Source organism: Microtus oregoni, unplaced genomic scaffold (genome assembly GCF_018167655.1).
Source record: "Microtus oregoni isolate MIOR12 unplaced genomic scaffold, Mior012 000172F_ref0000184, whole genome shotgun sequence".
Classification (NCBI taxonomy): Eukaryota; Metazoa; Chordata; class Mammalia; order Rodentia; family Cricetidae; genus Microtus; species Microtus oregoni.
In genome coordinates this window covers 185,572-246,610 of record NW_024544828.1, presented here as the reverse complement: position 1 = coordinate 246,610, position 61,039 = coordinate 185,572, and the positions used below count along the sequence as shown (strand labels likewise).

The 61,039-nt window shown below is 47.9% G+C and overlaps 4 protein-coding genes across 4 annotated transcripts; 2 read left to right on the top strand and 2 right to left on the bottom strand.

Annotated features, from left to right (window-relative positions):
- Nucleotides 1–1,388: 1,388 nt before the first annotated feature.
- Nucleotides 1,389–15,547, top strand: LOC121445297 (grpE protein homolog 2, mitochondrial-like). Its single transcript, XM_041647353.1, has 4 exons — nucleotides 1,389–1,477; nucleotides 9,882–10,035; nucleotides 11,361–11,442; nucleotides 14,128–15,547. Exons 1-4 carry the CDS (start codon nucleotides 1,404–1,406, stop codon nucleotides 14,490–14,492), a joined length of 675 nt encoding a protein of 224 aa, XP_041503287.1. The 5' UTR covers nucleotides 1,389–1,403; the 3' UTR covers nucleotides 14,493–15,547.
- Nucleotides 15,548–15,626: 79 nt separating this feature from the next.
- On the bottom strand, nucleotides 15,627–25,117 carry LOC121445295 (actin, alpha skeletal muscle-like). Its single transcript, XM_041647349.1, has 2 exons — nucleotides 25,073–25,117; nucleotides 15,627–15,926 (listed from the first exon to the last, which is right to left on the bottom strand). Exons 1-2 carry the CDS (start codon nucleotides 25,115–25,117, stop codon nucleotides 15,627–15,629), a joined length of 345 nt encoding a protein of 114 aa, XP_041503283.1.
- LOC121445294 (prenylcysteine oxidase-like) lies at nucleotides 25,078–33,638 on the top strand. Its single transcript, XM_041647348.1, has 6 exons — nucleotides 25,078–25,203; nucleotides 29,027–29,233; nucleotides 30,338–30,512; nucleotides 31,675–31,886; nucleotides 32,104–32,244; nucleotides 32,694–33,638. The coding sequence occupies exons 1-6, from the start codon at nucleotides 25,116–25,118 to the stop codon at nucleotides 33,353–33,355; spliced, it is 1,485 nt and encodes a 494-aa protein (XP_041503282.1). The 5' UTR covers nucleotides 25,078–25,115; the 3' UTR covers nucleotides 33,356–33,638.
- A 4,917-nt stretch (nucleotides 33,639–38,555) lies between these two features.
- Nucleotides 38,556–43,241, bottom strand: LOC121445286 (interleukin-17B). The gene is made up of 3 exons (XM_041647328.1): nucleotides 43,221–43,241; nucleotides 41,091–41,380; nucleotides 38,556–38,787 (listed from the first exon to the last, which is right to left on the bottom strand). The coding sequence occupies exons 1-3, from the start codon at nucleotides 43,239–43,241 to the stop codon at nucleotides 38,556–38,558; spliced, it is 543 nt and encodes a 180-aa protein (XP_041503262.1).
- Nucleotides 43,242–61,039: the final 17,798 nt, after the last annotated feature.

The following is a 61,039-nucleotide window of genomic DNA, read 5'->3' as shown; positions in this document are numbered from 1 at the left end:
CACGTGATGTATGTGATATACATACACATCTAAAAAAATAAAATTTGCCCACATCTTTACTGACATCATCCAACTTCATTAATTCATTTTGCAAGTATTTATTGATCAGGGGGAAAAAAACAGTGATCAAGACACACCACAAAACCCAAATTCTACATTGCAGAAAAAAAGCAAGACAAAATACTAAGAAAATAGGAAGTAAGCACAAAGACTTACACCAGCTAGTTAGGTTTCTCTGTAACTACACTGTCTACGGTGACAGGGGGTGAGATGGCCTGCCCTGCAAACCCACCTCTGAAGACGATGAAGAATGAGCTCAGGAATTCATATAAGACTCTCTGTCAACAACCATAGTAAAAACATTCCGTCCTCTCTTGCCGGGGCTATTCCAACAGTTCCTCTTCTCTACCTCTTTTTACACCCTTCAATTTTCTCTGAACAGCAAAGGGACTTTTTTTCTCTAGTACCAAGGAAGGGTCTGGCATGTGTAGGCATGCACTCGACCACTGAGCTGTATCCCCAGCTCTCTTGTACTGAGACCGCCTCACTAAGGTGCCCCAGCTGAACACGATCTTGTGATCTTCTGGCCTTAGCCCGGAGCAGCTGGGATTACAGGCCTGAGTCATACCTGTTGTCGAGCTACTGCAACCAAAATCAGACAACAAAATATAGCTCTGCCCTGAAAAGCGCTTAGATTTTACTAAGCGGAAACAACTCAACCATTTATCATTAACACACACTTACGTCAGAAAACAGTCGTCGAAAGAAAAATCATGAGAGCGACTGGGGAAGGTGCGACCAGGCTGCAGTATTTAATCGCTCACCAGACCGGTTCAAGCCAATTCTCCAGTCTGACATTACCATACCCTCTCCCCGGATTCCCATCTTTTGCTTTCAATACGCTCCCTCTTCACTTGCTTTCTTTACGGCTATATTCTAGTCTTTTTTTTTTCCAGTTTTGTGTGGGCGAGTATTTATTTCGGCGCGTACATGACTGGGCCCGAAGTGAAGTCAGAAAACAAACTTTTTAGAATTCTTTTTTTTCTCCTAGTGGGTCCCAGGATCGAACTCGGGTTGTTGAGACTCGTCGGCCTACGCGTCTATCTTACTTTCAAAGCGCGTGCCCCTCGCGTTTAAGCACTGGTCACATTTTACATTTATTGCTTGTCATCTCATATGCGCTCCTCGAGGATGAGGTGAGAGCCGCCTCGCTCACCGTGAACTTGGCACCTACTATGAAGCTCTTGGGACAAGCGTCCTCCCGGCAGGCCCGGAAGAGCAGTGTGGCGCACAGGAAACCGGAAGTCCCTGCCTACACGGGGGAGGGGCGTGGCTTTCCGGCGAGCGCGTCTCTCCGCTTGGCTCGAGCGCGCGTGCGCGGTGTCTACGTTCTGGTCTGGAACATGGCGGCGCGGTCGCTGTGGGCGGTGCAGCGACTGCAGCGCCTCCTGGCCTCGGGGCTTGTGTCAGAGAGCAGGTAAGCGGGGCAGCGGGGCCGGGCAGGCCGTGGCGTGGGCGCGGCGATGGGCAGCTGTGGGAGGGAAGGCGAGGGCTAACTCGGCGCCAGCGAGGACCGGCCTCAGGCCCCGTGACCCGGCGTCCACGCCGCGTCTCTTGTAAGGGAGGCTGAGGCCCATCGGCGCGCTTTTCCCGGTCAGGGAAGATAAGTGCATCCGAGGCCATGTCCTAGGAGATAGAAGCCAAGCAGGACTGAATCGTAAACGTAACTCGTCCCTAGCCCCTGCGCCCCTGTGTCTTCCAAGGATGTCGTGGGGTTCTTAACCAGACTCCATGTGATCCAGTCACTCTCTCCAGCTCTCGGGAGCATCGTTTGACTTGTGTGTAAAAGGAGAGCCATGGATGGACCGTTCCCCAAACGCCCCTTCCACCAGTGAAATTCGTGCCGTCAGTGGCCTGCAGAACTATGGGTAGTCGCTTTTTATTATTTCGTGTTTAATAACTTGAGGAATCTAGAATTTAGGAAAATTTACCAACTTTTCCAAACAAATCTTAAGTTACCCCGCCTAGAAACCAGCCGCGGTTCTCGAGCAGGTGTTTTTGTATTAGTGAACACGGTTCATTATTCTCAGGGGATACTCCTGAGAAAGAATTTTTTTTAAAGGCTGTCTATAAGTTCGAGAATTCTGACTTGTCAATTAGCTGCGGGGAAATCCAGGAAATTTGCGTGACCATTTGTCATTCTTTTTCCGGTCTTGATGCACCTGATCTAATACACCCGCCCTACCAGAGCTGTGAGGCCTTGAATTAAATGCTTAGGGAGGGGTGGTTTGTTTTCCTACCTTCTGCAGTTTGTTGCGTGAGGTAAGGAAATAATCAAAGACTAGTTTCTTCTGAAGGAGTAATTGAGCATTGGCCTCTTCTCTTCAAACTGGTCATTTTGAACAGCTTTCTTTTTATCCGGGATAAATGTGGTTTTCCAGGAGGGCTGGTCTTTTTGGCTGTATATAATTTGCCCCAGACATATCTACGATAACTATATTTTCTGAACCAAATATTTAGTTAGGACCGTGTATCCTAATTGGATACATGGTTTAGTTGGATATCAACGCTTAATAAAATTCAGGACCAGCCTGTAAGTCTGGGAAATGCCCTTGATTGTGACACTAAGCCAGCTCTTTGCTCTGCCTAAAGTTCTCTTTTCTTAAAGCAGACTCCTATACCTCCCATCCCCTTAAGCTTTTGTTGTCATTTCTGCCACCTCAGTGATCACTGTCCAAGATATGTCTGTGCGTATAAGTAAGAAACTATTTGCTTTAAAGAGCTCTCGAACCCACAGATTGATTAACCTTGTAAGCTTTTCACTTGGGTCTAGGAGGTACAGTGAAAACTTCTAAACTAGAGGTCAGAACTGCCGCAGTTGAAGAGCTGCTCTAAACAAGGTCCAAGTCTACATTTCTGTGTACACTGAACTAAATATCAGATATTTTAGTGGTACCAAGAGCAAGGGCTCACCTTCCTCTGCCCATAGCAGCCAAGGATGGTTTGTTTTGTTTTGTTTTTTTATAACAGAAAAGTTTTATTGCAAGGTCAACTGGCAAGGAGGACAGAGACAGAAAGTTTGCCTCCTTCCCTTGTCAATTGATGGGGAAACTTATAGGCAGAGAGAGGCTATTTCTCATTTAGGTGGTAAGAAGGAGAACAATCTAGAGTTCTTTTCTTTTTTTTTTTTTTTTTTTTTTTTTTTTTTTTTTTGGTTTTTCAAGACAGGATTTCTCTGTAGCTTTGGAGCCAGTCCTGGAACTAGCTCTTGTAGACCAGGCTGGCCTCGAGCTCACAGAGATCTGCCTGCCTCTGCCTACCGAGTGCTGGGATTAAAGGCGTGTGCCACCACTGCCAGCTATAATCTAGGGTTCTTTTGTGCCAGTGTAGATGTCATCTTGCCTCTTCACAAGTCATGTGCTTATTAGGGGGAAGTTATGTTTTGTGCTTATGATTTTGAGCTCGTGATATCAAAATGTCACTGGCAAGCAAACTGGCTTGTGGAACTGTTCACACTTTTGTGGGAAGAAGTTTCAAGACAGGATTTCTCTGTGTCGTCCGTCCTAACTATCCTGGAACTCACTGTGTAGACCAGGCTGGCATTGAATTCACAAGAGATCCGCCTGCCTCTGCCTCCCAAGTGCTGGGATTAAAGGCATGCACTACCACTGCCTAGCCAGGACTGTCCCTTCTTAAAATGCCTGTTTGAAACTGCTCTTGAATGGATCCTGTAAGCAGTTCCTGAAAAACAATTTCAAATGCTTTGTCAATTAAGAAATGTATGTCCTGTTGTTGGGACCTTAACCATTTTCATTAGCTATGCAGAATTTTAGATTACATAACTAATTGACTAAAATAAGGTTCTATTTTAGTGACCTGTTCTGTCCAGAAACGACCAGTCATAATTTCTCTTTCATAGCACAGATTTTCTTCCCTTACAGTGTGTGGCCATAAAGTCTTGGAATTCTAAGCCTGAGTTCCTTTTACTCATTTTCCCCTTCTATAAGATAAAGAGTTAGACCAGAATTGTATAACTTTGTTGCTTCCTGGTGTTAAATATTCTGGCTCAACAGAACACTTGCTCTGCATGTGCCTTTCTTTTGTTTGTTGTTTGTTTTGGAGGGAGCACTATTTTTGTTCTTTTGAGACAGACTTTTACTATGCTACCAAATGATCTGCCCATATCAGCCTCCCAGTACCTGAGTTGCAGATAGTCACATGCCACTTTGCCCAGTTTAATTTTTTAGATCTTGATTATGTCATTAAACCTCAAGCATCTCCTCTTAGGGTTTTTCTTCAGTAAAGTAGGGTTTATTGTGAGGAGTGGAGAAAGTCCTCAGTGAGTGAAGTCCTGAGTAAATGCATGTTTTGACATATGCAAGCCATGTCAAAACTCCCTCCGACCCGTGGAGGCATAACACAGCCTTCCGTGGGGGACAGAGTGCAGGTGTTAATAGTGTGTGCAGAAAGATCGCTGTAGTATTCTCCCTCCCTGGATGTTTACAGCCTGAAGACTGTGCCCCTACAGAGATTACTCCTACTGAGATTAACTTAATTCCCTTGTACACCATAAGCCCTGCCCCCTTGTTTGTCTGTGTGTGATAACCTTGTCTCCTTGTTCAACTTTATGCAATAACTCTGCCTCTCTGTTCGATCTATATTACAAACTATATATAATCAAAGCTTCCAGGGTGCTGGGGTTTCTCCAGACAAGAGCCCTGACTACCTGATCCCAGCTTTCTGTCTTTTCTTCACATTCTCACCACCTCAGTCAACTATCCCTGGAGCTCTGCTGGATGCAGCAAGTGGTGCCCAACCAGGGACATGGACAGTGGCTAAGGGAAACTCTTTGGCCAAAGGAGGGAACACTTCCAAGAGAAGTGTATTTGTGCCAGTAAAAAGGAGGAAAGAGATGAAGAGAAAAATAAAATAAAGGAACAAAGGGAGAAAGGGCAGGCGATTTTACATGTCAAGTATAATATGGGACACGTAGACTCTAAAGATAAGCAATTATATCTCAGTATTTAGAGGTTTTTGAGAAATCCTGGAAGCAAGATAAAAAGTTGCAGTCCCATCAGTGTATATTTAGAAGACAGGCATCCCTCGGCAGATTCTTTTCACTAGCAGCCTAAGTTGATACTGCAACGCCTCCCCCCATGGAAATTTCTCTCCTGGATTATTTGGCATCAGAGAAACTGGTATGTTGATTAGTGGCCATTTGGCAATGTCAGGTTGGGTATTGACTGCAACCACTGCTTTGGTAGAGAAACAATTACAGGCCAAACACACAGAGTGGCCCAATAGCCCTTGAAACACCCCATCTTCGTTACAAAAAAGAAATAGTGTAAATGGAGGTTGTTACACGGTTTAAGAGCCATAAAGTCATGCAAGCAGGCAATAGGTCCCTACAGCCAGGACTGCCATCACCTACTGCTACACCATGTTTTCATTTAAACTTAAAAGAACAGCTCCTATGTGGTCAGAATAACACAAGCCTTGGCTACACTGGTCCGAGCCTAGATCAAGAGTTATACCAGAGTTTTTGCTATATTAGTCGTATTTAGTCACACTGAGGTCGCCCTCAGCCATTGGCTGAAGGTAATGCTTGAGTCTCAGGATCCCTGCTCTGCTTCTCTGCTGCTGTGTAGTTCGACTTACTACAAGCTCATTATGGTCTGCAGGTAGAGTTTTTCATCTTGCCAGCCCACTTCCAAATAACCACACAGAGACTTACCATATAAATGTTCAGCCAAGTCAAGCAGTGGTGGCGCACACCTTTAATCCCAGCACTTGGGAGGCAGAGACAGGCAGATCTCTGTGAGTTCGAGTCCAACCTGGTCTACAGAGGACAGGACAGACTCCAAAGCTACAGAGAAATCCTCTCAAAAAAAAAAAACTGCCAATAGCTCAAGGTTATTACTAGCTAACTCTTACATTTTGAATAAACCTTTTTTTGTTTTGTTTTTGTTTTTCAAGACAGGGTTTCTCTGTAGCTTTGGAGCCTGTCCTAGAACTAGCTCTGTGGACCAGGCTAGTCTCGAACTCACAGGTACCCACCTGACTCTGCCTCCTGAGTGATGGGATTAAAAGCGTGTGCCGCCACCGCCTGGCCCATATTTCTTATCTATGCTCTGCCACATAGAAAATACCTTTTCTCAGTAGGGCAAGTTCATTCTCTCCACATCTCCTCGAGATTCTCAGATTCCGCCCTTCTTGCTAGAGTCCTCTTTTTTTGATTCCTCACCTAACCTTATCCTATCTAGCTATAGACCAATCTGCTTCTTTATTAAACCAATCACAATGACATATATTCACGGAGTATAAAGGAATATTCCATAATAGTCATGATCTGTACCACCAAAATGCTTTATGCAGTGAACTTGTTTCCTCCCAGGAAGAACAGGCTAGGCAGATAGTTAAGCAGTACAACCAATCCTTTTCATCCCGTCACATGTGAAGTGTTAACCCCAGGGGTAACATCCCAGTGCTCTCTGGCAGATGGATGTTACTCATGTCTCTTCCTTCGGGAAGCACAGTGTGTGCGTGTTTAATGCTGATACCTATTCTCAGTTTATGCCTCTGTTCACAAGGGAGGCTGCAGAACATACCATACTGTTCAGTGCATTGCTGCATTTGCCATTTGGGTCTATCTACAACATCTTTAAATGGAAAATGTTCTACCTACATGTCTTCTGCTTTAAAAGCATTTGTGCCCAACATAAAATGGATCACAACACAAGTGTTCCTTACAACCCCCAGGGACAGCTATTGTAGAAAGATCCCACAGATGTCTCAAATAACAAACACTAAAAGGGGAGCTCTGCCCCTACCGATTGTCTAAACAAGGCCTTGTTCACATTAAAATATTTTAAGTAGATTACCTCACTGTAGAGTTGACACTGGCCACCAAAGGACAGAGAAATAAAACCTAAGGTGCTATATGGAAAGATGTCATGACAGGAAAATGGTTTGGCCTATGCTAATGTGGGGGTGAAGGTATGCTTGTGTTTTTCCTGACAGTGCAGAATAACTACTTTGGGTACCTTCGAGGCCTGTAAAGAGCCTGGCTCCAGGTGTGAAGAGACTAGATCCCACAAAGAGTAGCTTTGTAGCACCTGAGGGCAAGAAAACGGCCCAGAGTGGCAGAGTGGTAACACAGCGATGGAAGAGGCCAAAAGGTGAAACAGAAAAAAAGGCACCTTTAATGCCTTTTGTGTCTGGTGTTGGGCACTGTGGTGAACTGCCACTGGACTAATAGTGAAGATTCATCCTGCACATCTGAGAAATAGGAAAGGGGAGATGTAGGAAACCTGAGTGGGTAAAAGTCCTGTGTGAATGTGTGTGATGACACAAACAGGCCATGTATAAGACCCCAGAGCCTCAGGCCCATGGAGGAGTGGCAAAGCCTCCCTCTAGGGGTTGAGTGTGAGTATTACCAGTGTGTGCAGAAAATGTCCGCATAGCTTCTCCCCTCTGGATGTTTACAATTTAAAGGCTGTTCCTCTACAGAGACTACACCTACTGAGATTAACTAAACCTGTCCCCTTGATCTAACTGTACATCAGAAGCCCCCCCCCCATGGATCTGTATGTAATAACCCCACCTCCCTAAAGTTTGAACAACTCTACTAATAAAATGCTGAGCTTCCAGGGTGCTGTGGTTTTTTCCAGTAGTGAGCCTGGACCACGTGACTCCACCTTTCTGTCTATCTTCTTCATTCCCTCACTGCCCCAATGAGGTCCATTCCTACAGTTAGGCTGGACATGACAGATTATAATAGCATTTGTTGTGTAGAAGCAGTGTTATCATTCTAGTAGAAAAGAAATGCAAATGTCCATCAGTTGACAAATGGGTAAAAAGGTGTGGCATATCTATCTACACAATGAGCTGTTAGCAATAGAAAGTAACCAATTACTGGTAAATGCAGTGGGGGGGGGAGTGCCTCACCCGTCCCCAATGAGAAAAACTTTTTTAGTATACAGCTGTAGACTCTAGCTATTAAAGCCCTGATCTGAAATATTTCATGTTTTATGTAGGGTTAGACATTATCATAATCTTCAGACCATCTTGGGTCTTTTTATCCCTGTGTCAAAGGAGATTTCCCAGAGCTAAGCAGGTTTTACAGAAGCTGAGATTTGCAAGTTTCTAGTTAAGACATTTTTATCTTTAGCTAACATCTGTCTAATCAGATGTTGGTGATGCTCTCTTCTCAGGGGAAAAAAGCAGATGTGACCCTTTTGGGGCTGGGGCAGAGAAGCCAGCAGTTTAGTTTTAGCTCCTGTGTTTCAGAGGAGAGTTCCTTATGTTCTTTTCTTATTCCTCTGTTACCTAATATTTCCTATTTGTCAGTAAATTCATTCTATTCCTATTCCTTTTAATTAAAAAAAAACTTGTTGGTGTTTTTCTCTTAACACAATTACATGAATGAACCTGAAACACATTCTAAGTGATCATCTATTACGATTCTGTAGACATTAAGCATCCATAAAAGACTTGTCTATAGAAAACAAAGTATCATCAGGTTTACCTGGGGCAAACAGTGTAGGAGGCAGTGGTAAATGATGTGTGAAATACAAGCCCTTTTATGTGACAAAGATGTTGTGAAATTGTGATTTCATGCACAGACTCTGGATGTTGTTCTTTTTTAAAAATGCTCCAAGATCCCCGTGGCAGTAGGCAGCAGAAATGCTGTAGGTCCCAAATGGTGGTGGCAGACAGCAGGCCCTGGGAGCAGCCAGTCCCAGGCAGAGACAGCTGCTGGTCCCAGAGCAGTGGTGGCGGGCCATGTGGCAGCAGGCAGTGGGCCCCAGGCAGAGACGGCTGCTGGTCCTCGAGCAATGGCTGGTTCCAGGCAGGGAGACACATGGCAGGCGGGCAGGAGACAGAGACATGGATAGACATGACATGCAGGGTGAGGTTGAATGTTTATTCAGGGGGTTATGGAGGAGGAAGGGTGAAGGGGGGGACAGAGAGAGAGGGAGAGAGAGAGAGAAGAGGAGAAAGGGACAGAGAAGGGGGGAAGCAGAGAAGTGGGGAGAGAGGCAGAAGTGAAGCTGCCTCTCCCTCCGAGAGGAAGATGAAAAAGAGGAGCGAGCTCAGGCCGGAAGCTGAAGATCAGCCTGCCTCAGCGGATGGGGAGGGGAATGGGTGTGGCTTGTCTCTTAAAGGGACCAAAACCATAACATTCCCAGGTCTTCCTTATAATAAAAAGCAGGCAGGTCAAGGAAGCAGAAAAGGAAGGGCCCAAGATGGCGGCGGGCAGGTCAAAGGTAATGGGAGTGGGCGAAGCTTGTCCCTTAAAGTGACAGGAAAGCACAACACTGGACATGGTAAAAATGTTGAATTGTACACTCTAAATGGTAAATTTTGTGGCATGACAACTGCGTATCGTTAAAACTTTAAATGTACTAGTTCCAGGACAGGCTCCAAAACCACATAGAAACCTTGTCTCGAAAAATCAAAAAAAAAAAAAAACTTTAAATGTATGGGAGTTTGGCCTGCATTATGTCTGCTCCAACTGCGCACCTGCTGCCCACAGAAGGCATTAGATCCCGGAGAACTGGAGTTACGGGTGGTTGTGAGTTGCCACTGCTTAGATGCTTGGAGTTGAATCCAAGTCTTCTGGAAGAGCAATCAGTGCTCTTAACTGCTGAGCTGTTTTTCTCACTTTAATGCTACTTTTAAGAGCACTTTAAAATCTAGTCAATAAAAACGTGAGGCGGATGAAGCAGAAAAAGCTTAGGACTTCGTAGCATCTGTCACCAAGACTGAAGACTATGAAGAGTCAGCGTGGGGTGCTTTGGGGGCTCTAACTGTTGTGGTTTGCCTTTGTATGGTGGCATTTTTTCATTGTGTGCCACTGCCCTACCCCACCCTCTTAGGGGATGGCTACACCCATTCAGCACTGCCACCCAAAGAACTGCTGGGGAAGACTGCAGTTCTGAGGACCCTCCCGACGTACTCGGTCCCTCCCTTGCTGAGCAAGCTTTAAGGCTAAAAGCTGTTAAACTGGAAAAAGAAGTCCAGGATTTAACAGTGAGTAATAGATTTTATATTATTTATTTGCTCTCTCTTTTCTGATTTAAATGTTCAAGCAAAATTTTTTGTGTTTTTTGTTTTTTTTAAATGAACTTTCCTTTAACATGGTTTTTACCCCTCTTCCATTACTCTCTTGCTGGGTCAATTAAAAAAAAAAAATCTGGTTTTTAAAAGCCACTTGCTAAGGGTGGTGCCTTGTTTTGCTTCCCTCTTGTTTCCCAGCCCTTAGATAAACTGATGGTTTGGCAGTTAAAGGTGGTGTGGTGCCTTTCAGGTGATAGAGAATAAATATTTGCTGGGTGTGTGAGGTCTTTGTACTCTGGTAAGCAAAGAACATCTGACCTACTAAACGTAGTTGTGACTGAGCACTGTGAGAAGAGATAGCTAAAGCAGAATAATTACCAGGTGGAGTAAAGTCCCTCAGGACTGCAGAGTGCTGGGAAGCAGTCTTATGAGAGCAATTATAGAACCCAGGAACTAAAGAGAAAAGAGGAACAAACAGGATGAGTTAACTGCCTTGAAATAGGTGATAGGTTTTGGTTATTGGTTTTTTTTGTTTGGTTTTGTTTTGTTTTTAAGATTTATGTTATGTATATATTATGTTCTGTCTGCCTGTTTGCTTACACACCAGAAGGCATCAGATCTCACATTACATATGGTTGTGAGCCACCATGTGGTTGCTGGGATTTAAACTCAGGACCTCTAGAAGAGCAGTTAATGCTCTTAACATCTGAGTCATCTTTCCAGTTGCAGTGATAAGTTTTTAAAACTTATTCTTTGTCATGTGAGAGTTCGGGTCCATGAAAGAAAGGTCGGCAGTGTTGCCTAAATGTGAAATTGTTTGCTCTGGATAATGAACTTGAAAAGTAATGTGTTCAAGCTGGTTGTAATTACTTACAAGCTATTGAAGAGTAAATAGATTACTGCTTTGGAAATTTGGAGAGCAGCCGGTCTCAGACTAGTTTGTTTTTATTTATTTATTATTTATTTATTTATTTTGGTTTTTCGGGACAGGGTTTCTCTGTGGTTTTGGTTCCTGTCCTGGAACTAGCTCTTGTAGACCAGGCTGGTCTCGAACTCACAGAGATCCGCCTGCCTCTGCCTCCCAAGTGCTGGGATTAAAAGCATGCGCCACCACCGCCCGGCTACTAGTTTGTTTTTAAACAGCGACTACTGTAGACTAAACCCAGGGCCTTGTGAATGCTGAGAATGTACTCTATCACTGAGCTGTGTCCCTGCCTCTATTACAAGGGCAAGATTTATAAAGTAAAAGCATTCTTTACCACTGACTTCTCACCTTTGATTTTGCTTTTGTTATTTAGCTGAGATACCAGAGAGCTGTCGCTGATTGTGAGAACATAAGGAGACGAACCCAGAGATGTGTAGAAGACGCCAAGATATTTGGTGAGAGATGATTCATAATACAGTAAATTTATTTGAAGGGCTTGTACCTTTGTAAGCACTTTAAATTAATTGTAGTAGAAATGCATCTGAGACCCCTAACTGATACATCCCATACCTTCCACTCTCCCCACAGGCTTTCTCTGCTGCACATGGAAATGGTGTCATGTTAACCATTGTATAATAATGCTGGCCTTTATTTTTCTAAGGATGTACAGTTGCTACAGTTCCAACATTCTAGTGTATAACAAATAATATTTTTTAGTCATTGATGAAACAGTGAATTATTGTGACATTCAAGAGGAAAATCCAAAGAGCAGTGCATAACCAGGAATGCTAAAGTTTGCGTCATGTAAGCAGCATTGGTCTGTATGCACAGGGAAAGTTTATACTGCTGTGGGCAAGAATCCTTTATTGCTGTCAGTGCTTTGCAAGTTGGTTCTTTATAGAACAGCCTGAAAGAAGGTCAAACTTGAAAGTGTGTGTGTGTTCGAGCACTTGTGCACTTGTGTGCATGTGTATCCAAGTCTATAACAAAGCTCCACAGATCATAGCCAGCTGCCAGTTAGTAGTTTTGAATTTCATGGGTTTTTTTTTTAAAGTTCATATGAACTTATTTTCTCTTTACTTACAAAACATAAAATTTTTGACTTTTGCCTCTCGTCCCACAAACCTTAAATTGCTTGCTGTGTGGCCTTTTACAGAAGAAAGTTGTTGGCTGCTGAGCTGTGGAAATGTCTTGTTCCAAGTAGAACAGTTTTAACAATGGGGGAACTTCTGATGTTCGACCTGCTTGATGAGTAATGTGGATGGACACTGAAGTCAAGCATTGTAGTTAGCACTAGTTAGACATCTAGGAATGAATTCATGTTAACTAACGGCCAGTTTATTGACTTAAAACAATGTATCTATCCAAGGACACCACATTTGCCTATGGAGTTTCCTCCTGGCCGCCAGAGATACTTAGGAAACTGAAGGGGTTGAGATGAGCGTGGAGGGAGAAGGAAAGTATAATTTGGTTTTGATTTTGGTTTATGTCTTTTGTGTCAAGATCTCTCTATGTAGCCCTCGCTAACCTGGAACTCTGTATAGATCAGGCTGGCCTCTAACTCACAGAAATTCCTGCCTCTGCCTCCCAAGTGCTAGAATTAAAGGCATGAGCTACCACACCTGGTGGAAAGTATGTTTTTAACTGACATGTCATAACAACTATCTGACCTCCTTGCAAGCATAGTTTTAACTCAGTAGTTAAATTGGGACTTGGGAGATGGTTCAGTGGATAAAGTAATTATTTTGCAAGCATGAAGTTCTGAGTTGGGATACCCAAAATTCATGTGGCAAAAAGGTCAGGTGTGTGACTAATTTCAGTGCTGGGGTGGGGAGGAGACAGGCAACTCACTGGACTCTCCTCAGTTTGGCTGAAATGTCTGGTTTTGTGTCCAATAAGAGTCTTCATCTAAAAAAAAAACTAGAGCAAAATATCCATCGTTAACCTATAACCTGGTGCACGTTGAGGCAAACGTGCATATATCACACACGAAATAATCATAATACAATAATGAGAATGCAGTCGGAAACTGAACTTGGGCTTCTGTAGCCAAATCCCCACTACTTCACTCATTTAGAAGCAAAGTCCCCCCGGCAGTGTGCAGATCAGCACAGAAGCTTGCTGCTTTAAGACTTCTACTCGATGGCTGAGAATGTGGCTCAGTGGCAGAACCATGGGCTTGGGCTTAATCCCCAACACAAAAACCCAGCATCTGCTCTCAGTCAGGGCTTGTTTCCTTGCTTGACACTGGCACTTTTTTCTTTTCCTTGTGAGCCCATCTGCATGCCTGTAAGTCAGTGGGCATGTTGCTAGTATACTGCTGTTTGGCTAATGTGCCACTGTTTTCCTCAAGAAACTCTTACTAGTAGAGTCTGGGAAGTTAAAAGTAGAATTCCTTCCTCTCCTTTGGTCTGCCACATCTGGTCAGTTTTCTCAGGTCTACCTGTCGGTATTTTTATTGCTTACCTGTGACTAGTCTAGGTGGCTGCCCACCTTGGCGTAGCTATAAACATGTCAATAGATAAGTCTACTCTTTACCAGCCCCTGCTGGGCATTATGCCATGGATGTCCAGTGGTGACCATTCCTTATCCCGATCAGAGTGGAAACACTGGCTTTACTTTCAGCTTGAAATAGTTCACTTGCTCTAAAAGGTTTCTGTGGACCTTTCCCAGGTCTCCCTAACAGGCCTTAGAAAGGATACTCACCTCATCTGTAAGTGTGCCTTACCTTCCTATCTAGGCAGCCATGAACAAGTGGCTCTCGCCATCCTTAGCATAGTGTTGGCTTTTCTTATTTTGTGTTCTCCGCCCCCACCCTCCCAATGAAATATTCCTATCTTATCTCTTGAGAGTGGCCTTTGCACAACTAAGATAAGCCTGTTTTTAGTCTATTTTATATAGGTGTATTTAGCCCAAATTGTATCTTTTCCTGGTTTCCCAGTAGACAGACAGACACAGTTTGCAAAAACTGACTCTGACTTGTCAGTTGAGGTTGAATGGTTGAGCTGATCCCCAAAGTCCTGCATAGCAACCTTCCCACTCTCAGAAATACTAAGTATAAAGTGAGCTACCTCTTTGCCTACTCCAGGTTCTACCCCTAAGGACAGCGTTGTTCTCAGACTTGGTTCTGTTTTCTGCAGGAATCCAGAGCTTCTGTAAGGACTTGGTGGAGGTGGCAGACATTTTGGAGAAGACTGCCGAGTGCTTTTCAGAAGGAACCAAACCTGAGGACCACAAGCTTACTCTGGAAAAAGTCTTTCAAGGACTGTCCCTTTTAGAAGCAAAGCTGAAGAGCGTGTTTGCCAAGCATGGCCTAGAGAAAATGACACCGATTGGTGACAAATATGACCCTCATGAGCATGAACTCATCTGTCACATGCCAGCAGCTGTAGGGGTACAGCCTGGCACTGTGGCATTAGTACGGCAAGATGGCTACAAACTTCATGGCCGCACCATTAGACTTGCCCGAGTAGAAGTGGCAGTGGAGTCTCAGAGAAGGCTGTGAACAAGCCCCCAGGAACTAAAACTCTCGCAGGTTCTGGCACCTGTGTCTCCTTTATTTATTAAGCTGGTTTGTATTATACATGAGGTCCTTCGTGTGCTCCACTTTGGATTTAGTCATATTGGCTTTATCTCTACAGTATCTTATTGGTTTATGTGGCCTGTTTGGTCTCATCAGAAGTCCTGCCACTGGGCATTTGAACAATGTGACGAGTGTCCTATGGCCTTTTTCAAAATGTTTACAAAAATCGTTTAAGTTGGTACTCTGATGACTGAATCCAAAATCCCTTAATTGTGTTTTCAACTAATTTCTGGAATTAGTGCAGCATCGTGTGTCTTATACTTTATGGGAAAGGGAGATGGTAGGGATTGGTGTGACATTTAGGTACTTAGATTGACAAAGCTTTACCCTTGTATAAATTTAGATCATTTGGGTTGACATATAGAGAGATTTTTCAAGGCTTTTTTATTTCATTTTTTATTTAGTTATCTTTTTTACTTGTAATCCCTGCTAGGGGTCACACGTTATTCCGTAGCCGCCCCTTTCTTGTCCCTTTTGGAAGGGCTAAAGGGTCTGTCTGGCCAGTCTTCCTTTTTTTGTTTATGAGGTGTGCTCTTTTACTAAACTGATCTCAAGTCCAAGAACAGGTAAGCTCTTGACAACACAACCCACTCCCAGGGAGACCAAAAGCCTCCATAAATCTCGAGTTGGAGAGTCCAGCATGGGGGGGCCAAGCATAGTAGCTGACTGTTCAAAATTAAAAACAAAGTATTAGGGTGGATAATTTTTGCAATACACAAAAGTAATGCTGCTGTCTCATCTCACTTGCTTGCTCTCGGATGACCTGGGCATCCTCCTTTCTAGATTAGGGTGGGGTGCTTCTTTGGGGAGGACAAGGGACTTCCTGTAGCAACAACAAAATGCAAAGTCTTCAACCACATTGCAAAACTTTGGGGATGCGTATCCCAAATCAGCTGCTGTCACCTTCACCATTCCAGTTTTTAAATCTTGAATCAAAAGCACCAATATATATATTTATAATTGAGAAAAAGAACAAAGTTGTCTCAGGGTTTTTTTTTCCATACACATTTTGTCAAGAAAAGGTGTAAACACAGCTCCGTCATTGTCCACCTAGAATCATTTGCTGTATATGAAGGAAGGACCGTTGTATTCCTCCTTGCTGAACCAGGAGGCCGTAGTGGAACTGCCTATCCACATGGAGTACTTGGACTTGGGGAGAATGGTGTTGATCTTCACTGTACTAGGAGCCAGAGCAGTGATCTGTATCCTGGTGTAATCGATGCCTAGGTACATGGTGGTACCTACAGGCAGCACTGCGGTGGCATAGACATCTTTGCTGATATTGACACCGCACTTGATGACAGAATTGAAGATAAGTTCATGGACACCCAAATAGTCCACACCCAGAAAGGAAGGCTAGAAGAGCGCCTGGGGGCAGCAGAATTGGTCCTTGCTCATAATGATGACCTGGCTGTCAGACATAACTCTTCTCCAGGACAAAGGATGCAGCAGCAGGCATGCCTTACTGGAAGTCCAGGGCAAAATGGCACAATTTCTTGATATTAGATCAGTTTCCTGCTTGGCTATGACGAGGTTGTAGCCATGTTTATTCTGGAACTTCATGAGTAGGTCCTGTAGATGGGCTCTGTTAGGGGTGTGGGGGTGTGTTTGTGTGGAGTCCTGCCGGCCAGCGCGGGCTGGAACCAAGAGTCTCAGCGGAGGGTGTCCAGGTTGAATGAATACACAGAGCACGAGGTTGAGGTGGAACAGCCTCTCCCTTTATTCTCTTGCTGGGGGTGGTTTTATACCATGGAACCAAATGAGGAGGGGGCTGCGAAGGGACTGTAACCTGACCCTGGCAGGGATCAAGGAACAGTCACCATGCACTCAAAATTCCTCCTTCCCCGCTCCAGGAGCAGAGGGAATTTATTATGTTTTCCTTGTAGATAAGTACCTCAAATGGGGGCAGGGATAACAACTCGGGGCTGCAGTTCCCACAGAGTCCATCATAAAGAGTAGTTCCTGTAGATGAGCACTGTGTGTGTGCGCGTCCATCTCTGGAGTCCATCATGAGGCAGGTGATGCCAACAGAGTTGTACAGACAGCACAGCCTTGGAGTGTTGATCTTGAGCATGATCTAGGTCTTTTCATAACTGGTGTGGGGTTAAGGGCACCTTGGTAAGCAGCAAGTGCTCTTCCAGGGCCACACGTGGTTCATTGTATAAGGTGTAGTTTCATCTCTGTTATCCAAGTTGGTGAAAGTATCACTCTCCATGAATACCTCAGCATCAGGATGCTTTGGGTCTGGGCCTAATTGCCCACATAGGAGTCCTACTGGCCCATGTCCACCATCATATCCCCAGTTTGGTGGATAAAACACCATAGAAGCAAGAGAGACTTGGACGCATCCCCGCCTATGCAGCCAGCTTTGTACATGCTGGGGCCAGTGTAGCAGTATCTGTTTCCATGGCAGGTGGTAGCAGGTCGAGACTCAGCAGCAGAGAGACTTGTGTGTGTCAGGTGAGTATGGGTTCTGCAGATCCTCTTCCCTCATAAGCAGTTATTTTCAGGCCCTTGGGTATGAAATACCCGTGACAATACCAGCGGCAAAAGACCCAAACACAATTGTCTGAGTAATTACCTACAAATGGCTGCTTCCATCAACCCTTACTCCTACCCTTTGTCAGATTTGCCCTGGGATCTTATATTAGATTGTATGGGGAGGTAATGGACAAAATGCTGGACTCCCATGAATTTCTCATCTAATAATGCTGAGGTATGCCTTTTTTCCTTTGTGGTTGAGACTGACAAATTACTACTTCTCACATCAACAAACTTTAATTTGTGTTTTTAGTACTGGGGATTGAAGGCAAGGTCTCCAGAATGCTAGGTAAGCACTTTGCGACTGAGCTCTGCTCCCAGCCCTGACAAGCTTTGTTTCCTGTTATTAAATCCATCTTAAGCCATATTTGTTTGAACGTCTGTCTCCTCATTTATATATTAACCTTGTAAAATTTGTGAACCTGTATATTTTTTTACATCTTAACTGATGCTGTATAGAAGATTTTACTTTTACTAAGTTAGCCAAAGGAGCACCAAGGTTCTCTTAACATAACCCTGCCAGGCAGGCGGGGATAGCCTTGGTTAACAACTGCCTGGGAGGGGGCTGGAGAGATGGCTCAGAGGTTAAGAGCATTGCCTGCTCTTCCAAGGGTCCTGAGTTCAATTCCCAGCAACCACATGGTGGCTCACAACCATCTGTAATGGGGTCTTCTGGCCTGCAGGCATACACACTTATTGTATACATAATAAATAAATAAATATTTAAAAACAAAAAACAACTGCCTGGGAGAAGCAGTGCTGGCCTGTCTTGGGATAGCCTTGACAATATTTTACATTGTAAATTTCCCCATTTGTCCAAACAGTCAAACCTTGTCATTCCTGGCTCTGTGAAATGTGGTTAATGACTCGAAGTATACCTCTGGAGCCAGGAAACTATAGGCTCCAGCGATTTCTGTTCAGGGCTGGCTACCTATGGTGCATTAGCCAGGGGCAGTTGCCTACTGGCTTGCAAGTTTCTCTTTTACTCATCTCGTGGGAAGGCCTTTCAATTCTGTTACATAGCGTTACTCTTCCTGCTGCTTCCGAAGCTCAAAAATCCAGTCGGTTTTAGGACAGACTCGAGACAGCCCTCCTAGATTCTTTGGACTGCCAATTAAACTGGTACAAACTGGGTGAATGAGAAGAAAGCAAACTCCTTTGTCTATGTGAACACAAGAGTCGTGCAAAATCTGAGAGTCGGCCTCAGAAAACTGGTGCTTTGATCACATTCTGACCTACAAAAGAGGCCTGGAAGACAAAATTATGATGAGAGTGGGTGGTCTCAGACGTCTGGAGAAGCCCTTTAATACATAAAACTGCCAATGTGCGTTTTCTTTCAACTACTGCATTAAAAAAGGAAAGTCAGTCTCAGCTACTCCCGTGACTGCAGTTTCCCAAAATAACAACCAACACAATATATAGCAAAGACTATTTTGGAGCGGCATATTCTAATCTCGGACTTCCAGTCATATTTTCAGGTGGTAAGTTAGCCCTCGAGTATGAAGTCATCCTCCTTTGACCACCGTCACATTTAAACACCTGGACAAAGATAAGACTTGGAGATGGTGTAAAGTGTACTGGGAGCAGTAAATAGTACTTTTTTAAATTGTTTCTTTTTTATCTTTTACACAGTATTTTGCCTGCATGTGTATCTGTGTAAAGGTGTTGGAACTCCTGGAGCTCAAGTTTAAAACAGTTGTGAGCTGCCATGTGGGTGCTAAGAATTGAATCCAGGTCCTCTGGAAGAGCAGCCAGTGCTCTTCACCACTGAGCCATCTCTCTAGCCCCCAAGGTTTTTAAAAAAAAAAATATATGACCATATTTTATGTGTGTGTTTTGTCTCCATGTATCTCTGCACCATGTCCTTGTGGAGGCCAGAAGAGTGTGTGAGATCCCCTGGAACTGGAGTTAGAAATGGTTTGTACACCATGTGTAGGTATACTTTAAAAGTATTATTTATTGTAGACTGAGACATGACTCGGTGGTTAAGGGCATTCCGACTGCTCTTCCAGAGAACCCAGGTTCTATTTCCAGGACTCTGCAGTCAAAAGATTCTCTTGACAAGGCATTTTACCATTTTACTAATTGCCTGTTTAAGGAACAGTGAAATTCCACAATATGAATTTGCCTTCGTTCCTACAAGATTGACAAATGGAAACAGTGAGAAAATGGGCCATGTATATTTTAGAGTTACTTATCCTTGCAAGTGAACTAGAACAGACTGTTGTTTTAGGAGTTCTGTTATCTAGAGTGTTCTGATCTCTCCACACATTTTTGCAAGTAGATCAACGTTAGGTTCTTTATTCTGTTTTGCAGACTTAAATAACGAATTCACAATGAGAGGAAGCTATAATAAAAGAAGCTCAAAGAAGGGACATGGAAGCCACAACAGTGTAGTAGAACTCAGACTTGGTAGCATAGATTTTTGAGGGCAGTTCTGGTACCTGTGACTTCTGCCACCAGTCATTCCATGTTTACAAAATGGTTATAATTCATGACACTGAGGATTACGTGAAACTCCAGTAAATTCTCCTGTTTTGTTACTTAAATTATCACGGTTTTCTTGCATTTTTATGATCGCCTAAAGTCTAGGGGAAAGGGAAGACTGGCTAAGTGATGGTATTAAAAATAAATTTTGAGCTAACCTGCTGTGACCTATGTGGCTTGGGTCCTGGAACCCTGGCTAGGGTTGGTAAGGGAATAAAGAGCAGACAGACATACAGTCACATGCATAGTGAAACCAGGATCAGGTGGGGTTTTCTAATGCCTCTACTGCTGGGTGTTCATTAGGTAGAGCACAGGGGAAGCCATTAGCTAGTCTCAGAGGAAGCCTCTGGAGACCAACAATCCCAGCTGTAAACATCCAGGAGGAGGAGGAAGCCTCAGTTGCTAGTCTGCACACACTGATTAGTCTTCCATAGACACTCAGACTCCAGAGAAAAGCTTTGCCAATTTTCCATGGGCCAATTAAGACCTTGTAGTCCTCAGCAGGCCATACCCATATCAAAATACATACTCACTTTGCTCCCTCAGGCTTTCCCACCATTACACCGACTGTCTTAGGGTTCCTCTTGGTGTGATGAAATACCACAACCAAAAGTAAAACGAAGAGGAAATGGCTTGTTTTGCTTACACTTGTATATCACCGTTCATCATCAAAGGAAGCCAGGGCAGGAAGCTGGGGGCAGGAACTGTTGCTGGAGACATGGAACTATTTACCGGCTTAGTCTGCTTTCTTGTGGAACCCATGGTGACCACCCAGAATTGACTGAGCCCTTTCCCATCAGCCACTAATTTAGAAAAATGCCCTTCAGGCCTGCCTAAGGCTGAATTTTATGGAGGTTTCAAGGTCCCCTCCCCTCAGAAGACACTAGCTCTTGTCAAGTTGACATAAGTCTAGCCAGAACACTGACCATTCAGAATACATCTTTCCCTTCCCGTTCTGTTGTTTGGTTGACCTTGCTACAGAAATATGCACTTTTAGACCGAAAGAACGATGAAATTGAGTCCAGACCTTTAATTGTTTTCATCTTGATGGCTTTACCATAAAAGACCTCGGTGTGCTGGGATGGTGACTCATGTCCTTGATCATAACACTTGAGAAGCACAGACAAGAGGATCTCTGTCAATCTGAGGTCCGCCCAGTATACATAATGACACTATCTTAAAACAATGGGGGTTGGAGACATGGCTCAGTGGTTAAAAGAGTACTGACTGCTCTTGCGGAGGATTCAGTTTCAATTCTCAGTATGCACAAGGTGTCTCATAACCAGCTGTCAGTCCTAAGGGATCTGATGCCCTCTTCTGCCCTCTGAGGATACCAGGCACACAGACATATGCAAATTGCCCATACATCAGAGATAAGTGAGTGAAATTTTAAAATTTAATTTTAAAGCACCTTGGCTTGCAGTGGACATGTAAGGAAATAGATCAACTTGCAAAAGACTTGATGCTCTGGTGCTTGGGCTGACAAATCTTTGCCTTTCCTTTGGTAAATTGATTGCTCACACCCACAACAGGCTTGATAAGTGAGAATATGCTAAAGGAAAATCAAATAGGGAAAGAGAGGATGAAGTATACTATTAACACAAGAAATGCCTTTACAGCAGCTGAATTAAAATAACTGCAGTTCAGATGTGGACAGTTTAGTTTGGTTTTCCTAGGGCTAGGGACAGCATATAGGGCTTCCCACCCACCTTCCTGTGCTCAGCCATGGAGTGCTCTACCATCAAGTCATAAGCTCGGCCCTAGTCCTGGTGTGCATATGGGCTTTCCACACCCTGCCTTGAGTTAATCTTGTATGTTTCTTCCTGTTTGGTTGCCTTTTCTTCTGTTTGCTTCTATGCCTGCATTGACTGCTGAGATTCTGCTTTGCCCTTTGTTGTGTAACAGTTTCCTCAAAGAACTGAAATATTCTGTGGTGGTCTGAATGAAAATGGGCCCCATAGATTCATAGAGAGTGATGCTACTTGAAATGATTTAGGACAGGTGGCCTTGGTGGAGTAGGTGTCACCTCGCTGGAGAAAGTGTGTCACTAGGGGTGCACTTTGGGGTTTCAGAAGCCCAAGCCAGTGTCCTTCTTCCTGCTGCCTGTCAATCCAGACGTGGAACTCTCAGCTAACTCTCCAGCACCATGTCTACCTATGAGCCGCCATGCTTCCTGCCATGACAATAATGTACTAAACCTCTGATACTATAAGCAAGCAAGCCCCCAATTAAATGTTCTCCTTTATAAGTCTTGCTGTGGCTGTGTTGTCTCTTCACAGCAATAAAACATTGGCTTAAGACACATTCCATCCTGATTATTAAGAGGGAAAGTAAATAAGAAAGCTACAGGAAGTCCCTGAAACTACCAGATTCACTAGGTCTCTCCCTCTCCAAGAGTATGTGAACAGTAAAGACTTTTGAGAGTTACTCTCAGACAAGCCATTACAAAGAGGATTCTCAGATAAGCCTCACCTCCTGGAAGAAACAGAGACCAGGAGAACTTCCTTGAACAAAGACCAGGTAAGCCACCAGGAAAGGACGCCCTCCAACTTGAGCTGCCTGCAGGCTGTGTGGTATTCCAGGTTCCCGGCTTTGATGAGCTATCTATTATCCATACTGTGGTGGACTTTGGTGATGATGCGCTCTTTGAATCACTTCTGCTCCTAGAAGTAACCCCTCATATTTTTGTAGGTAACCCCAATAAAACTTCTGGTTCACCAAGTCATATTTTGATGATACTCATATTTTGATCCATTGTGGGCTTCCTATCTGGGGTAATAGGTTGTGTGTGATGTGTGTGCTGTGTCTCCCCTGGAAAGTTTGTCCCACAACACTCCTGGCAGTCCTTTGTGATGGGGGAAGGGGTTCAGTTGGCAGGAGTGCTTTCTCTGCAAGCATGAGGACCTGAGTTCAAGTCCCCAGTACCCATGTAAAAAGCCAGGCAAGACTGTATGCACCTAGAACCCCAGCCCAGGATGGTAGAGACAGGCATGTCCCAGGTTGATGGTTGATTGCCTGACCCAAATGAGCTTTGGGCTCAGTGAAAGACCCTACATAGAGGAAGACACCATTATTCTCTGGTTTCCACATACATGCATGTGTTGCACATGCCTACACACACCGTGTACCATACACACATTCACAAAGCTACTGCATTTGTCCTTGATCCAACCTTCATTTTCTGTATGTTCAATCATCTTCTAACTGCCTGCCTCAGCCTCTTACTTGACTTCCACAAACCAGCTTCCTCACCAAATGGCCACCTTTAGAGTTAAGCTTTCCTGGGATTTAGCCTTGCATCTTCATCCTTCCAGGTCTATCTGCATACTGTAGTTTTACTTTTGACTTCATATGCCATTGTTTCCTGTATTCCCAGAGCGTCAATAAGTATATTCTTATTCCCATCCTACCTAGCCTTGGCCCATGTTCTCAAGTTCATTGCCATGGTTTTTAAATAATCCCAGTAGAGCTGGAGATGGAGAAGGCACTTGCAGCCTTTCCAGAGGACCAAGGTTCTGTTGCCATCACCCATACCAGGTAGCTCGAGACTTAACTCCAACTTAGGAAATCCAATGCCTTCCCCTGGCTTCCAAGGGCAATGCACACACATGATGCACATTCACTCAGGCACACACATACACGTTAACAAATCTTTAAAGTGACCCCAGTGGGGTTTTTTTAGATACATGGAGAGTTCCTGAATTCATTTTTTAGTCTCATTGCTCTGCCTGCAATTGTTTGACCCATATGATATGGTGAACGTCACACTTTGGGTTTCTGGACTAACCCTTAAAAATAACTGGGTCAGTATCATCTTGTCCTCCAGTGGGCCATCATGCAAGTGGGACTACCCTGTACATTTGTGAACAAATCAAAAGTATGACTTTGGTTTCGGAGCGGTTCATTAGATAGCAGCAGATAAGTGATATGGTTACCTCACCTCATTCCCGGGCTCAGCTAATTATTTTGCACCTCTGTACCCCTATTTGTAATGGTTTTACTTGTGTGCTTGCTTGTTTTTCCTCTTACCAGCAATTCTGAACCTGACGATCTCATGCATGATCAATAGGCTGGTAGAGTTATAAGAACTAGTGGGGAGGCCGGGTAGTGGTGGCGCACACTAATCCCAGCACACGGGAGGCAGAGGAGGCAGATCTCAGTGAGTCTGAGGCTAGCCTGGTCTAAAAAATTGAGTTCCAGAACACCCAGGACTGTTACACCAAGAAACTCTGTCTCAAAAAAACCATTATAATAATAATTAATTAATTAATAATAAAATTAGTGAAAAAAAGCACAGTTCTAGATTCAACAATCACAAAAAATTCCAGTGTTACAAAGTTGGAGAGCCAAGATGAATTTTAAAGTAAATATGATTAAAACAACAACACTGTAAGTGGTCAGCCCATAAGAATACCTGACACAAAATGATAAGTAAATGCCTATTTAAAATAAGGAAGAGAAGTTGAAGATATGGTCCAGTAGTTAAGAACAATTGTTGCTCTTGCACATCAGGGACCCTGGTTCAGTTCCCGGTGTCCACACATGGGTGTGAACCAGGCTCCAGGGGATCCAATGCCCACTTCTGACCTTGGAGGACAGCAGACTGCACACAGCGCATATACAGACGTGCAGGCAAACTCCTCAGTTTTTAGATAAGAAGCACGGTGCTTCAGACCTGTAATCCCAGCAACAGAGAGCCTGGTAACCAGCCTGGATTACCAAGAGAGACCCTGTCTCCAAAAATATGGGCAAACCTATAATTCTAGCATTTGAGAGGTGAAGGCAGGAGATCAAGAATTCAAAATTATCCTCCACTATCCTCCAAGCCAGCCAAAACTACATGAGACCTAGTATCTAAATAAGTAAACAAATGCCTAAATAAAAATAAAGGAAGGGAGAGATGGTAGAAGGCAGGGGGAAGATGTAGAAACTGGAAGCAAAAACGAAGGCTCCAACGCAGAAGTGCTTGTTTCGGCACTTGCACGAAGAAGCTCATCTAATCATGCAGGTCGCCAGCTTGGTCAGCAATTCACAGCTCTTGAGGGACTAACAAGCCCCTCAAAGGGATTTCCCCTCCATTATCTCACGTGATCATCACAACCAAGAAAGGCAGAGCCTAGATTATTGTGTCCCCTGGAAACAGACACCAAGAAGACACATCACGAAGCTAGTCAGCGTGATTTAACTCCCTTCTGTGCATCTCCCAGCAACTGGGCCCTGGTCCTGATGTTGTGCTCCAAAGACATGCACACCTGCGCCTGAGCAGAATGAGCCAGCCAATGAAGAACCCGCATCCAAGGAGGAGGGACAGGGGCGCTGCCAATGGCTGAGCTTTCCCTGAGACAGATGTAGCTAATGGAGACCTAGTACTGCAGAGGGACGGTTGCTGAACCAATGAAAGGCTGGGACCAACCAGGCTGCAAGGCCAGCCGGCCAGTGGGGCGCCAGGGCGGGGCGCGCAGTCGAGCGCCAACCGCAAGCGGGGATCCGCAGCGTGCAGCCCGGTCACCACCCGCCATGGCCCGCGCTGTCCCGCTGCTCGCCATGCTGGCCACGCTTCTCACCACCGCTGCTGCAGGCGGAGACGCCCCGCCCGGAAAAATCGGTGCGGGAAGGATGTGGTGGAGTGCTCACTGAGAAGGACAGGCGGGAAGAGGGTTTGCAGCTGACCTGGGGCAGGGGAGGGCTGCTCCCAAGAGGAGCTGGGTGCAAGATTGGCTAGGGGCTGGTGGGCGCGGAAGAAGCGTGCACAGGGGAGGTGCTGATGGGGAGGGTGGCGTGGGCACGAGGAGGGGGCCGCCTGGGAAGGAAAAGGCCTGAACAGGAATAGCCACTGACAGCTGTCCGCAAGGCGCACGGTCACTGAATATTTACTTCTTGAGAAGCCCTCGGGTGACAGGAGCTGGGCGGTGGCCTTTGCAGGGGTCGGCTGAGCGCGCTGTGTGTTACAGCACGCTATGGCTGTGGTTCCTTCAGGACGCCAGGCCCTTGCTTAGGATGAGAAAGTTCTGTGTCTGGAGGGCGTTTGGCAGGTTCTGCGGGCTCTAAGAAGGCTTCCTAGAAGTAACATCTAACGAGAACTTCCGGTCTTTAGAAGGTAGTTTCTTCCACGGGACAGAACAATAAATAGATTGCTGGGGGTGGATTTGCTGAGTCGGATGAGTGTGGAACTTTTCCCCCCCTCAGGCTTGCTTAGACAAGCAGTCTACTGCACAGCCCCACAGCCCAGTATGGAGAACTCTTAATGGCTGTCATTTTTTTTAATTAATTATTATTATTTGTGTGGTTCCCCCAACATTTTATTCCGAAGTTCTTCAGACATACAGCAAAGTTGAAAGAATTTTGCAATCTTATCCATGTGCCCCCCACATTCTGCTCTTTGCACTGTTCATATTGTATTGCATTTCCAAATAAACTGCAGGCACCAGGACACCTCACTTAATACACCGTGTATAGTCATCGTCACTGGTTTGTTTGCAACTTTTTTTCCTGCCTTTTGTTTTAACCCTGCATGGCTCGAAGTTTCTCAAATCTCTTTGCACATGGATTCCCACAACCAGAAATGCTCAGTTCCTATTTGTGGGAGGACAGAGTAATAATTCCACTAGGCGGCCCCTGGGAACCCCAATTGTCAGGAGTGCCTTGGGACAGCTGAGATGATGGGGATTTGCCAGGGCCAGTACAGTGCTAAAACTTGACTGTGTGAGAAAGCTTCAACAGGCCACAGAGGGTTAAGGCTGGCCAGAGCACACTGGAAATATTGATTTGTGACTAAGAGTCTGCACAAGAGAGAATCCCGGGGGGCTACGGTATTAAGAGAAGGTCGAATGGAGGTTGACTTCGGAGCAAGCTTGGAAGGATGACTTAGGACCAGGGATGTGCAGTAGTTTTTCCCGGGGATGGGCAGCAAGGACTCCCCGCAACAGAACCAAATGGCAGCTCTGTAGCTTGCAACCTGCCTCCTTCCAGCTTGTCCCCAGACATACCTCACCATCTTCCCAATCGATGACAAGCTGCCCTTTAGCTTCCTAAACACCTTCAACCCCCTTGGTGGTTTGGACTGTACCTAGAGAGGAGGACAGGGTGCCTCCCATTAAAGGTCACAGTCCTTGGGCTCCAGTAGGATTCTGTCTCCATGCTTCTGAGTGGCTCTAGGACCCTTTAGAGTCCCCCTCGGTGCCCTTCTTTCTCCTCTCGCTGACATGCAGATTTTTCTCTAGGGTCCTGCTCAGATGCCTTCTCTGTGCAAAGCCTGTATCTGTTGCTACCTTCTCAGGATCCCTGAAAGCCTGTTGTCCTTCTTGGTTATGGACCGTTTTAGCTGATTATGCACGAATCTCTCTGCCTGTTGGCTGCTTAAGTTCCTGGAAACCCAAACCCCCCTTGGTTCATCTCTGAGCCTTGGCACATCTTATAGGACAAAGAGCAGTGTCTGTTAGGTATGTTCCATAAACCTGCTCACAGTGATAGGACATCTTACTTATAACCGGTGGCACTTCCAGCCCTTGACATGTCTGTTTCTTTAGAGAAAATAAGTAATTTGGGAGTCTCTCCAGAGGAAGAGGAGAGAAAGAGAGCAGAGTGGTTAGGAAGAAAATGAGGGTATTCCTGGATGTGACTCTTAAGTACTGAGAAAAAGGAGTTGGTTAGTTCACCGTGCAATAGATGTTTCTGGACTTTGTTATCGGCCAGGGTCTGGGGACAGCATAATCCTGCTTCCTCTGTGTCCTCAAGTCATTTGAATGTGGTGTGGCAAAGGCAGGGGGAGCTGCTGGAACAGGCATGGGCGACACCGGCCTCTCCTTAGAAGGGGCAAACTGTGCTAACCGTAGCACCCGGGGACTGGGGAAGTCTTTATCTTCTCGCCTGGCTGGAGGGGAATACCGGACTGTCAGTGGGAGGAAAGCCTCGTTTCAGATGTTGGGCAGACGGAACTGCAGGCAAGGCAATAGCCCAGCCCAAGGGTTTCATAACTAGTTCATTCTCCCTCGGGGCTGTTTGTTGACCACTGTCTGTCTAGACAGTGGTTCCCAGCAGCATCAGGTGGTAGGTTGGACTTTGACCAAAAGAGCCAACAAGTAAATATTTTGGGTGTTCCAGGTCATTTCACAGTATTTTGCCACTGACAGTAAGTGAAAGAAGATGTAGCTTTGTTGGCAGCTGTCATCAGCACCAGGTGAATGAAAGGGAGAATCACTTGAGTCCAGGAGTTCCAGGCTAGCCTAAGCAGCACACTGAGGCACTATCTCAAAAGACAAAAGAAAGAAAGCCTGCTGGGCACGGTGGTTCATTGTAGAGGCAGAGGCAGGCAGATCTCTATGAGTTCAAGGCCAGCCTGGTCTATATAGGGAGGCCTTGTCGAAAGAAAGAAAGAAAGAAAGAAAGAAAGAAAGAAAGAAAGAAAGAAAGGAAGGAAAAAAAAGAGAAGGACTTGTGCCTATAACATTTCTTTTTTGTTGTTGTTGTTGTTTTGGGGGGGTTGTTTGTTTATTTGTTTGTTTTTCAAAACAGGGTTTCTTTGTAGCTTTGGAGCCTGTCCTGGAACTAGCTCTTATAGACCAGGCTGGCCTCGAACACACAGAGAGATCCGCCTGCCTCTGCCTCCCGAGTGTTGGGTTTAAAGGTGTGCGACTTTGGCCTGTGGGCTGTAGTTTGTTGATTCTGACTTAAGGAATGTTTTTCAGCCCACTAACAGAAGTACTTGGTCAGTAACTGTTTTCACCAGTTCATCCTGAAATAAGAAAAGTGGAGGGCATGGGGAATTTTATACAAATCTAAATTTATTCTCTATTTTCTTTAACATTCATTGATGTATAGAGAGGGGCAGCATGCGTGCCATGACTCGTGGAGATGTGGGGACAACTTCCAGGAATCAGTTCTTTCACGTTCCAGGGATCAAATTCGGGTCAACAGGCTGGCAGCAAACCTTTACATGGAGCCATCTGATTGGCCCAATTTATATTCCTTTCTATTCCCCCACCCCTTCTCTCTGTTTAGTTTGGTTTTTTGAGACAGGGTCCCTGACTGTCCCGGAACTCTCTCTGTAGACCAGACTGGCCTAGAACTCAGAGATCTGCTCGACTCTGCCTCCTGAGAGCTGGGATTAAAGATGTGCACCACCACTGCCCTGGTCAATTTATTCTTTTTTAAGAGCATTCTCTAAATTTTGAGATTCTTTCCTTTTCTCTTGCCGATAGGGTCTTCCTCCTGAGGAAGGCAGTAGGTGCGGTCGGAGGGGCCAGCCTTTGATCGTTAGGTTTAGAGCGTCTGAAAGCTCGGGCTGTGGATTCCCCTTTTGAAATTCCATAAGCCTGCTTACATGCATGTGCCAGGAGCCTCTGCTGTGCACAGGGTAGTGCCTTACTAACCATCCTCTCTCCCGTCGTGCCGTCTCTCCCTCCCTGCCTTGTTCGGGCTTGCCGACACAGCTGTTATTGGAGCTGGGATTGGGGGCTCTGCCGTAGCCCATTTCCTTCAGCAACACTTTGGACCCCGAGTACAAATTGTCGTCTATGAGAAAGGGGCTGTGGGTGGCCGCCTGGCCACCATCTCCGTCAACAAGCAGAACTACGAGAGCGGGGCAGCCTCCTTCCACTCACTGAGCCTCCACATGCAGAACTTCATCAAGCTGTTGGGTGAGTGTCCAGCATTGGGGTCTAGTGCCCGCTGCCCTAGGCCCTTCCCAGACTCCCCCAGGCCCTTGCGGTCAGATCGTCCTTTAGCTCCATCTCCTCATTTTACAGATGGAGCAGCTGAGACCAGAGAGGGGAAAGAACTTGCCTGAGGTACACAGTGAGTTAGTTGCAGAGCCGGGATTAGAACTCAGGTTTGACTCCCAGGCCAGTCTCTCCCTTTCAATGTACTGCCTCTTAGTTACTGCAATCATATCAGCATCTATATCCTACATCCTTTATCTACATTGCCCACCAGACACTTGGTACTCGAGCAGGTGGTATGTGGACATGACCTCACACCCAGCCAGACTTTAGGATGAGAGACAGATCTCCCTCTAAAGAGACTGGAACTCAAATCCTTAATACCCTTCAGCTGAGATGCTAAAGTGATCAAGTTGGGGTTCAAAGTCAGCATCCTCTAAACTCCGAGTACGTATGCTGTCTGCTGAAGAAGTTCCACTTCTCGGAATTGGTCCTGCAGGATCATGTCTTGTAGTTAGGCAAAGTGCGCACATGCGGGCTCATTTGCTACAGCAGGATTTTGAGGTGCCCTCCCTGCCCACCCTCTCTGTGCTTGGGGTGAAACACAAAGCCATGTAAGTATACAGGAGGCTGTTCAGGATGAAGGATGTTGTATGTGTTATGTCAAGGTGGAAGAGACCAAATCATGGCCACATACATGTTCATGAGTGGAGTGTTCTTTGAATTGTAGAATGCTGAGAAGCTAGAAGGAGCTAGTGTGAGTTCAGGGATCCATAGCAAAGCCAGCCCTGCCCTGTGAACTTTTAGACATTCTAGCATGGTAGCATTTCCCTCACTCTTGGCTAAGCGGGCCCCTGTTGAAGAAAGTACAAAATGGGACATAGTTTTCATGTTCTTACTCACTAGGAAGAGCAAATGGTTTTCTCGGTGTATTCATTAGCATGCTACCTATAGACAGGAAGCACAAAGGAACAAAATAGTTCCAGCCCTTTGCATCAGGAAGGGCCCAGTGCAAAAGCTCAAGGCACTGTTGGGTCTCCTGAGGGCCATGAAAGGGAGCTGAGGGGCTGCTGGTCTCCGCAGGGCTGAGACAGCGGCGAGAGGTGGTGGGCAGGAGCGCCATCTTCGGCGGGGAGCATTTCGTGCTGGAGGAAACCGACTGGTACCTGCTGAACCTCTTCCGCCTCTGGTGGCACTACGGCATCAGCTTCCTGAGGCTGCAGATGTGGGTGGAGGAAGTCATGGAGAAGTTCATGAGGTAGGGCTGCAGAGCGATGCCAGGAGGCCAGGGAAGATCTCAGGAGGGAACTGATGGTTTGGAAATTGTGAGAGAGTGATAAAGGCCGAAGCAAGGACCCTGCCCAACCCAGTGCAGGCTCAGGGCGAGCCCCAGCCTGAGAAGTGTGTGAGACAGGGCCCCTGGCTTTGCGACACTAGTCTTCATTCCTTCCTCCCACTAAATTACTGAAGCATGAGTTGCAAACTCAGTCTCTTACAAAGGCTAAAGTGGGGTGAGCAAGGCCCCTGGGTGGACGAGAACAGCGGGGTGGGGTAGCCCGAAGAGTAAGACCCTCTGAGGGAGGCAGCTAGCTGCAGCACACTGACTAGCCCCAAGGAAACATGTCATGGAATTTTCCAGCTTTTCAGTGTTTATCACCAATTGACTTTGTGAACCAAATGAAACATTGATGCAGGCCAGACACAGCCTGGGGTCACCTGTTTGAGAGATTTCTACCCCTACTTTGTCCCTCTAGAATGGTAATTCTCAAGCTGGGCGGTCGTGCTGCAGGCCTTTAATCCCAGCACTTGGGAGGCAGAGGCAGGTGAATTTCTGTGAGTTCCAGGCCACCTTGTCTTCCAGCCCCACGTCCTTGTGTTCTTCCAGCCCCACATCCCTGTCCACCCCCTGGACACTGCTGTCTGGTAGCACAGTTGAAAGTCAAGCCCAGAGAAGGCAGCAGTTCACAGACAAGCTAATCCAGAATATATCAGCAGATAGCTCCCATCTGTGCTAGCTCTGGGGCTGGAAGGAGTAGTAGAGACAAGACAGGAACTCTGGGCAAGTGAGAGCGCTGCCGGATCAAGTCAGATATCCAGTCACATGCGGGGACAGCAGTGGTCTGAGGCTATTGCCATCAGGACCAGCTTAGACCTGAAGGCAGGACAGGCTAGAAGCTAGTCACCCATGTTCAGAGACATATCAGCATCTTGGGCAGGAAGTGTGATATAATTGGCCTCTAGCCACACGAGGAAGCCAAGTCCTTTGAAATCTTGGATTATTTGTGTCTCTGCACGGTCCCTGGCTACCAGTGAGGAGGTACAGACAAGCGCACTGTAGCCACAGAGCAGGCCGAAGGGATCAAGGGGTAGACCTCTAGGGAGCCTCTCTGCACAAGACTCCAGTCCCACGTGTCTCCTAGGATCTACAAGTACCAGGCCCATGGCTATGCCTTCTCGGGCGTAGAAGAACTGCTCTACTCCCTGGGGGAGGCCACCTTTGTCAACATGACCCAGCGTTCGGTGGCCGAGTCCCTGCTCCAGGGAGGGGTCACACAGCGCTTTATTGATGACGTTGTCTCTGCTGTCCTGCGGGCCAGCTATGGCCAGTCAGCATCAATGCCTGCCTTTGCTGGTAAGTGCGCAGCCCTCAGCCTGCCTGTCCCCCTTGCCCACATCCTCAGAACAAGCTGGGTCCTATGAAAACCATTTTCTGGCTTATTACCGTTGCCCCATTTTTTTTTTTACTTTTAAAATCACACTATATTTAAGCATGTTGCCCGGGGTTCGTGGGAGGAGCCTTGTCTTGGCAGGAAAGCCCAAGATCTTTCCTCCCTCCCTCTCTTTCCCAGGAGCCATGTCACTAGCTGGGGCTCAGGGCAACCTGTGGTCTGTGGAAGGGGGCAACAAGCTGGTTTGTTCCGGTTTGCTGAAGCTCGCCAAGGCTAGCGTGATCCATGCCACAGTGACCTCTGTGACCCTGCACACTACAGGTGAGTGAACCAAACAGGAGTTATGTATGCCCCTGCCATTCCTAGCCAGCCCTCCTCCTCTTCTGGACCACAACCAGAGTGGTTCCTGCTGGGAAGTATTTTTCAGAAAAATCAGGGAAAGGCCCACCGACCACTAGAGGGCGCTGACGCTCTTCGCGTCGGCACTAGGAAGCTTCCTCCCTGTATCTATTATTCCTTTGATTTCTGATACTTTGAGTGGCATCCTTACCTCAGCCAGTGAGCAACAGAACCAGAGAAGGGCTTAGGCCTTCTAACATCCAAACCAGTGCTCACCCAGCAGCGGCATCAATATGGAAAGAAGGGACAGCTGAGCTGCCCCATGATGCCAGACTCTCTCTGCACCCCCAGTGCTGGGTCCCGGATGGAAGGAAGGTCAGTGGGGTAGAAGCAAAGGAATAAGTGGACGTTTATGTTCTCTCTCTTACTAGAAGGGAAAGCCCTGTACCAAGTGGGGTATGAGAGTGACAGGGGCCACAACTCTGAGTTCTACGACATCGTGGTCATTGCCACGCCCCTGCACCTGGACAACAGCAGCAACAACATCACCTTTGAAGGCTTTACTCCCCCCATCGATGACATTCAGGGCTCTTTCCAGCCCACTGTGGTCTCCCTGGTCCACGGCTACCTCAACTCTTCCTACTTTGGCTTCCCTGACCCTAAGCTTTTCCCCTTCGCCAACATACTCACCACAGATTTCCCCAGCTTCTTCTGCACTCTGGACAACATCTGTCCAGTCAACATCTCAGCCAACTTCCGGCGGAAGCAGCCCCAGGAGGCAGCAGTGTGGCGGGTGCAGTCCCCGAAGCCCCTCTTCCGGACTGAGCTGAAGACCCTCTTCCGTTCCTACTACTCAGTCCAGACGGCGGAGTGGCAGGCCCACCCCCTCTACGGCTCCCGCCGCAGCCTCCCGAAGTTCGTGCTCCATGACCAGCTCTTCTACCTCAATGCCTTGGAGTGGGCGGCCAGCTCTGTGGAGATGATGGCCGTAGCTGCTAAGAATGTGGCCTTACTGGCTTACAACCGCTGGTACCAAGACCTGGACAAGATTGACCAAAAGGACTTAATCCATAAGGTCAAGACTGAACTGTGAGGGTTCCAGAGAGAGTCCAGGAACTCTGCCCCACACTGACGATGGAGCCCATCTCAGCAGCACGGGGCTAACTAGGCCACATTCGCGGGCTGCTCCGCTCTCTCTGCCACCGTGTATTGAGCAGATGTCCCCTGTGTGGGTCCAGGTGACCTACTGTCTGCCTAAGGATCCTCTTAGAGGCTACCTTTTTTGTTTTTTAAGGGAGAGGTTAAAAAAAGGGAAGGAAATTCTGGCCAGTGTTTAGGGGGAGGGGGTTGGGTGATTTTTTTGTTTATTTCTTTCTTGGGTTTTCTTTCTTTTTTTTTTTTTTTGTTACCGTTTTTCAAGAAAAAATAAAAATTCAGACTCCAAGCCACTTCTGACTTCGCTTTCTCACTAGAAGCCAAGATGTCTGAGAGAAGGACTATATAACAGAGAACTCAGCTTTCTTTCCTTTCCGTCTTCCAATACCCACCCCCCAAAGGCACAGCCTACAGTAAAACATTTACTGTCAGCTACCTAAAGAGAAGGCAAGTCAGGAAATGTCAGCGTTTGGATGGGCTGTTTCGTGTGGGTTCCAGTTCAGAATTTCTTCAAGACCATCACCGCACCTCCCAGCAGCACTGCGTATGATTGACATGACATTTACTCCGACATTGCCATCAGTAGAGCCCTGGGCTACCTGTCAATCAGGTAGAAAAATGGAAACAGGTTGAGCCATAGGAAGAACGGAAGCTTTTGACGGCCCCCTGGAGGGACTGGCCTTTCTCTTTATGTAAGGGTACAGGAGTCATGTGATGAATCTGTCTTGCCCAGGAGGCAAGTCCTTGGATGGTAGAGAGTGGTCCTACCTCACCCCTGAACTCCTCCCCTGAGCAGAGGAAAGGACAGTGTGGGATGGAGTTCTTCAGAGGTTAATCTGGTGCTTTCTTTGGTTCTAGCTTCATGTAGAGAATTGTGCCTTCCTTTTTCTGTACCTATAAAGATCAGTAGACTGGGGCTGGTGATGTAGTTTAGTACTAGCATTCGTGAGGCCTTGGCTTTGACACATCCAGGGTCACAGGCGTAGCTCGGTGGAATGCATGAAGCCCCAGGTTCAAGTCTCAGCACCACCACGCTCCCAAATCAGCTTTTGAAGTGAAACTTGACTTTGTTCCTTTGGACCTGGGCCTTTCTGCAGAGGGAGCACACAGGAGTGGAGCCAGCGTGGAGCGCGCACACACACACATACCACTCAGACTTGTTAAACTGTGCTTTAGGGGAGAGGCTTGGATGTACAGAGGAAATATGGCTGCCAGAGGATCGTAGCCCAGAAGCTTGCCCAACAGATAATCCTAAGATTCATCTGGCTCTGTGTTGCTGCAGGGAAGGCAAGAGCTCACAGAGACAGCATAATTTGTCTGAGGTCTCAACTTAGTTTTCTAGAACTTCCCCAGTCTGGAGCTTTGCCTTAACTGAGGTCAGCATAAGAGCAGAAACTACCCCCGTGCAGTTAGACTCACACCGGAACGAAGGTTCATGCTTTACCGGGTGATGGTGGCGGCAGTGAAGAGACGGTCTGTACGTGGTGGCTATTACAGAAGCCGTAAGACTGGCACCCCAGTAAAACAAATTTTGGCTGAAGTAGAAGAACAAATGAACACTCCCTGAACAGTGAAGGCCTTACTGGGTAAAACCATTTGAGGCCATGTGCAGAGCACAGGGCAATCCCCAGGTCCCTCTCACAGCCAAAGACTGCAGTGTCAACAGATAGGCCATGTGGACTAGCCCTGCACCAATGCCTGTGGCCAGAGAAGGGCCTAGTGCTGATTGGTTGGGCTTCAGACACTGGTAATAGGGTGATAGAGTAAACCGATTTGCTTAGAATCACAGATTTGAATAATAACCATCTTGGGAGCAGAGGTCTTATCCAAATGTCATTGCTGTGGAGGTACCTATGCACCCCCCAACCCTCAAGTTTAGTGACGTCAAATCGTGTGATGGTGTCTTCCAGAGAACTTTGAAATGCAGGTGGCACAGGCTGCCATTGTATGCCTGGTATTGGGCCAGAGGAGCAAAGACAATACAAAGCATACTCAGCTGACTCCGCCCCCTTGGGTCCCTAAGGAGAGTATGGCTTAGACCCAGGGCAGGTCCTTCCCTGGGCTGGGACTTCATGCTAAGGCTAAGCTGGCTGTACTTCAGACCCTTCCTTTGCCTGAACAGGCAGGCCTAAACAGCTCCAAACCAAATCCACTCTCAATGCCCTGAGGCCCGCTTGCCCAAGCCTTCAAGTTCATCTCGTGGTCTCATCATTTGCAGGACAGATTCCAAAAAGGGGAACACAGGCCAACTGAAAGCATCCCGGGGCCCACCTTGCCTTCTCAAGCTAGAACAGACATTCCCTGCCCAGGCCCAGAGAAGCCTGTGAGTCTGACCAGCAATGCAGAATGACACCACCCTTACCGTCTGTAGTCCACAGTATAATGAGTACTTAAAACCCTGCACACAGGGCTAAGAGCGTCGCTCACTCATTAGAGCCCTGCCTAGTGTGCTCCAAAGCCCTGACTCATCACATCACTGCCTGTAATCCCAGCATTCAGTAGTCAGGCAGGAGGATCAGAAGTTCAGGGTCTTCCATGGCTACATAGTAAGTTTGAGGCCAACCTGGGCTACATGAGATTCTGTCTAAGAAAAGAAAAGAAAAGAAAAGAAAAGAAAAGAAACCCACAAAACTCTATACAGATATTCTACTTTGTAGAGCAGATGACCCGAGCCGTCTTTGGGGCCAGGGCGCTAAGGAAGGCCTTGCTCTTACCCACTCATGAAGCAGCGCCAAAGGAAGTAAGGAGGCAGACGGTAGGTCCCTGGAAGCCTCTGCATTTTATCTATGTCATGTTCTAGGAAGTGTGTATTTAGCTTTAGACTCAAGTAAGTTTCTAGATTCCTTATAGACTCACTTTTCCCAAGGCCTAAGCTCCCCTGCTCAGGCCCAAGAGGCCAAGTTTCAGGCCAGCCAGAGGGTCAGTGGACTAAGACAAGCTGGCAAGCCTGAAGACAGTTCAACCCCAGGACCCACATGTGGAAGGAAAGAACTGACTCCCAGAAGTTACCCTGTGAGTTTCACAAGTATGTTCTTTCTCTCTCTCTCTTGCGCTCTCACTAAAAGAAACAAACAAACAAAAACCCTTTTTATAGGAGAGGCTTTTACACATTGAAGTCCCAGGATTGTAAAGACTGGGCAAGAGCCTGGAGATAGTGAAATCTCATCCGCTCGTTTCAGATAAGAACCCAGCAATAGGGAAAGTCTTCACCTTATATAACAAGTGTATACTAAGCATCTCTAAGATTCTAACACACCCTCTATAAGGATGGCCCTTTCTCGCCAAGAAGAGGCTTTCCTCCTGCCTACACTACCCATGCTCCCCCAGGACTCCTGTAGCTCACCTTCTCCCACAATGGCTTCCAGTGAAGCCTTGGAAATTGTTGTACCCATCGCATGGGCCTATGACCCGGAGAGCATAGGGCTTGGAGGATAGATAGCTAAGTGGTAAAACAACTCCTTAGCATGGACAAAGCCCGACTTCGATACCCTGCCTTTAGGGGCACACATAGATCCAGAGCACATCTGTGGGAGCCTTAAAGACGAGCAACCCCTACAGAAGTGGCTGCTAAAGGGATCGGCATGAGCTGGCATGTGGAGTCTATTTTCCATGTGTCTGGAACCAGGCCAAAACTTCCCAGGGTAATTTTAACCAGTATACACTCTACAACAATACCAAAAAAGGTAAGTTACTTTCCAGCCCAGACAGGCACATACCTAACCATTGGCTTTTCGTGAATTAGACAATTAAAGCATTCCACACTGAAGCTGTTGTACGCACATGGGCTCAAGCAGCCGAGCGAAATGTTCCCGCAGTGGGCTATTGACCCTTTGTAGGATGTTAGCTCTAACGTGTTAGTTCATCTCACCCACGGAAAATAACCCAGCCCCTCAGCTGTCCTGGGGGGAGGCAAGGTATTTTTAGAGCCCAGGACAGCTGATTGGGGATTTGCTGTGGGATTAGAAGGCCCAGGGGGTTAAGATTCAATTACAAGGGGAAAGAGCTAGTATCAGGGCAAGACCCAGTATGGGCTTTAGGATAACCCCATGCTGCCGGGGTTGGTCAGTAGAATGTTTTGATGTGACCCAGTGGTTCTCCAAGTGCGGTCACAGATGGCAGCATCAGCTCCCCCACAGTAGTAGAGATTAAAAGAGGCCACAACACTCAAGTGGAAAAATAGCAAACCCCACCTAAGTCAGCACCTCTGAGTACTGAGCCAGAAGTCTGCCTGGACAAGCTTCGCGCTGACTGACATTTTGAGGATCGCAGACACTGGTACCTAGTGCTGCAGATAAGTGGCTGGATGAACAATGACCTATCCAGTTTGCCTTGCAGCTCTTGAGTGTTTAAAATCAGAGTTCCCCTTCCAGAAAAAAAGAAGAATAAAAAGAGGGGGAGAAGATGCTGATGCTGATTTAGGACCTCTTGGGCTACCAGAGACCCTTAGGGGGAGGTTGGGTCTGTTCTGCAAAGAACCCTGGGGCTAAGGGCAACCCTTCCCATTTGTGGCAAGGGTCATTGCCACAGCATCCAGGAGAGGCTGAGCCCTAGCTTGGTACTGCAGCCTTTTAGGACTGTGTGTCTTAGTAACTTGAGTCAGCTGGGTAGCGTATCGGCTTATGACAGCCGTGTTCCAGTTATACAGCTGCTACAGGGAAGAGCGCAGAGGAAGTCTGCCACCATCTCAAGAGATAGAAATGGAAGCAGTATTTGTTTCCTGAGTCTCGTGTATCCGAGGCTATACTCATAGCCAAGGGTGGCCTTGAATTTCCTGACTTACCCACCTCCAGACTACTGTTATTACAGATGTGCACCACCCTGTTGTTTTATGTAGTGCTAGAGATGGAACTCGGGACGTCATTTGTGCTGGGCAGACTCTTTAACTGAACTACATCCCCAGCCCAGCATTTTCTAATAGCCTGGTTCACTCTTGAGGGCCGAGTCCTGGGAAATGCTCACTCAAACTGATCTGGAATTTGTTTCTCGGGGATATCCAACCCCGACACAATTTTAGTTTCCTAGTCACAAGGAGCAAGCCCAATGCCTTCCTTTACAAAAGACAGCATTTACTGTTTATCAGCCTTGCAGGAACACAGTGGGTGCGGGGAAGGAGTCGCAGTGGCCACTGGCTTGGTGGCTCAGAAGATGCAGGTGCAACCCACCGCGATGGTCTCCATGACGACGCGGTGACGGCAGGGCCCAGGGCGCGGAGGTGGCGGACAAAGGCGGCGGCGCACTGGCACCTGGCTGAACACTGGCACACTCACCATGCTGCGGTCCTCCTGCATGGTGAAGGGGTTCACGCAGCCCAGACAAAGGCAGCGCGCCTCGGGCAAGTCCGCAGGAATGCGGCTGGGGTCGTGGTTGATGCTGCAGGGAGCGAGCCAGTGGGAGAGAGCAGGGTGAGCGCCACCATTAACAACAACGGGAACTGCCCGAGCCATCCCCAGGGTGTCCTATAGAGTTAGGGTTAGGGCTAGTGACAAGGGTGTGTTGTAATGAACTCTGCCTTCCCAAAAAAGGAGACCCCGATTTGGAAGTCACTGCTGGTCAGGTTCTGTCACCGCTGTGTCCCCAGCTTCCTCCTTTTACCCAGTAAGATACCACGGGGACCATGGAAAAAACTAAGCCTTCCCTCTTATCTACCCTGTTTTTATATTGTGGGGAATTAATCTACAGGGAGAAAATGTTCACAAGTGGGTGTAGAATCTGCATTGGAAGAGGATCTGGGCCTGTTTGTTTTACTGAACCTCAGAGACTCAAGTTTTAGGGTGTTGTGGATTGGTTTGGATTGATTTTTTTTTTATTCTATTCTTTGTTTTGTTTTTATTTTGGGGTTTTGTTTGCTTGCTTGCTTGCTGTTTGTTTTTAAGACAAGGTCTTGTTTTGTAACTCAGGGTGACCTCCTTCCTGCCTCCAATCCTCTTGCCTCAGCCTTCCCGGTGCTGGAATTACACCATGCTCAGCCCAACAAATTGTTGATTTTTTTTTTTAATTCTATCATCTATCTATCTATCATCTATCTATTATCTATCTTCCATCTATCATCCATCTATCTGTCTGTCTGTCTGTCTGTCTGAGAGCAGAGGAGACCTTACAAGGAGCTAGACGGCAGCTTGTAGGAGTCAGTTCTCTCCTTCCCCATGTGAATTCTGGAGATTGTATTTTTATATACATACTACATTTTTGTTTTGTTTGTTTGTTTGTTGTTGTTGTTGTTTGGTTTTTCTAGACAGGGTTTCTCTGTGTAACAGCTCTAACTGTCCTGGAACTCACTCTTGTAGACCAGGCTGGCCTTGAACTCACAGAGCTCTGCCTGCCTCTGCCTTCCAAGTGCTGGGATTAAAGGTGTGTGCCTCCACCACCTGGCTCACATACTGTGTTAAAAGAAAATCGGGATGACTCAGTGGTTAAGAGCACTGGCTGCTCTTCCAGAGGACCTGGGTTCAATTCCCAGCACCCACATGGCAGCTCAAAACTGTCTGTAAATCCTGTTTCGGGGGATCCAACACCCTCACACAGACATGCATACAGGCAAAATGCCAATGCACATAAAATTAAAAATAAATAAATAATTTTAAAAAAAGGCAAATCAGTCTTAGACTTGAGACACTCATAGTGAGATCCTTCTGAGGTTGTCTCAGACCTAGAATATCTTTCTTCTCTGTCTCGATTTCCTCCTCAGTTAAACACAAATGAGAGGTAAGAGAATTAGACCTAGGAACACCCGGTGTCAGTCACCTCATTGTGCTTGGGAGCTCCCTGGAAATAAATTTGAAGTCTCCTGAATGAGCCTACAGTTTTACAATCTCCCTGACTGGCACATGAGCACAGCCAAGTAGGAGCAAAATGTGATCTGAAGGCCCTTTGCTGATTGCATTGTCACAGTCCAAGGCTACACTGCTCAACACAGTAGCCACTGGCTATAGCACAAGTGCCGACCTAAATCTGAGTCAATCTATACTAGTCCTTCAGTCTCATTCCGGTGGTTCAGTAGTCACCTGGCCACCGCAGTGGACTTCATCCCAGGGAGTTCTGGCCAACAGTGCTAGGCTAGAGTCTTAGGATATAAGCAGCGTAGCTGGCAAAGCCCTGAGATGAGTTTGTGAGCGAGCTAGCTATTTCTTCACTCCATCGAATCCGTTGACCTTGGGCCTCTTCTGCACGCTGACCTAGGAGGTGGAGAATGACACGCAGACATTGCCTCTGTAACCCAGGGCCTCAAAGTGATCCCCAAGTCAAAGCAGGGGCCATGTATCCTAAGCATGGAGAGGCAGGCGCAACTCTGTGATCCGGGCATCAGTCCTAGGGATTCTGACTGGGTGAACACGGGAACACTGAGGTGGTTCTGAGGCAGATTTTAAGAAGGAACCTGTCTAATGTGAAAAGTGTGAGCGTAGCCAGCAGGCATAAACCACCATGCTGGACAAAGTACTTTGGAAGCCCTACATATGAGACCTGGAGGAAAAAAAGACAGCACTGTGTATGTCTATCTGTGAAGGACATACCACCATTATTATTATTCCACTGACAGCTGGGGAAACTGAGGCTCAGCAAAGCTATTCAACTGGCCGAAAGATACGGAAGAGAGATTAAATTCACCTGAATCCCAGGTCTTAAACACAGCATCTGGGACAGTGGAAACGGTGGCCTGCTGGGCCCAGCCCACCTACCTGTATCCCCAAGGAGACAGGCTTCTCTTGTTGGACAGCCACAGCTGCAGGTTGACCTCGCATTTCCTCTTGGCTGTCTCAGAGCTGTTCCTCAGCTGAGCCACCATCTCTCCAAGGTTCCTCTCATACTCTTCCATTCGAGCGTAGGGCTTTACGCGAGAGACCAGGTCCAGTGGCACCTGGTGAGGCCCAGGGGCCAAGGGGCCAGGCCGCCCTTGCCCCTTCCTTTTGCCTTTGGTGTTTCGGGGCTGGCTTGGCCCCAGGAAGATAGAGATGGCAAGAAGGAGCAGCTGAGAAAGAAGGCTATTGGTCAGAGGCCAGAATCAAGTCTCTCTGGGCCAAGGCTTAGGGTTAGGGCAAAGAAGAGAGAGGCCTCTGTGTTGGCCACCTTGTGTATGGACACTTGTGTTGGGCACTGATGACACTCCCGCATCTTGAAGTCCTTGAAATCAGGTACCTCCAGAAAATCCCCCTGCCCACTCTAGTTACTCAATCTGCAGACCATAGTTGCTTCCCAGGACAGCTCCACCCCCTCCCAACTGGCTTTCCCAAGCCTGCCTGGCTCCTAACCAACTCACCGTATCAAGGCCAGTGGCGGCCATTGAAAAGCGTTTCTGACATTGCCACCTTCCCTCTTAATGTCCTTCCTGAGGCCCTCTGGGGGCGGGGGTCTCCTGTATCCCTTCTGGCCTCCTCTGCTCTTGTGCTCACCATGTTCCTTTCTGTGGGAGGGAGTTTGCACCCTGCCCACCAAGTCCTGCCTTTTCCTTCCACCTTCTGAAAACCTTGCCCAGCTGTGGGCTCTAGGTCACTGCCTCAGCGTTGCTTCTGGACATCTTGGAGTCGCCATGCCCCACATGTCCCTAACATGTCTGCAATTGTACTTGGACATGTGATTCTTTGATATCTCCTTAGCTGTTCCCCCCAGGGACAGACTCCCTTCCCTGCATCTTATCCCCTTGTGCCTGCATCTGCAGAGTGAACGGATTCCAACACCACACCTGCCCAGGACCTCAGGGACCTCAGTGCTGTTAACTGTGGGGGTGGAGCAGAAAGGTAGCGGAGTGGCAAGGGCAGGCATGGCTGGGGAGCAGGGCTCTCCGTTGGGGCAGCAGGGTGGCTGGGCCCAGCTTCTCTGGAGACTCATCAATGGAATAAGAAAGAGGATTCGTGAGCAGAAGCAGCCTAAAGTCTTCCAGGGACGCGGACGAGGGAGAGGGGGGTTGAGCCGCTTATAGGTTTTGCCGAGAGGAAATGACTTGAAACAGAGTGGGCGAGAAGGAACACTGCATGGAGCTGGCGGAGCTGGCGCGTGGTTCCTGTAAGACTTCATTTCCAGATCTCTCTCCCTCTCCCTCTCTGTCACACACACACACACACACACACACACACACACACACACACACCACCCCCTCCACCTCAGCACCAGACAACCTACCTCACACCTTATTCCAGCTCACTGTTTCTCATTCCATTTCGGAGTCTTACCAGACTCTGTGCCTTCCCTGCATCTTGGCCCACGGGGGTTGGGGGGAGGCGGGAGGGGGACAGGCCTGGTTTATCATCCAGGCTACCCAGCAAGCTTGACCCTTAGAAACAAGTCCCAGCCTAGCCCCTCTTGGCAGAGCCACTTGCTGGCATAAAAGCCATAGCAGTGAATTAGGTTACTAAATTCTTCCCTTTGGTCCTACGTTCTGCAGCAGAAATATTTCCCTCACTGCAGGCCGACTCGGCTGAGCTGCCCACACGTTCCTCAACTCACCTTGCAGGGGAAACAGACCAAATTCAACATCCCCTCCCTCAGTTTCCAGATGGGTAACAAAGACAGAAGGATTTGCCCAAGATCATGCACGCTGCCCAGATCGCAGAAGCCAGGTCTGGAAAAGCTCTAGTGCCCGAGTCTGCCCAGATCACCTGGGACACTTCCTCCTGAAAGAGTTCAGTGTGACCAGGCTATGCCCAGAGCCGTAGCCCAAGCCTTAGGTCATGACTGCAGGCTGAGACCAGGCTCTGTTTCTCTCTGGGCCTGAAGGAGAGGACAGAGCTGGTCCCTGCAGATTCCAAGCCAAACACAGGCAGCCATTAATCAATGGGGGAAAGAACAGCTACAGAGAAGGGAGCACCACGTACCAGGCTGTGTGGCCAGTCCATCCCACCAAGCCAGGCAGCAGGCCTGCAGCTGCCACCGGCCAGGAACCCCAGATGCCGCAGAGAGAGAATAGCAGCAACAGGATGGACTGAGGCAATTATAGCTCCACGGGGGGCTGCTGGGGGGTGTGGGTGGGTGGGCTCACTGTCAGCTGGGAGCCTTGGGCCCCCAGCTGGCTGGGCCTTAGCACAGTGGCAGGCGGTGAGGGGTGTGGGGGCAGGCCAGGAGCCAGGCCCTGAGGTGCCCAGGGGCTGTTGACCGAAGGACAATGTCCTGTGTGTCTGGTGGGGCCCTGGCTGATGGCACCTCCGCCTGTGGCCTGTGGCCGGCTGACCAGCCAGCACCCACAGCGCCAGTTAAGACAATCAGCTTCGTTTGCTTTGGGGATGGCCAGGGGGAAGGGGGGGGGGAGGAGGGATGGACTGCTGGTTGGTCAGAAGAGAAAATACTGAGACTGTCTTGGTCCAGAGCCAGACAGTACTATCTCCCAAGGAAACCACCTCAGGTACTCTAACCAGCCTCAGGTGAGCTCACTTCTAGTTACAGGCAGGGAAACTGAGGCCCGAGCAAGAAGGGAATTGGCCCAGTACTCCACAGTGAATTAGCCATGTCAGAGCTGGGATTTGGGCCTGGTTCCGATCCAGAACTCCACACGCCACACTACAGTGTTTGTGTTGGGATATTTTCTGCACAATTCTAGCCCTCCGTGAACAGGTCTCTGAGTCTGCGTGCTCCACCCAGGCCAAGGTGCAGATACCGAAAAGCTTCATGGAAGTAACCTTCTTACAACCTTCATGGGAGTAACATTTGCCATCTTGCATGAGAGATCTCCCCTTTCAGGGCCTATCCCCTGTCTGACAACTGCTTATGACCTTCCTTCTCTCTCACTCTCGTTCCATGCTCTATATAATGAGAGTCACATCCCAGGAGTAGCAGCCCCTGCTGACTCCTACTGACTGTCTACGTCTGTTTCCATATCTCTTGAGGCTGCTACAAAGAATAAAGAAATAGGCCATGTCATAGCTGACAATGCTTGGCACAGAGGAAGCATTCAATAAACACTTTACTGTTTATTATAAAACCATGCTGTAATGATTATAATTATTATGTTTCTTATTATAAGCAGCAGCTGTCTTAGTATTAGGGCTCATGGGCCTTTTGCACCTCGCCCTTGTACCTCTCAAACCAACCCTGCTGGCTGAGACACTGCCTGCAGCCTTCCTAAAGAGGGTTCCAGCTTCATAAGCTCAGGTGACCCAGGGTCCATGGGGCCCCAAACGCTAAACTGACGGTGAACCCTCTGTGGCTAAGGCCACTCACCTTGAGTGAACCGTTAACTGAAAGTGGGCGAGCAGTAAGTACACTTCCTGGGGGGTGCCCAGGGGTGGGGGCAGCAGAGGAGGAAGGGGTGGGCGAGCTCCCCTGTCTTGTCTTGCTGAGGGCCAGTCTTGGCCATTTACAAGAACTAGGGAGAGGAGGAGGGCAGGGTGAGAGACTCCTGAATGTCACAAGATTAATCTGTGCAGGGCAGGTTTCCACAGCATAACTGAGGAGCTGGCTGGGGCGTGAGCTCCTTGAGAGATACCACCATATTTGGTCAAATACTAGAGAGGGCTCTGTGCTGTCCTTGGAAACTCCAGAGGGCGGGAGACTCTGAAAAATACCTCCTTGGGCAGCAAGCCCCCACCCCCACCCCAGCTGTCCCAGCCCCTCTTTGAACAAACGAAAGGACCTGGCTGAGGGGTGAATGGAGGCAGCCTAGCTAGTTCTTGGCTTTCTTCTACTGCTATAGAGGAGCCCGCGATAAGGTGAGGATATTGAAAAATACGTACTAGGATATGGAGGTTCCTCTGCCTTTCAGAACCCCAGAAATATCCATCCTGTTACTTGCTAGAACATGGACCCTTCCTTCTAATCCCTAAGGACAAAACGCAGCTGCCCAGGACCCAACTACATGGTATGCTGATAGAGATTCCCAAATAACAGAGTCTAGTAGTGCAAACTGTGGTGGCATCGCTTGCAAAGTGGAAGCAAAAGGACCAGGGGTTCAGGGACCTCTTCAGCCACACATCACATTCAAGGCCAGTCCGGAATACAAGAGACCTAGTCTCAGAACATACTCAAGAAGAGAAGGTGGGTGTCGATCTATTCCCAGTGTTTTAGTCCAGAGATATTGGCGCAGGAAACCCAGGAGTCTTCATTTTTAATACAAGCCAGTCTGGAAGCTACAGAGATCTTTGCTTCACATAGTCCACGCCCCATCCAGGGTTGAAGTTCAGAGAGGATGGGCCTTCCCAGGTTCACAGGGGCTTTCCCAGGCTCACACAGTATTTGTGCTGGATCTGGAAGCAGAACTATCCCCCTGGTTCTGTCCACTGGTTCTCCCTCAGTGCTTATACTAACAGCCTTGGGCTAGGCTGAGCATCCTTGCTTGTTTGTAGTGGACGGAGAAGCTAGGTCAGTGCTTCTGAAAACTCAGCTTGCTTACAATGGAGCCCAGAGACAGCAGAGTAACTGTCACCAGTTTCCCCATTCCTGGGATGTCTTGAACCAGAAAGAAGCCGTTTCCTACAGCTTTGGCCTTGAAAAACCACGGTAGAGTCCCGTAGTGATGTCCAGAGTGTAGATCTGTGGAGTCCAGTCTCAGAGTTTGGTGCAAGGCCAGAAAGGAAGGTGAAGAAACCAGGAATTCAGGTCTCCATCTGCCTTGTGTATGAGGATGGAGTCCTTGGGTCTTCATGAATAAGGATTGGAAGCACCTGTGAAGATGCACGGACGCAGCGATCCCTGGCACCTCTACTACAGACCTGCCGGGAGCCTCACTGCACTCACCACTAGATGGCGCCAACAGAAAGCCAGACAGCCTTGAAGAGCAGCCGCGACCGTTCCTTCCTCTCTGCGTAGACGCTGAAGCTGTGGGCAAGGCCTGTGCCTGCGCGTGGCTTCCCAGTAACCGTGCTGTTGAGGAGCAGTGTTAGAGGTGTCTTCCGCATCAGAACAGACATGGCCAGCCAATCTGTGGAGGGCAATGACTGACAGTTTCTTTCCTTTTTTTCTTTTGGGGGTCAGGGGTGGGGTTAAAGACAGGATTTCTCTCTGTAACTGTGGATGTCCTGGAACTTGCTCTGTAGGCCAGGCTGGCCTCAAACTCACAGAGATCAGCCTGCCTCTGCCCCCCGAGTGCTGGGATTAAAGACAAGTACTACCACTGCCCGTCTGTGACTGAAAGTTTCTATCTGCTGACCCCAGAGTACCTGTTTACTTTCTTTGAGCATCTACTATGTACTAGGACTTTAGTATCTGAAACACAGTACCATTGTTTCAGCAAACAGTAAGTGCGAGCCTGGGGCAGTAGTTCAGTTGATAAAGTGCTTGCTACGTAGGCATCAGGGCTTTGGTTCAATCCCCAGAAGCTAAGTGGAGAAGCCAGGAGTGTTGGTGTTCACTGCGTAGTCTAATCCAGTGTTGGGGAGGCAGAAACCAGCAGATCCCTAGAGCTTGCTGGCCAGCGAGCCTAGCCTACTGGGAAAGCCCTTAGCCAATGAGAGAGCCTGGCTCAAAAACACAAGATGAATGGCTCCTGAGGGATGGCCTCTGAGTTTGTCATCTGGCCTCTTCCTCATGGACCCGCACGCATGTGCACATACATACATACTTGAGTAGGAGGTGGGCATCAATCAGTAATTGGGTGTCGTGCAGCGCTAACTCCTCCAAGTATGTTGGTTCATGGGACAATCCCAACACACCTTTAGTGCAGTCATTACTCTCTCTCGAGACTTGGGGAAACTGAAGCTTAGAACATCTACTTAACTATTTGCCCAAAGTCACAGAAGACACAAAACAAGTTTGTTTTACCACTTCATCTCCTGCTGCAGGGCAGGTAGAAGACACGACCCCTGAAGGGGAGGACTGCCCATCAAAGGGGATCTGTAACACCTCAGCCTCACCCAGCGATCTCGAACAACCCAGATGGGGCAAGGTGAGGAGCTCAGGAGAGGAAGTACATAGAGTTCTTGGGAGACGCAAAATCGCCCCAGCCCAGGGGCGGTCTAGTTATAACGTTTCTGGCACATAGAAAGCACCTGCTAAGAATGTGATACATTCAATCAAACCAGTTGTGACACAGGATGGCGACACTGGAACTCAGGATGAAAGATGGGTGCTATGGGACCCAGAGGAGCAGGGATGTCCTCCAAGGTAGTGAAGACTCCACAGGTTGGTGGATTTTAGTCTTGATCCTGTCTTCCTCGTCATAGCTATGTGACTCTGGGGAAAGAGCTGGTTTATCTGACCCTTTGTTTCTTCTGTACAATAGAGATAATGATTTGGGGCCGAGCATGTAGATCAGGTCGTTGGAATGCTTGCCCAGTTGGCACGAAGTCCTGGGTCCGATCTCTGGCACGGCACAAACCAGGTGTGTTGGCTTGTGCCTGTAATCCCAGCATTCAGAAGGCAGAGGCAGGAGGATTAGAACTTTAAGGCCATCCTCAACTACATCATAAATCTGAGGCCAGCCTAAGCTACCAGAGACCCTGTCTCAAAATAGTGAGTTTTCAATGGGTTACTGTAAGGATGGAAGAAGAATGCGTCCTACGGTGCTTTGTGCCGTGCCTGGCAAAGGCGAGCGTCCAACTAGTGATAGCAGAGATTGGGATTGCGCTTATTAAGATGAGCCTTAACTTGGGCTTCCAAGGGTGCCTTTGGAATATTCCTAAGTAGAAATACGGCATTATCAGGTGGGGATGAGGTGAGAGCCAGTGGGACAATGCAGAGGTTTCTCTCTTCAATGTGCCCACTCCAGAACCTCAACCAGGCCAGGAGGCTTGGGGATATGGCCCCAGACCCCGATCAAGGGAGTCTAGTTAGGCAGGAAGAGGCTTACAGGCTCTTTTACTGGCAAGAGCCCCCAAAGCGCATCCTTCCAGGAGGTCCTGCCTCCTCTGCCATGCCTTTGTCCCCTCCCTCCAGGGTAGGAATCCTTCTCCCAAGCCCTTATTTGCACAAATGCCTGCCTCACTGCTCACTCCAGAGTCCCAGCCAAGAGGGTCTATTTTAAGCTCCAGAGACAGGAACATTGTTGGTGGGAATAGCCCTAACCAGCCAGCTCCCAGTTTTCAAAAAAGGGAAAGGCTGGGTGAATGAGGCGTGTAGAGGGGCAGCCACGTCAGCAGGACCCTGGGCCCAGGCCAGTCACTAGCGTCTGCACCCCAAAGGGTGGATGTCAAGCAAGTATGAGCTGGAGTCGGTTCTCAGATGACCAGCTCCGAGATGCCCGTCTTCCAGTGTCCAGGACTGAAAATACCAAGGCCTTGCTTCTAGGCTGCAGATTGACTGTGTGTTCTGCTTTGTGTCCCAGTGCTTGCCACCCAAAGACATCGCCTACAGGCAGGGACACCTTGCCAGCCCTTCCTGTGTAGGGTCTTTGCTGGTGACCTCCCTCCTTCTCTCAGGATACACATTCCATCTTGGATGTAACAGGCACTTCGTGTTTGGCCTCTTTGGGCTGTTTTCGTTGTAAATTTGTTCCTTGTGCACTTTCTTTTTCTTTCTTTCTTTCTTTCTTTTTTTTTCTTTTTTTTTTTTTTGATTTTCGAGACAGCGTTTCTCCGTAGCTTTTTTTTTTGGGGGGGGGGGGGGGTTCCTGTCATGGAACTAGCTCTTCTAGACCAGGCTGGCCTCGAACTCACAGAGATCTGCCTGCCTCTGCCTCCCGAGTGCTGGGATTAAAGGCGTGCGCCACCACTGCCCAGCCTCCTTGTGCATTTTCATGGGTCTATTCTTGCTCTTTGATGTTCACGAAGACTATTATTTAAATCCTAGACTTTGAACCAAAGTAAAGGACCCCAGCCCAAGGCACGCAGCAGTTGGTCTATTGAGGTCACCTGGGGCTGGCCCCCCAGCCTCCACCAAAGGGGAGAGAATAATGAAAATGACGTCATCTGTGTGCTATGCCCACCAGTGTGACATGAACGGCCTAGCTACTGCTTGCTTGCACACATTTTGTTCTTAGCTCTGTCAGATCACGTAGCACGGCATAATTCTAGTCAGTTCAGTCCTAAAACCTTGTAGTTCCCAGAGAGACATCAAAATAGAAGTAACAACCCTAGGGAAAAATGGGCACCCCGCGAGTTTCAGCAGAGGCAAGAAGCCTGGCTGGGGACACTGTGTAAGACAGGTAGGGGATCAGCCTTCCCAAATTTTAGAAGCTCCCAGCATGGAAAAGTCCTGATCGTTTATTAGGCCCTGGGACCTAATAAACATGGTCCTGCTGCCTGCACTAGCTCAGGCCTGGGCAGGAAGGAGCAGGCTATAAACAGCATGCGTGCATAGTCCAGGCACCGGGCTGCCGGCTCACCCGCACATCCGCACCTCAGACCCAGGGGATGTTTATAATCTGCTAGAGCCTCCAGGACTCTGACGCCCTAAGTTACCACTCAACCTCCCTCATTCCTGGGTGGGTCTGTGTCTCTTTGGGGTGGGAGATCCCACTACCCAGCAAAGAAAAAAAAAAAAAGAAACAAGAACAGCCTCACAATGGAGGGAAAGGGAACAAGCCAGGCTGTAGGCACAGGGGACAAGATGGGGCAGCCAACATCTTGGGAGTGACGTGGGCTAGAGTGGAGAGCTGTGCCTTCAGCAGGTCAGATTTAATAGTAGGCCCTAGCTGGGGAGATCGGTACCGAGCTGTTTTATTAGAGGTGGCTCTGTGGTGGGGATCTGGGGGCGTATGGCCTTGAGGGTAGTGTCTCAGTGCCATGCTGTGGTCCTGGAGTGCCTTCAGGGAGCTCTGCTTCCAGGCAGTGGGTGTATTTCATTCGCCTGCCCTGGAGAGCCTGGGGCCGGGATGGCCATGCAGATTTGCTCCCATTCTCCCCAAGGGCAGCTCACAACCCATCAGCTGGGAGAAGAGACAACTCTGAACACAGTCTCTTACCCCTTGGGAGCCATTGCCAAGGCTCCTGCCCCATCCTCCTGACCTCCAGAGAGTTCATAGGTGTTTAGTGTTATGACTCGCAACCCAGTCTCCCTGGCTGTGTGGTCTGTGTAGTCTGGAGGAAACAGTGATGGTTAAATGTAATCTCCAGTTAGTGAGCAATGTTCTTTGAGGCTTCAGCCTGTGGGCAGTGAAGAGCTTTGGAGCGGTCCCAAGGGGTGGTCTACCCACTTCACTAAGCAAATGTATATTAAGCAACTGCAATATGCTCAACATGTCCTAGGCCCTGGGGGTCAGCACGGATACTTCCACTAGCTCCTAGACTTGTGCTTCGGTGGGCAGTGGCAGATGTGGCAATGCCCCTGCTTCAGGGGCAGCAACGCGTCTTGGAAGAGCTCTGGCTGAACACTTCTGCTCAGCCTTCTGCATCTCCCACATTCCTTGGCAACTGGTGGTTCGTCTTCTGAGAAGCCTGGGACCCTGGACTCAGCTCACATATGGAGAAAAGCACTGTCCCCAGAATGTGAAGTCTCACCCAGTTTCCATGAGAGGCCAGTTCTCTAGATAGCAGGAGGAAAGAAAGGCCAGCCTGTATGATGATGGTCATTTCTGGAGCCTGCCTTCCAGGAAAGAAGTCTGCCATTGCTCTGTTGTTGGAAGGAGCTTCCCAGCCCCTGGCTCTGGAACACACAAGATGTCCCCTGCCCAGGTCATAGACAGAGGCAGATGACCACTGCCTGAGGAGTGGGAGGTGATACTCCTCGTGGGCATGCAGTCCCCTCCACTTTAAAAGCAGTCATTCCCGTGACTTCAGCACAGGATGTGAAATCACTATAAATATTTAACAGAAGAAGAAAGAGTCCCAGGTAAGAGATTTGACCTGCCCATGGCCATACAGTGAGGGAAAGAGAGACAGAGGTTGGCATGAACGCTGGGCCTACAGCTTCCCTAATCTTTGTCCTGCTTTAGAGAGAGGTAAGGGGCACCAGGCCGGCTAAGGTCAGAGGCATGTGACCGATTATCAGATGGCCTCCACCGAGGGCCAAAGGCCAGACGAATGATTTCAAGCTCTGTTCACAGATGCCTGTACTCTGTTCACGGCAGAGGATTTATCTGTCAGAGGGTTTCATGCCCGAGCACCAGAACACTGAGTCAGAGGTCAGGCTGACCGGCTCTGTCTTCACAGTGAGCTCTCCAGGTGACCACGTGGCTTGCCTGTTACACTTGGCTATGTTCGGAGGACTTTCTCTTCCATTCTAGCATTCCCTTGCTTTCACCCCGTTATCTCGGCCCCCAAGCTAGGTCTGGCTGGGCATTCTGGAATCAGTGTCTTCCTAAGGACATTGCAGATCCTCCCTTCAGTTCTCAAGCGCCACGGGACCAACAAAGCACCTTTTTCTGATACTCTTTTCAAAGGTCTTTTCGTCTTCTGTGTCTGAACCTTTTTTCTGCTGCCCATACATTGACTGAGAATACACAGAACAAAGCTGATACCTCTGTCCATGCTAAGCAGTCAGTCAGGATAAATGAGGTTGTGCTGCAGCCCCCAAATCTGAAAGGGTTGGTGCAGCCAAGGCACCCTCATCACCCATGCTCCATGACCCGTACAGATCACAGAGACCCGTCCATCAGAACCATCCAGAGATGCAGAGATAAAAACGTCCCCTCACGGTTGTGACCATAAACATCGCAGCAGGCTTCGAGATTTGTAGACGGCTCGTCTGCAGAGACCAAGGATATTTTGGAATATCTATTCCAACCACACACTTCATTGGGGTAAAATTCATCTATCTCTCTTTCTGTTTTTCAGTGCAGTGAAGGGAATCATACCCAGGCCCTAGCATATGAGAGGCAAATGCTCTAACCACTGAGGTTCACCTCCTGCCCTCTCTTTTGTCTCTGTTAGTTTCTCATCTCTAAAATGAGGATGATGAAGAGGTACCCATCCCGCTCCTTTGCTGGGAGTTGAGCTGGTAGGATAGAGGTTAAGTTATCCATACAAGAGCCTGGTTCTTAGAGTTTTCTGTCAGCTTCCTGACTGGTGCTACGCTGGTTTAACGGTGTGACCGTTTCTCCACAGAGCGACCCTGGCTCTCCCCATTCCCCCGTGTTGTCCCACGTCACCCCTGTCAGTTGGTTTCCCTATCAGTGCCTGTCCCATTTCTGTTCCTTTGTTTTGTTTCTCATTTTCTCTCACCGGAGGGAGATCGGGGACTGAATACCGAGGCAGAGAAAGGTGTGCCCGTGTGTCTTTCCAACCCCCCAGTGGCATGCAGCTCAAGTTCATTACCAAGTTCTTCGGTGTCGAGAGGAGGAAAACGGAATTTGGGAAAGAGTCCTTGCTTGAGATGAAACTGTGGTAAGCACAGAAATCAACTAGCCTTTGTTGGAGCTGGAAAAGACTTTGAAAGCAACACCCATTGGCTCTTTTTTTTTTCCAAGGATGGACAAACAGAAGTCTGAAGACCAAAGACTGATTCAGTGTCACAAAGAATTTAGTCACCATTAGAACCAGAGTCCACTTCCTTTACGCCAAGCTTGGGACTTTCCACGTACCACCTAAGGGGGCAATATGCTCCACTATCAAGATAGAGCGGGAAGGGACCGCCTTGGAATCAAGGCAAGTGCACTGTTCACAGGGCTCTCCTCCAGCAGAGTTATAAACCCAAGAGCCTTATAAACATTACCTTATTAAGGCTTCTTGGAAGCCCAAGGTCACAGCTCCTCTGGGTCATGGGACACCAGCTGCAGGTCCAGTGAACGGAGGACCACGTAACATTTTTCACTTGGTTTAGCAAACCTGTTTTCTAATTATAGGATTTGTTTTACAGTCCTGAGTGGTTTATGAAGGAAGACTTGGAGTCGGTAGCAGTCCTAAAGGCAGGCTGAGAGTGTCATATGGAAAGACCGGGCAGGGTGGGGATGTCTGCAGGGAGGGGAGGCCCTGCAGCATGGCAGAGGGTAGGGCAAGCAGTCTATGAGCAAGCCAAGCAAGGTGGGATGTTAATTTTCTCTGTCTCACCGGTCAGGTTGCTCTCAGTTGGAAACCCTTCCTCCCAGCCCTATTAGCAGAACCCTCTGGCACCTGGAGAGAAACAGTGGCGGCGCTGACCTACAGCAAGCAGGTAGAATGATCCCCTTGTTGGCCCTGCCTTGGCACCACCTCCATCCATCACCATGGTGATGCTTCTTATCCGCAGAGACAGGGAGCGGATACTGATTGGGGGTTAGGGGAAGTTATTATGAAGGTGACTAGCATTTCACTTCTCTGCAGCCAAGCTGGGGCACAGAACTTGCCAGAACCACCAGCCCCTCCATACCAAGATTCAGAGGGCCCAGCCCCTCTACTGTATTGTCATGACCCTCCTCATTCAGGACCACACTGCTCCGTCTATGCCCTCAGGTCTCAGAGACCCTGCCAATCCTTGCCATGCCTCACACCTCCCAAACCCCACAGCACCTCCATGCCTGAGTTAGCACACACAAGCACACACACACAGACACTCCAGAACCCCTCAGACAGAAACGTTCCATACATGCCTAAAACTAAGGTAGCTTTTTTTCCAAAGTGGGTGTCATTCTACGTTTGGGGAAAATATAAGGGGTCTCTGTTTTTACTTCTACTCTAAATTCTACCTTTTAATTTGTGTTAATCTATTAATATAATAGCACTTTATAAAATGTGTAAACGTGGAGTGGAGAGACGGCCCAGGGGTTAGAAGTGCTTGCTGCTCTTGCAGAGGATCTGAGTTTGGTCTCTAGCACCCTTGTCCGATGGCTCTCAGCTGCTTGTAACTCCAGAAGAGTTCAACAGCCTGAGTTCAATACCCAGGACCCACATGAAGGTGGACGGAGAATCTTCCACCCACTAGGCAAGCCCCCTGCCAGCATTCCCAGCCAGTATTTTGTTTATCGTTTGTTTGTTGTTTATTGGCAGTGTCTGCAGACTGGCCTGGAACTCATGATCCTTTGGCCTCATCCTCTCCAGTACTGAAAGCACTCTCGTGCACACATGCACGCGCACACACACGGTACAAATTAGTGATTTTTTTTAATATTTATTTATTTATTATGTATACAATATTCTTTCTGCGTGTATGCCTAAAGGCCAGAAGAGGGCACCAGACCTCATTACAGATGGTTGTGAGCCACCACGTGGTTGCTGGGAATTGAACTCAGGACCTTTGGAAGAGCAGGAAATGCTCTTAACCGCTGAGCTATCTCTCCAGCCCCAGATTAGTGATTTTTTTTTTTCGAGACAGGGTTTCTCTGTGGTTTTGGAGATTAGTGATTTTTTAAAAGCCTTTCTTGCCCTGTTCTGAGTCCTTGTAAATTGTTTCCAAGAAGTTTCCTAGACTTCCCAGTAGGAACTGAGCTCAGCAGGGGAAGCTTGATTAGTAACCAGTGTGTGCTGGCCTGGCTTCTCCAAGACACAGCCAGAATCCCTAAAACCAAGTGCTTCGTCTTTATCTTTGAAACACCTAACCTGTCCTTCAGGAGGTCCAGACCCGAATTAGTATCTCAGCCCCAATAAAGGCATGGACAAATGCATGAGTGCGTTAACTGCACCCCATTCTGGAATCTTCCATGCTTCCTAATGTCACACAGCTCTCATGTCACGTAGCGCTGGCTTCTCTGCAGTGGGGTTGCTCCTGTCTGCCTCTGCCAGGGACATTGCTCTCCCCCAACCCTTCCCTCTTTCTTTACCCAGAATTCATTCTCAGAAAACAAGACAGATGTCCCTGGGCCCAGACACACCTAAAGGCAAATCTACCCAAAGACTTCAGTCACAAGGGCCAATGGTGTCCCTCTTGCTTAGAAACCCGGAAGAAAGGAGTTTTCATTCTTCTCCAAAAGGGGAACTTGGTAAATACCAGGTAACAGAAACTGGCGACTTCCCTGTCTTGCCATCATGGTATCCTGCACAGTGCTGTGCACAAGAGATACTCAGGCATTTTTGTTTGAGCAAAGAAAGCAGCCACCCTACCTGAAGCCCTCAGCAAGCAAGCTCGATGCAGGAGAGCAGACCCAGGGCAGAAAGGTCCCTCTACACCCTCCCTCGGTGCCCTGCTCACACTCTGCCAGTTGAGCAGAAACTATGGGCCTTTGTCACAGATTGGGTGTCATAGATCCCAGTCACCCAGAGCAAGGCAACGGCCAAACAGACGGAAAGCGGAAAGCAAGGCTCCCTGGTTCAGATCCCTCCCCGGAGAGCGTGAGGCTGCATTTACTCTCAGCTCCCAAGGCGCAAGGAAAGTGCTGGTGGCAGGGAACATCATGGCTGAGAGAAGACAACTGTTCTGGAAGTAATCCTAAGATAAACGTAACAATAATGTGGGTCTGGAGAGACGGCTCCGGCTCCGGCTCCAGTTCCGGCTCCATAGTTAAGAGCACTTGATGCTTCTGCAGGGGACCTGGGTTTGGTTTCCATATGACGGCTCACAAACACCTGTAACTCCAATTCCAGGGAGCCTGATGGCCTCTTCTGCCCTCTGTGGGTACTGCACACATAAATATATACAGGCAAAACACTCATTCACATAAAGCCAATAAATCTTTAAAATATTAAAATTATTATAACAGAACAACAAAATTGGGTATGATAGCCTCGTGGGAAGAACTTACAAAGCTGGTTCTCAGCATGTGGAATGAGAGCCTGGTCTAGAGAGTGTGAGAGCTCTGAGCACCACAGTGTCTGAGTGAATCGTGTAGGATGCAGCTTTCCACCTAGTAGTGTTGTGGAAGAGACTGTTCCTGCAGAGAAGTAACACACACACACACACACACACACACACACACACACACACCCCAGAAAGGGAACCCATGACTGACCAAAGTAATGATTACACCAAAGTACCAAAGTCTGTCTTGTTAGACCAGTGAACTTTTATCGGGCTACTAACAAAAGTACGGCTGAGGGGTTACTTACAGGAGTAGAGCTGGGGGTTACTTACAGGAGTATGACTGAGGGGTTACTTACAGGAGTACAATTGAGGGGTTGCTTACAGGAGTACAATTGAGGGGTTACTTACAGGAGTACAGCTGGGGGATTACTTACAGGAGTATGGCTGAGGGGTTGCAGAAGCAGGGATGAGTAAAAGCAGCTGCATCACTGAAAAGCTCAGTGCAAGGTAAATGATGACTCCTAAAAGCTACAACCCTGGGAACGCCTTGCAGGCAGCTGCACAGGTCTGAGAGAGCCCTCTGCAATGCGGTCGGTCTAGAGTCCACTTCCCTGGCAGCAGTTTATTCCTTTTAGAAAGCTGATTTTGGCAGAGTTTTTCATCACAGCAACCAGAAAGAGAACTAAGGCAGAGACTTTATTTGGAAACGGAGCTTTTCAGGTGTGACTGGGATGGACTCACATAAGCATCCAGTGAGACAGCTATCTCTTAAGATACGGAAGTGAAGCCCTGTGAACATGGAGGCAGAAATGGGAGGGGTACGTCTCCAAGTCGAGGAACTCCAAAGATTGCTTACCCCTTGGAAACTAAGTAGGAATGCGGCTCACCTTCCTTCTAGCCTAGAAGGAAGCAACCTTGACCACCCCTCTGATTTTGGACATCCTCTATACACGTGCACGCACAGGCATAGACCAGACCACCACCCCACACACTTGGAAGCTGAAGGCCAGGAGAGCTGCTGACGTCATAGTCAAAGGCTAGAGACCCAGTGAGCTGTTGGATTTCATTCTACAAGGCCACAGGACAGGACTGAGAGCTCCAGGGTCGGAGGACAGTAGATGGATCTCAGCTGAGGAAGAGGGGGGGGGGGGTGGACTCACCTTTTCTCCTTTCCATTTTATTTATATCTCATTGGATTAGAAGATGCCCAGCCACTGTGGCAAAATTAGGCTTCCTTTACTCGGTTCCTGATAGAAATAATACACCATGCCACACTAGAGATAGTGTGTTACTGGCTCTGTAGGCATCACTTAGTCTAGCCAAGTGGAGTCAGAAGAGTAACCATGACACCCTGGTGGCAAGAATGGCCTTGACCCGACAGGACAACGCTATTGTTATCCAACTTGAACATTTCGGTACACACTTAGCCACATGCACACTCACCTGTGTAACTGAGGTGTTCTTAATATTTATTTATGCTGTGTGTGTGCACGTCCACACGCTTGAATGCATGTCTGTGCACCACATGCACAGAGTCCCCTCAGGGCCAGAAAAAAGCATCAGATGCTCCGGGACTAGAGTTGTGAGCTGTCATGTGGGTGCTGGGAATTGAACCCACGACCTCTGGAAGAACAGCCAATGCTCCTAACCACTGAGACAGCTCTCCCGCCCCTGTGATGTGTTCTTCTGCACTCTTTGGTGTACCGTCAGGGTTTTGTCCCCAGGTTCAAATGACCAATCCCCTGCCCCATGCTGGCAATAGCAGTAAGTCTGACACTTAACCCCTCTGTCCTCTCCAGTGTTCTCACCACCCACTACTTACACACAGTCCCCCAGTTATGCCAGGTCTTGGTGGGCAGTGTCAGCCCCAGTTGGTTCTCTAAGTCCATTCTCTGTGGTGGAAAGATATGAAGGACCAAGCTAGGCCAATCTCAGCAAGTTACTGCCTGAGTTGTGGGTCAAGTTCAGGACTCCCAGAGGGGCCACAGGGATGACAGCCAATGTTCCCACCAGACCAGGAAAAGGTCCCATGCCAACGAACCGGGGCCTCTTAATGCAATCCATTCCTGTTTCCTGTCAGCCCCATGCCAGGCTGTCACAGAGTTTGAGGAGAACTATGCTACACATTGTTCCCTCCATGTTCCCAACCAGTCTTCCTTGGCGAGCAGCACAATGGGTTTGTTGCTTCCTTCTCCAGGACAATGGGGCAGCTCACCCACCCCTGCCATTGCCAGTGATGCTCCCTCGGGCGCTGCATAGTGATATTCTGTCTTGACTTGTCTGTGCGGGAGACTCGGGGAGAGGAAAAACTAATTCAACCTGGCTGCTCACACACTTACCCACCTCACTCACACCCAGATGCCTCGCTTCACTCCAGTGACATTGCACCGTGCGTCTTCTGCCTCATGCACTTTATAAAACCTCAATGTGTTGTGGGAAGCTCTCTAGGGTGGTGTCTTTGAGAAGTAATACATCCTCTACTCTTCCAGCTGACCTGCTAACGGGAGTACATTTTTGAGAGGATCGTTTGATCACAAAGCAAATAATTATAAGAATTTTGAATTACTTCTCTCAAAAAAAAAAAAACAACGTGTTGGGCCGGGCAGTGGTAGCACACACCTTTAATCTCAGGACTCAGGAGGCAGAGCTAGCAGATCTCTGAGTTTTCAGACAGCCTGGACTATAGAGTGAGTTCCAGTGACAGCCAGGGCTACACAGAGAAACCCTGTCTTGAAAAATCTTATAAACAACAACTTGTTAGGACAGTATGAGGGCTCAACCGATAAAGGCATACAGCGATACACAGATTTTGACCTCTGGAATAAGAAATGGACTCCCAGAAGCTGACCTCTGACCTACATGTGCACTATAGTAACACACACACACAGTGTGTGTGTGTGTGTGTGTAATTTAAACAACTTAAGAAAAAAGGGGTTTATCTTGAATCACAATTTGAAGGTCCAGCCCATCAGAGAGAGGAAGTCATGGGAGCAGGAAGCACAAGGCTGGTCACATTGTGTCTGCAGTCAGGAAGCAGCAAGTGTGGGGGCCGGTGCTCAGGTGTTTTCTCTTTGTCATTCAGTCTCAGCCCCTAGTTTGTGGGATAGTACCACCCACATTCAGAGTGGATCCTCCAACCGCATAGATCTTCACGGACACTCTCAGGGAGATGTTTCCATAGTGATTCTAAATCTAGTCAAGCTGACAGTGAGGAAGAGCCATTAGGAACTTCAGCAGTGAAAGGGCACATGGCCTCACCTCCCAGATTCAAGCATCAGTGAAGAAGGCAAGTGTTCTCACTTCCCAGATTCAAACATCAGTGACCAAGTGGTTTCACCTCCCAGATTCAAAGAGACACCACTGAAGAAGGCATGCAGTGTTTTTTTTTTTTTTTGGGGGGGGGGAGTGCTTTTTGTTTTTGTTTTTTTTTCTTTGTTTGTTTGTTTTGTTTCTATTTAGACAGAGCCTCACTCTATAGCCTTTGCTGTTCTGGAACTTGTTATAGAGCCCAGGCAGGCCTTAAATTCATTGAGATCTGCCTGCCTCTGCCTCCTAAGTGCTGTGATTTAGACCTGTGTCTATAAGTCTGGCTTGTTTGTTTGTTTGTTTGTCTGTTTGTTTCGAGATAGGGTTTCTCTGTGTAACAGTTGTGTCCGTCCTGGAATTCACTTTGTAGATCACACTGTCCTCAAACTCATTGAGATCCACCTGCCTCTGCTTCCCAAGTGCTGGGATTAAAGGTGTGCGCCACCACCAATAAGCTTATTTGGTTTTTTTCACCACCCAGCTTGAAGCTTAACTTTTAATTTAGTAATTTTTTTGGTTTTGGGTTTTGTTTTGCTGTTGGTTTTGTTAGTTTGTTTTCAGTTTTTCCGAGACAAGATTTCTCTGCGTAACCCTGTTTGTCCTGGAATTTACCAGGCTGGCCTTGAACCCAGAGATCTGCCTGCCTCTGCCTCCCAAGTGCTGTTAACTTAGGGGTTATGGATCCTGCATAAAACATAATTTTTCTCACCTCTGAGCTGTACCCTTGGGGAGAATAGGTAGGAAATCAAAGTTCCTCACTACAGCTAAAAACAAGGGAAAGCCTGGGGGTTAAAATAGGAAATAAGGGCTGGAGAGATGGCTCAGTGGCTAAGTGCACTGGCTGCCTTTCAGAGGTCCTGGGTTCAATTCCCAGCAACTTCATGGTAGCTCACAACCATCCATAATGAGATCTGGTGCCCTCTTCTAGCCTGTAGGCATACATGCAGGCAGAACGCTATACATAATAAATATTTTTTTAAAAAAGAAAGAAAGAAGATGACATGAAATCCATATTCATTCTGAGGCCCTCAGAGCCAGAAGGGACTTCCCAAGCTGTTATCCAGCCTCTGCTGCATTCTCTAATGGCAGAGAACTTCCTGTTTTACTGAGAAAGCCCATCCGCTCCTATCTTCCTTCGTGTCTCCAATGACTGTTTCAGGGTCTTTCCTGAACTCGGGGTGTAGCTCGGGTGCCAGAGTGCTATTCCCAACACTGCTTAAACCTGTGTGTGATGGCATACACCTGGGATCTCAGCACTTGGGAGGTCAACGAAGCATGGGGAGTTGAAGGCCAGCTCTGTCCACAGAGCAACCAACCTGAGCTACCTGAGACCCTGTTTTCAAAACACAGTCTCTCCTGTGTCTCCGCCTGTACAAACTAGACCCCTCTTTAGCCCCTTTGTAGAGGGAGAGGCAACCCTATCCTCCCTTTCTCTTTAGTCCAAGTCATGACAATGGATTTTTTTTCAGGGGTGCGGGGAGGCAGGGACAAAGTCCTTCTCCATTGCCTAGGCTGGACTTCAATTCCTGGACTAATGCGGTCCTTCTGGCTTAACCGCCTGAGCAGCTGGAACAATAGACGTGCACCAGCACACCAAGACTAGCCAATTTTGTTATCACAGGTAGGTCAGACTAGCATGATGCTACAGAGCTCTTGAGTGGGTGCAATGGCGGGTCCCCACAGCTCACATGCACAGCGCAGGCCTGAATTAGCAAGGTCTCCAGAGTGGTTTTTCCCTGGGGATTCTGTTGAGCTGGTTTTGCCTTCCCTCTGGGCTCTGGAGGTAGCGCTTTATTCTACTCAACTGGAACCCGGGGGCTGGAGAGAGGAAGTTTCCCTCCCAGTACCCTTGTCAGATGGCTAACTCCCATGCGGAGACTGGGGAAGGGGACACGATGAGCTTTCTCCCCCCTCACCGCCTCTCACTTGCATGCCA

Coding starts and splice junctions, on each gene's coding strand:
- LOC121445294 (XM_041647348.1), top strand. CDS start 25,116: ATGGCCCGCGCTGTCCCGCTGCTCGCCATGCTGGCCACGCTTCTCACC. Junction 25,204..29,026: donor CGCCCCGCCCGGAAAAATCG/GTGCGGGAAGGA, acceptor TTGCCGACACAG/CTGTTATTGGAGCTGGGATT. Junction 30,513..31,674: donor GTCATGGAGAAGTTCATGAG/GTAGGGCTGCAG, acceptor CGTGTCTCCTAG/GATCTACAAGTACCAGGCCC.
- LOC121445286 (XM_041647328.1), bottom strand. CDS start 43,241: ATGGACTGGCCACACAGCCTG. Junction 41,381..43,220: donor TGGACTGGCCACACAGCCTG/GTACGTGGTGCT, acceptor CTTCTTTCTCAG/CTGCTCCTTCTTGCCATCTC. Junction 38,788..41,090: donor CTGTCTCCTTGGGGATACAG/GTAGGTGGGCTG, acceptor CGCTCCCTGCAG/CATCAACCACGACCCCAGCC.
- LOC121445297 (XM_041647353.1), top strand. CDS start 1,404: ATGGCGGCGCGGTCGCTGTGGGCGGTGCAGCGACTGCAGCGCCTCCTG. Junction 1,478..9,881: donor GGGCTTGTGTCAGAGAGCAG/GTAAGCGGGGCA, acceptor CCACCCTCTTAG/GGGATGGCTACACCCATTCA. Junction 11,443..14,127: donor AGAAGACGCCAAGATATTTG/GTGAGAGATGAT, acceptor TGTTTTCTGCAG/GAATCCAGAGCTTCTGTAAG.
- LOC121445295 (XM_041647349.1), bottom strand. CDS start 25,117: ATGGCGGGTGGTGACCGGGCTGCACGCTGCGGATCCCCGCTTGCG. Junction 15,927..25,072: donor GCTGCGGATCCCCGCTTGCG/GTTGGCGCTCGA, acceptor GCGCTCTTCTAG/CCTTCCTTTCTGGGTGTGGA.